Genomic DNA, 72,089 nt, shown 5'->3' on the forward strand with positions numbered 1-72,089 from the left:
TGGGGTGGGGGGAAGTAAAGGAAAGAAGAAAAAAAATTGAAAACATTATTTTGGAGACTTGTAGCCAGGAAAAATTTTTGAATTCAATCTAAATTGTAGAAAATAAAAAAAATTGAAAAACATTAGGCAAAACTAGAATCTAATAACAGGTGTACTATAGTTTATGTTGAAATATAATTTTCCTCTCTCCAGTCTCATTTTCACTAAAGACAAGTCATAGTACAAATTCATTTGCAAAATAAGTTATAGTCTTATTATACTTGGCTGGAGTATTTGCATAAAGTCAGAAGGATAATTATTTGCTATATAGGCTCCTCTTTTTTGTATTGGCTTTGCTAGAACTTTATTCCACTAAGAATCTCAGATTTAACTTTAATGCATTAAGCCTGGCCTGTGCCTGCAAATACTTGCGTTAGTTGAGTGAATTACTCACTTCAAGGTCCCAAGAAAACTTGGGGCTCCTGGGCCTGTCAGAAAGTGACATTCTTTACTCACTACAGGTCACCCTGTTCCAGGACTGTGCAGACAAGGTATGAGACCAGCTTTCTCAAGGAGTTTTTATTGGCTCTAATGTCAACTTTCATTCTTTAAAGGAGTCTGTTTGTATCTGAAAGCATCCCATTCCAGTCAAAACCTTGGTAAAATAACCAGTGTCTCCAATTGTGCCCTGTTACAAAGGAACATTCTTGAGAAAGAATCTTTCTCAGAGGAAAGATTCTTATTGCATGTATGCAAATAACTATATTGCCATAAGTTAAGAATACTCACAACTAGTTTCTAAATTTTGGAGAAATCAGGTAGAGAGAAATATGCTCCAAATTTTGTTTACAGGAATATACTTTACTCCATTGTTAAAAGCTATAAATAGCTCAAAAGAAAAGTTTTCTTGGCTCTGAAAAACAGAGGGTCAGCAATGTTTTAGGCAAAAAGTCATAAAAGGACTATTTCAGTTTTCTATTAGTTCAGTCCATGCAGTTAACCCCTTTTCTGCTTGATATTCATGAACATTTCAGCTCTCCATTGGAGTCTTGGAAGTTTTTCCTCTATTCTAGTGTCACAGTCTCCAAAGTTATTAGAAGCCTGCATTCAAGAGCACCTGTCAGAGTCCCATAGCTGATTATAAAACCACCTTTTGAATAGGATAAAAGTAAAACAACTGTGGATAACAAAAGTCTTAGAACAGTCATAAAGACACAGTTGAGAAGGATATTTGGTTACTTCTGTGGCATACAACAGTTTTACATAATTATAATTACCACAATTACATAATAATAATAATTACCACTGATAACATATGCCAAGTCATATCAGAATCACAGGAATTTCATGCAATTCTCAAACATATACCAATAACATATGTGTATAAATATAATCCAAAGAAGATTAAACACTGTTTTATACTTGACAATACTTCCTGTATGATTTTATTATATCAAACCAAATATGTCTCTTTTGGACTTCAGAGGACTAATATCAAAAAATTAATGAGGACCAAAGTTAGAATTTGATTTTGGAAGGTTTGTCAAACATAAAAAGTTTAAAACACTTAATATCACAAAGTAGGATCACAGGTCATTGTAAAGTCATTCATTTAGACAAAGCGATAACTCAAAGATTTTTTTTTAAGGCGAAAACCTTTATTCTTTGAGAGGAGACTTCATTTCCCAAACAATAAGCCTTAATAAAGACAGGATGAGGCCAATTAAACTTATACAAAATTTTATAAACAGTCTATAATATTAAATAGTTTAATCATCTTGACCATAAGATGTAATTTCCATAAGCCTTTTTTATAACCTTTTATTAAGGAGTGGGTTAATGCTCCAAGAAAACCTTGTTAATCTGACTCAGAGGCCTATATGCTAGTCTTGCATCAGTGCCTTTGACATTAATGGTTAATTTATAGAAAAACTAAACTTATTTTAGCTCTCAAAATTGACCCTTACAATGTCACACACCCATGTCTTCCATGATAGTTCCTGGGTCTTGAGGAGTTGAATAGTTTTAATTTCTGGCCCTGTGTCTCATGAACACAGTTTATTTTGATTGGTATCTTCTACAGGATCTGAAGACAAAGCTTTAACTGCTGTCAGTGTTTAAGATTTAGCCAGACTTGGCATCCTTTTTAGACCCAGGAGTCTAAACCCTGTAACTTGATGGCACAAGGACTTTAAAAGCACATGCAGGAAGTTACACAGATGTAATAACCTCAATGAAAAATATTTTTTCTTTTAATTTCAGTTTTTTCTAAGCAGACCAAAACTTAGTAATAATGACATAGGAATTATTTAAATATAAAGTGTAAAATCTGTTTGTTAGGCCAGTTACCCAAAAGCAAAAGAAAAGAGCTTCTGCACTGCGACTGCTGTTCCCTGTGGAGAATCCATTTAGATTAACTGCAAGTCAAAACTCATTAAAGAAATACTTGAATTAGTTAGGAGAGGTGAAGCCAGCTGGGCTTCTGGGTCAGGTGGGGACTTGGAGAACTTTTCTGTCTAGCTAAAGGATTGTAAACACACCAATCAGCGCTCTGTGTCTAGCTAAAGGTGTGTAAACGCACCAATCAGCACTCTGTAAAAACACGCCAATCAGCACTCTGTGTCTTGCTAAAAGTTTGTAAGCACACCAATCAGCACTCGTAAAAACATGCCAATCTGTGCTCTGTGTCTAGCTAAATGTTTGTAAACACACCAATCAGCACTCTGTAAAAATGCACCAATCAGCGCTCTGTGTCTAGCTAAAGGTTTGTAAGTGCACCAATCAGCACTCTAAAAATGGACCAATCAGCACTCTGTAAAATGGACCAATCAGCGCTCTGTAAAATGGACCAATTAGCAGGGCATGGGCGGGGCCAAATAAGGGAATAAAAGCTGGCCACCCAAACCAGCAGCCGCAACTGGCTTGGGTCCTCTTCCACAGTGTGGAAGCTTTGTTCTTTTGCTCTTCACAATAAATCTTGCTGCTGCTCACACTTTGGGTCTGCACAACCTTTATGAGCTGTAACACTCACTGCAAAGGTCTGCAGCTTCACTCCTGAAGTCAGCAAGACCATGAACCCACCAGAAGGAAGAAACTCTGGACACATCTGAACATCTGAAGGAATAAACTCCAGACATACCATCTTTAAGAACTGTAACACTCACCACGAGGGTCTGCGGCTTCATTCTTGAAGTCAGTGAGACCAAGAACTCATAGGCAGGAACCAATTCTGGACACAGACACAGGAAGAGTGTTTCCTGGGTCGTTAGTGAAAACTTTTTATTTCATAGAACAATTTAAAGCCAAGAGCACAGAATATTATGTTGGAAGGAAACATTTCCTTTAGACCTTTAAGAGAAAACATTTTTAGCATCAGACCACAACAGAACCCGAAAAAAAAGAAGCTTACAGAAGCTGAAAATGAGTTGAAGAATAGAGTGATTATTTCAGGCACTTTAAAAGGGGAGAAAAAGCTGAAAACAGTGAGATGCAATACAAGTTGAAATTTGCTTAAAAAATTATAATGTCTTTTATTAATTTTAATTTTATTAAGAATGAAGCAATACTTCAAGAAAATTCCATTGTTCTAACCAATTTTTTTTTTTTTTTTTTTTTTTTTTGTGATGGAGTCTCACTCTGTCACCCAGGCTGGAGTGCAGTGGCACAATCTCGGCTCACTGCAACCTCCGCCTCCTGGGTTCAAGCAATTCTCTGCCTCAGCCTCCCGAGTAGCTGGGATTACAGGCGTCTGCCACCACGCCTGGCTAATTTTTGTATTTTTAGTAGAGACGGGGTTTCACCATCTTGGCCAAGCTGGTCTTGAACTTGTGGCCATGTGAGCCATCCACCTTGGCCTCCCAAAGTGCTAAGATTCTTTAGTATATACATGGTTTTTAGAAAATACCAAAACCCAATTCCTAGAAAGACCATTAAAAATAATTTCCCTTTAATTATAGACAACTTGATTATCTAAAAGTTTTTTTTCCCCATAAATCCTCTTACAATTTACTCAGACCATTCATGACATGCTTGTGAGGTGGAAGAATAGGGTCTGGAGGCAGGGAATCTAAGGCCAATTTGCCCTGACTTCCTAGAACTGAATCAAAAGGAAAACCCCACCTCTCCACACCCAAGTAACAAAAGTATCAGAGGCTACTCTCTTTGCACTGCCTCACAGATGAAAAATGGAAAGTACCTCTGATTAGTCCCCTCCCACAACCAATCAGAATGGTTGCAAGCCAAGTCTTCATGTGTAACTTTGTAACTTCACTTCAGCCTCTGATTGGTCACCTCCCACAACCAATCAAACTGGTTGCAAGCCAAGTCTTCATGTGTAACTTTGTAACTTCACTTCAGCCTCTGATTGGTCACCTCCCACAACCAATCAGACTTGTTGTGGGCCACTCCTTCATTTACATAGGGTATAACCAAGTAACCAATGGGAAACTTCTAGAGGGTATTTAAATTCCAGGGAATTCTGTAACCAGCCTCTTGAGCTCCTTGCTGGAGCCCAATCCCAGTCTGTGGAGCGTACATTCCTTTAAATAAATCTGTGCATTCTTTGCTTCATTCTTTCTTTGCTTAGTTTGTGCATTTTGTCCAATTCCTTGTTCAAAATGCCAAGAACCTGGATGACTCAGAGTCAAGACCCTCCACCAGTAACATATATTGGCGAGCCAGCCAGGAGGTAAGCCCAAAGTTTGGGATTTATTTTTCTTCTCTTGCTTTCCCTTTTCCTCTCTGCTCCTTACAGGGGAACTCTTTTCTCTCTCTCCTTTTCCCTTTCCAGCTTGGAACCCTCGGTGGACAGTGCCTAAGCACAGAGGCAACCACAGGTTTCTAACCAGGGCCACTCTCCGGTGAAACTGAAAGGTTTCTGTGTGAAAGTGCCTGACCACCACTGCCCGGTTCGGGTGAGGGACCTGAGTCCTTTTCCTTTTTTCAGTGTTTCAGTGGCCGTTTCGTAGTAGCTTCTTGGTAATTGAGGGAAACTGGCCGGGACCACTCTCTACTGTTACCTGAAGGCCAAGGAGTGAACCTAGGATAGCTCCCCGGCCCAGAAGGAGGAAAGACTCTTTTGTATCTTTTTGAGTTATAGTCCCTGATCCCTACCTGTGATGCAATTGGCAGCAGAAGCTCGTCCAGGGTGAACTCACACACATTTCAGGCAACTTAAATCCTCTTTCTTAAGCTAAATTCTCCCATAGAGTTAGCCTGTAAGGACAAAAGATAATATCTCTTAGATGTTTTGACCTCCCTTCTCCTACTCAATCTATTGACTGGCTGAGTACATTTGGGACCCACAAGCTTTAGAATACATTCTACATCTTGGACCTCCACTTAGGGGAGCTTGGTGGTCATTGCTTTGGCATCAATTTGCTTGCCCTGAACCCCATAGAAATTCTATATATCTTTTATATACCCAATATAAACCCAATCTTTTATATACCCCCTGCACCATTTCTTCATGGGGAATATCCCACTAGCGTTGGTACTGTTAACTCTGCAGTGTTTGGGAACCTCCTTAGTCTTGCAAGGAATGCAGGAAGTTATGGCCCATCTAAATTGGTAGGATTCTAGAAGCTGAGACCTCCATCCAGGGACAAGAGAAAAACTCATATTAGGCCATTGCCTCTGGAGGGAAAACATAGAAAGCAACACTGGTGCCCACCTAAGGTCAGAGATGTCTGACACTTTTAGACTGGACCTCAAAGGGGGATGCCTAGGGGATCCAACTCCAGACCTCAACCTCTCCAAAGGGGATGCCCTAGGCAGAGGTTCTCAGGTCTAGTACTAAGCCCTCCTTAGAATTTTCTCTCTCTTGCAGACCACTACAGGAAACACTCCATTTATTCCACCTGACTTCCCACTTGGCTGCATCCTCAACCATTGAAATGAATTTGACCCTGATAATCTAAGGAGGAAACATTTGATATTCTTTTGCAATAATACTTGGCCCCAGTATTGTTTGGAATCTGGAGTTTGCTGTTGAATGGGAAAGCGGGATGACGTTGCATGTATCCAGGCTTTGGTGCTGCTGTCCTAAGAAGGGTCAGGCCTGGTCAGCATATGGTGCTCTCCTTTGGTGCTATTTGGCTCCAGTGTCTTCAGAGTCTGAGGAGGTTTGGCCTTTAAAAATCAAACTGCCACTGAAACTACTTTATCCAAAATTTTAGTTCACAGCCTTCACTGGATTACCTATTGGGGCAAACAAAGTGTAACCATGTAAAATCTGTGAGCTTGTATTGATATCTCATGGCTAGCGCTCCAAGGTAAAAGCTATTGGATCTTGTTTGTGTGTGTGTATACATGTCTAGATGTGTTTATTTGTATGTACACTTATTGTTATATGTTGTGTCAACCAAATCAGCTTATAAATAAAAGAGCACTCATAAATTAAATAAATAAGTCCAAGCAATTTTCAAGTTCATGTGACTTAAGTAAATCTTTATGAAACAAGCTGGCTTTAAAATTATTGGTAAAATGAAAATAGAAATGTCTTCAGAATTGTCAGCATACATTTTTGTCCGGGTTTTATATTTGTCTTTGTTAGAAATGTTAAAGTGTCAGCATTTGGCATAGAAGATTACAAAGCTATTAACGCAGCCAAAACAAAATGGTCTTAGTTTATGTGGCTTCTTTGACAAATGAGACTAATTTAATATTGTTAGCTAAATCTGCTGGGTTATTGGCAAAAATACCTATGTATTTAACTCTGAGGTTCCTATTTAGGTGAACACATGATGTTCATTGGCTATTAAAAATGGTTAACAAAGAAATAACTAACTTTAAATGATGATGTCTAATATCTCCGTTTTCAGAAGTAATCTAGATAAACTGTTAAAAATGAAAGACTTAAGTACATGTAAATGGGATGAATGATTAGGTAAATTTTGTGTAATTTAAAATCTTAAAAGTATTTTTGATGCTCATTGGATATCTGGGTCATTTCCAATTAAGAAAGGGTTATGATAGGGAGGAATATGTTTCCAAAAATTGTGGAATTATTCTCATCTATAAAATGCTAATATCTGATAGTTTAGGATTTTTTGCTTCCTAAGGTTTCACTAAAATTTAAGGTTACTAAGATGATATGGTTTGGCTTTGTGTCCCCACCCAAATCTCTTCTTATAGCTCCCATAATTACCATGTGTTGTGGGGAGGGATCCAGTGGGTGAGAGATGATTGAATTATGCTGCTCTCATGATAGTGAATGGGTCTCATGAGATCTGATGGTTTTGAAAGTGGGAGTTACCTTGCACGAGCTCTCTTTTTGCCTGCTGCCATCCACATAAGATGTGATTTGCTCTTCCTTGCCTTCCACCATGATTGTGAGGCCTTCCCAGCCATGTGGAAATGTAAATCCAATAAACCTCTTTTGTAAATTGCCCAGTCTTGAGTATGTCTTCATCAGCAGCATGAAAACAGACTAATACATAAGGATATGAATTATAGTTAATATATAATTCTGTATACAAAATATGCCAAAAAAAGTGTTATTGGTGAGAAAGAATTATTTTGGGTAGTTTGGAGGTTATCTGAAAGTTAATTCAAATTATGGACTTTAAAAAAAAGAGTTATTTATGAAACGAGGTAGTAAGGAACCAGTAAGTAGGGGAGAGAGATGTGAAGAAAGTTATATATATGAAGATATGTTTTTGTGAGGGAAGGCTGTAGAGATGGTGGCTTTGTATGAGAAAAGATCTTGTATGATAAATTCTTGTCCTAAAGTAAAATGACTGGTTGTTTAAAAAGAAGGAAGTTTAGGAAAACTCAGAAAGTCCTAGCATTTTGTAGATGGTCTGGGTAAGTTATGAAAAGAATACATGTACGAAAAGGATAATGTACTTTTGGTAAAAAGCATGGGAATGTGGATTTCTTGCCTAAGTTTAGAGGGTGAAAGGATGGTTTTAAGTGAGATAGGAACAATCTAAAAGGTTTGAACAAGTTGTGGAAGGCTTGTGAAAAATTAATTGTAAAAGAGATTGTGTGTGTGAACGTATTGGCTAAAGTTAAAGGGGAAGACTGGCAATTAGACTTCACCCATATGCCAGTGTGCAAAGTATACAAGTTTTTGGTAGTAGTAATAGACACTTTTACTGGCTGGGTTGAAGCTTGCTCTGTGAGAACAGAGAAGGCTCATGAAGTTGCTAAGCTTCTTTTAAAGGAAATAAATCCCCTAGTTCGGGTTACCCCAAAGCCTCTAAAGTGATAAAGACCCATCTTTTAGAACTCAAGGGGCTGCTAAGGCTCTCAGAATCAAACATTATTTACATGGGAAAGTAGAAAGGGCTAATCAAACTCTTAAAATGGGTGTTAGCTAAGCTATGTTAGAAAACATCAGAAATTTGGGTCAGCTTATTGCCTGTAGCCCTCTTAAGAACCCATAATTCTCCTAGAGCAAAAATTAATATGAGCTCATACGAAATGTTATACAGAAGGCCTTTTTTTTTTTTAGATGGAGTTTTGCTCTTGTCACCCAGGCTGGAGTGCAATGACACAGTCTTGGCTCACTGCAACCTCTGCCTCCCTGGTTCAAGCAATTCTCCTGCCTCAGCCTCCTGAGTAGCTGGGATTACAGGCACGCACCACCATCCCTGACTAGTTTTTGTATTTTTAGTAGAGACAGGGTTTCATCATGTTGGCCAGGCTGGTCTTGACCTCCTGACCTCAGGTGATTCACCTGCCTCAGCCTCCCAAAATGCTGGGATTACAGGCACGAACCACCTCTCCTGGCCGGCCATTTTAAAATAATGATCTAATTACTGATCCAGAAACAGCCAGTTTAGTAACATGCCTAATTAACCTGCGACAATTTCAGCAGGCTTTACAAAAGTTTAGAACTCAAAGACTCCCCACACCAGGAACTAACCAGCAACCCAAAATCAGGCCAGGAGATAACGTACTTGTTAAAACATGGAAGGAGGGATCACCTGCTGAACAATTACAACCCAAATGGAAGGGACTATTTTCAGTGGTACTGGCCATGCCTTCTCCAGTCAAAGTACTGGGAATAGTTAGTTGGATACATCTTTCCAGGGTCCAACCTGCAATAACTGAAGCCCCAGACCTGGAACCTGAAGATACCATCAGCCACTAAACCTGTGAACCTGTGGAAGACCTAAAGTACCTGTTTAAAAGGCAGCCAAAAGATAAGTAAATTCCTATCAACTTTCCTTGGTGTCCTTCTTGTATATTTACTGTAAGCTGGATATAATAGCAGCCATTTTTGTATTTTTACAATTTAATTGCTTTCTTCCAAATGGATTGAATCACTTCTTTTAAAGTGTTTTCATTAATTTTTTATCTATAGAACAAAATAACAAATAAGTATATTTTTTATACCATAATGGTCACCCACAGCCTGTGTATACTAAGACCATGCATACTGAGAATCAGCTTTATTTTACAAAAGAGTTTCACTTTACCCCTCTGGTAATTAATGGATTCTGAGTATTTATTAAAAACTTTAACACAAAGACTGTTAAATACCACCAGTCCAGCTTTGGCAAGGCACCAATGGCTTTGTTTATCTCCATCATCATCCAAACACACTACCAATCCTGATCCCAGCCCAATCTCGGGCCCTTGAAAAAATAACTTAACATCCTAACTACAAGGGAGAAACTCCTTTCAAATTAATGAACCTGGCTGACTTATATAGCCTTAAAATTATGGAAATGACAAGGGTTACAATGTCAGAATGAGCAGTAAACCTTCCTCAGTCCTATCAGAGCAACTTTCTGGGGTTGCATCCCCTCAGAAACCCATTTGGGGCCCAATATCCATGCACATATCAGTGCACAATGTACTAAAATTCCAGGCACCACTTTGTATTGAGAGAAGCCAAAATTTTGATCAGGCCCTGGGACATGTAAAGTCACCAATGTAACTACACTGTACAGATTAAACCCTCACATGATCATGTAAGCTATGCAGTTACACAAGCTGCATCATTTAGAAAACCTGTACAGTTTTTATGGAAACCATCCCTAGTTAAGGACCCTTTAAATACATAGTCTAAGTACTGTCAAGGTAGGCCCACTAGCTGTGTTCACATGTTCCCTTGGCCACCTTAGCAGGGACCTTAATCACTTGGGAAAGTGAAAACAACAAGCTAACCCACATGTTCACCATAGAAAACAATTTTGTCTTGAAAAACAAGGACCCTTTTTCCCGTGTGGGACCAGTTCCTACTTATGTTTTACCAGCCAATTGGACTGGAACCTATACAGTTGTTTATTTAGCCCCAGAAATTAATATAGCTCCCAACAACCAATCCTTCATTATACTTTTAACTGCAACCACCAGACACAAATGAGCCATCCAACTGATACCACTTTCGGTAGAGCTAGGAATAACAGCAGGAGTAGGAGTGAGAGTTAGCAGCCTTGCAACTTCCCTATCCTATTACCAATGCTTGTCCAAGGATTTTATGGAAAGCTTGGGTGACATTGCCCAAAAGTATCATCACCTTACAAAATCATATAGACTCTTTGGCAGTGGTAGCTTTGTAAAATAGAAGGGGACTGGATCTCCTAAATGCTGAAGAAGGTGGCTTATGTCTTTTTCCTAGAGGAAGAATGCTGTTTTTATGTCAACCAAACAGGATTAGTAAGGGATGCCACCCAAAAACTAGCCAATTGGGACCATAAGATATGACAACAGCTGTCTGAGTCATGGGGCACCTAGTCAAAATGCTAATTTGGGGTTCACATCTCCTTCCTCTGGCCCAGTCCACTATTAATTATTATACTTGCCTTGGTTTTTGGATCATGTTTGTTAAATCTTTTAACCAGATTTATTTCTTCTTGCCTAGAGACCATTATGCTAATGCAGCAGGGCTACCAGCCAGTTTCAGATAATGATGTCAACCTCGGCCATCAAGAAGTAACCTTGTCTCCACTAGACAGAGCAGGGTGAGAGTTCTGTAATCCCCAGTAGGTAGGGACTGTGCCCCAAGTCAGCATGAAGTAGTTATGGAAGAAAGACCATTGGTCCCTCTGCCTCCCAGAAAGATTTATGGGGATCACATCTCTCAGGGGAAACAGAGGCAGGAGAATAGGGTCTGGAGACACGGAAACTAAGGCTGATTTGTGCTGAGTTTCTAGGATTGAAGGAAAAGGAAAACCCCACCTCTCCACACCCAAGTAACAAAAGGATCAGAGGCTACTCCCTTTGCACTGCATTGCAGATAAAAAATGGAAAGTACCTTAGATTGGTCCCCTCCCACAACCAATCAGACTGGTCATGGGCTACTCCTTGATTTACATAGGGCGTAACCAAGTAACCAATGGGAAGCCTCTGGAGGGTATGTAAACCCCAGAAAATTCTGTAACCAGTGTTCTTTAGCTGCTTGCTGGAGCCTGCTCCCACTCTGTGGAGTGTACTTTCATTTCAATAAATTCGTGCTTTCATTGCTTCATTCTTTCATTGCTTTGTTTGTGCATTTTGTCCAACTCTTTGTTCAAAACACCAAGAACCTGGATGACTTGTAATCAAGATCCTCTACCAGTAACACTTGAACTTTCTGGCTTGTCCTGAACATCCCTCTTTCTTAAACAACTAGTCATTTTATTCTAGGCCAAAAATTTACCATACAAGATTCTTTCTCATATAAAATTATATTCCTTCTAACTTTTCTTGCCAGAAATACCTTTTATAACTTTCTTTACATAGCTTTTATTTAATGGTTACTTTTACCTTGTTTCATAAGTAAGTTTTAAATAGATTTTGAATTAGATAAAAAATTATTTTCCTTTAAATAAGAACACATTTCTCTTTTTAGAAAAATATTTTTCTACATATATATATATATTTTTTTTTTTTTTTTTTTTTCTTGAGACAGAGTCTCGCTCTGTCACCCAGGCTGGAGTGCAGTGGCGCAATCTTGGCTCACTGCAAGTTCTGCCTCCTGGGTTCATGCCATCCTTCTGCCTCAGCCTCCCAAGTAGCTGGGATTACAGGTGCACACCACCACTCCTGGCTAATTGTTTGTATTTTTAGTAGAGACGGGGTTTCACTGTGTTAGCCAGGATGATCTTGATCTCCTATGATCTGCCTGCCTCAGCCTCCCAAAGTGCTGGGATTACAGGTGTGAGCCACTGCGCCTGGCCTAATTTTTTAAATTGGAAATGACCCAGACGTTTAATGAGTACCTATTATTTAACTTAATATAATTTTAGATTCTAAATTATATAACAAGTTTAATCACAAGCATTTATTCCATTACATTTACCTAATTAACTTTTTTAATAGTTTACTCAGATTACTTTTGAAAACTGTGAGTTATCATTGAAAGTTATTTCCCAGTTAATCATTTTTATAGACTGTGAATTTCAGGTTTTCCTAAGTAAGAAACTTAAGGTTAGATAAATGGTTTCTTTTTTTTTTTTTTTGCCAATAACTCAGGATTTAGCTGTTTTCATTAATTAAACAATATTAAATGCCTTATTTATGAAATTTTACACAAAGATAATTTTCCTTTGGGCTGCATTCATTGTTTTATAACCCTCATGCCAAATTTTGAAATCTAGCAGAGATAAATATGAAACCACTTTACCAATAAATTTAAACAATAGTGTATGTTGACAATTCTGAAGCCATTCTAATTCTAATTTTATTTCATGACTACTTTCAAAACCAGCTTATTTATTAAAGATTTACTTAAGTCACATGACTTGAAAAGACATTTGGCTTAAAATCTCTATTTTCTCTGGTAAAGTATTTGATTTAAAGCCCCGTTTTTTCTTTAAGCCAATTAATTAGAGCACTTTTATATGTTTTTAGTAGTGAAACATCATATACATGACACATAAATACACAGATGTATTATACATGCAGATAGAAGTAGAGCTTATCATTTCACAAGACCCCTTTTTTCCTCCTGTTTTAGACTTCTAATTTCTTGATCTTATTACCCTAGGCAGTTGTCAGCTAAGATAACCCTAAATTTGCATATTAAAGGAACTCTTAGATGAAAAATCAAATAGTGAAATTTACATCTCAAGGTACAGAGAGAAAGTCTGGTGCTAGTGTTTCTGGAATTTACTCCTTCTCGTGGGTTCTTGGTCTCTCTGACTTCAAGAAAGAAGCCTCGACCTTGCAGTGAGTGTTACAGCTCTTAAAGGTGACATGTCCAGAGTTGTTTGTTCGTTCCAGTGGGTTTGTGGTCTCACTGACTTCAGGAATGAAACTGCAGACCCTCATGGTGAGTGTTACAGCTCTTAAAGGTGGTGTGTCCAGAGTTGTTTGTTCCTTCTGGTGGGTTTATGGTCTCACTGACTTCAGGAATGAAGCTGCAGACCCTTATGGTGAGTTTTACAGCTCATAAAGGTAGTGTGGACCCAAAGAGTGAGCAGCAGCAAGGTTTATTATGCAGAGCAAAAGAACAAAACTTCCACAGCATGGAAGGGGACCCGAGTGGGTTGCTGCTGCTGGCTGGGATGGCCAGCTTTTATTCCCTTATTTGTCCTGACCCACGTCCTGGTGATTGGTCCATTTTACAGAGCACTGATTGGTCCATTTTACAGAGTGCTGATTGGTCCATTTTACAGAGTGCTGATTGGTGCATTTACAATCCTTTAGCTAGACACAGAGTGCTGATTGGTGTGTTTTTACAGGGTACTGATTGGTGCATTTACAATCCTTTAGCTAGACACAGAGTGCTGATTGGTGTGTTTTTACAGGGTGCTGATTGGTGCATTTACAATCCTTTAGCTAGACACAGAGCACTGATTGGTGTGTTTACAATCCTCTAGCTAGACAGAAAAGTTCTCCAAGTCCCCACTCGACCCAGGAAGTCCAGCTGGCTTCACCTCTCAATTCCCCCTCTAAACAGGACACCCCAACTGCTGTTGGGAATTGGGCGATGACTGCTCTAGCTACTTCCTGCTAGATGGGCCAAAGAAGGGGCCTTATAGTTGTAGTGTCCTCCAGAGAGGAACTCTCTAGGCCAGCCAAAGGGCCAGTGGGTCAAGCCAGGGGTCCTCGGTAGAAGTTGTTAGTTGAGCTCATTTGGGGTTCCATTTGTAAGACCATCTGTAGCTTGATGGCGTCAATCCTGGAGGAAACAAATTTGACAAGGAGGTTAAAAACACAGGGCCTGAAGGTGAGTAACACCAAGATGGCTGTCACAGGACCTACAAATTGGAGAAGCCATGTTGCCCAACTCCAGAGGTTGGTATAAGAGTTTGAAAGGTGCTGTCTGATTTCAGAAACTTTTTCCTGTAAATGCCGGCCACATCTCATACTATCCCTGACTGGCTAGTGTAAAAACAATGCTCTTCCCCTAAGAAGGTGCAGAGTCCTCCTTTCTCAGCAATGAGGAGGTCTAGGCCTTGGTGGTTTTGGAGAGTCACTGCTGCCAAAGAGTCTATTTGGGATTGTAGAGTAAGGATAGATTCTGTTTTTTCTTGTAAACTGAGAAATCCTGAGAGTGTGTGGTAGTAGGATAATGAAGTAGATAAACTGGCTATTCCAGTTCCTGTAGCAGTAGCCATTCCTAACCCTATAAGTAGGGGTATTAGTTGTATGGCTCTGTGCTGACAGACTTGAGATTTGAGGGACACTGATAGGGTCTGATTTCCTGGGGCAATGTTAATGTTGGGAATTAGGAAGACTCCTAGAATTGGGGTGTTACAGGGACTGCTGCATTTTCTTACTAAGACTTGAGGTTTTAAATGTCTAACAATATTCTGTAATCCTTTATGAGCTTCAGACCTTAAGGGATATTGCCTTTGATAAGGAAAAGTGGTGGGGTCTTTTAGCCTGATTTGGACTGGGTGGGCACACTGTGCCCTTCTGAATTGTCTTTCCAAAGCCCAGACTTCAGGGTTGATTCCCTCCTCAAGCAGGGGACAACAAATGGGTGCCTTGTTCTGCATATTCTTGTAGATAATAGCTCCAGCTTTGGCTAATATGTTCTTCCCTAATAAGGTTGTGGGACTTTCAGGCATAACAAGAAAGGCATGTGAAAAGAGCAAACTCTCCCAATTACAACTGAGAAGGTGGGAGAAATACTTGGTTACAGGCTGTCCCAGGATTCCTCAGATGGTAATGCACCTTGAGGACAGCTGTCTGGGACAGGAGATTAACACTGAGAAAGCCACGCCAGTGTCCAGGAGGAAGTCAATTTCCTGGCCCTCAATGGTTAAACATACCCGGGGCTCAGCAAGGGTGATGACATGAGCTGGCACTTGCCCTGGGCACCCTCAGTCCTGTTGTTGGATCATCTGGTTGGGGGCTTCTTGCCCAGAGAACCTTTGTCTTCTGGGACAGTGTGCCTTCCAGTGATTGCCTTGGCATAGTGGACATGGGCAAGGGGGCAGCTACTTTCTCGTTGAACAATCTTTTTTAAGGTGTCCTTGCAAACCAAACTAGTAACAAGCCCTACCAGGTGACTGGCCTACTCCATTTTCTGTCCTCTCTGAATCACCAAGGTTTATTTGTCTGAGGGCCATGACTAAGGCTGTGGCCTTTCTCTGATCTCACTTTTCCTTTTTGGCTTATTCCTCTTGGTCCCTATTATAGAACACTGAGGTTGCCAGGTTTAATAATGCCTCCAGATTTTGTTCAGGGGCCAGGGCTCACTTTTGGAGCTCTCTCCTGATATCTGTGGCTGATTGGGTAATAAACTTATCTTTTAGTCTCAATTGACCCTCAAGTGAGTCGGGTGACAGGGGAGTATATTTTCTTAAGGCCTCCCATAGCCACTTGAGGAAGACAGAAGGATTTTCTTCCTTTTCCTGAGTTATGGTGGACATCATTGAATAATTCATGGACTTTTTCCTAATTCTCCTTAGTCCTTCTAGAACACAGGTCAACAGATGTTTGCAACTCCAGTCCCCATGATCTGAGTCGAGATCCCAGTGGGGATCCACACTGGGGACGGCTTGCTGACCAGTAGGAAATTTGTCCCTTTCTTTGGCTGTCATTCTATCATTTACTTGACTAAGATATCAGGTATCTCCAAACTCTCGGGCTGCAGCTAAAGCTGCATTCTTTTCATTAAAGGCCAGGGTTTGATGTAACAATAGCATGACATCTCTCCAAGTGAGATAGAAGGTTTGCCCTAGATCCTGTAGGACATCTATGTACCTATCAGGATGATCTGAAAACTTCTGCAGGTCTGCCTTGATCTGCTTTAAATCAGAGGAGAGAAGGGGACATGAACCCAGGTTGGGCCCAATTCCCCTCCCCCTACAGCTTGAAGGAGACATAACCAATAGCGCAGGGGTTTTTGTGATCCTTTGGAGATTTCTTTGCTTATTTCCTTCTGGGTGGGAAAGATTAGAGGAGGCTTATCATTAATAGGAAGGGGAGCCATAGGGAGGCTAGGATATGGGGATAAGCTGAAAGCTCCTCCTGTGGGATGTAAATTGCAAGTTTTGCATAGTTGTGGATTCTCCTTCAATGAAAAGAAAGCTTGGACATAAGGTATTTCACTCCATTTGCCTTCCCTCTTACAGAAAAGGTCAAGCTGCAGGATAGTATTGTAATTTACACTTCCCTCAGGTGGCCATTTTTCCCCATCAGAGAGAGAATATTGAGCCAGGCCATAGTACAGAAAAAAATGAGCCACTTCTTTTTCAGGGTTTGTGGGCCAAATTGGTCCCAGTGGCTTAGGATGCATTTCAAGGGTGAGCCTGTTGATGCCTGAGTATTTCCCATGTGAAAGAAAAAACCACCTGTGGTTTTGGTTTGTTTGTTTCCCCTCCTTGCCTAAGAACCCACAACAGTCCCTGGACCCTGCTGATTGGAAGAGTTGTGCTCACCGACACAGCAGCAGAAACACTAGTTTTCCTCCTAGACCACAAGAAGGACCAAGGAAGGTCAGATTTAGTGGCCCTTACCGATGCATTCTCAAAAACCTGCACCCTTGCCTGTCCTCCTAGACCACAAAGAGGACCGAGAAAAATTGGATTTAGTGGCCCTTACTGATGCGTTCTTGAAAACCTGTTAGAATCCTAAGCATTCTCCTGTTAGTATTAGGACATACCACTGTCCTATAAAGATGTTATGTCCCAAAAAAGAAGTGGAGGACCATACCCTGAGGGAAAGAAGGGATCTCCAGGGTTGGAAGAGTGATGCCTTTTGTCCTCACTTCTCATCATATGAATAGGAACGATATCATTTCTGAGGCTCCCCATATCCTAGCTTCAGGAGTAGCTTTTATTAGGCCTGCTAGTCTGAGGAGAGATCCTAAAATTCCAGATAGTCCCCCAACAGTGGGGCTTTGAGCAAAAATTATGTCTTTCTGATTGGTGAGCCCGGGTGCCTAAAGAACGGAACAGAGTCCTGAGGTTTATACTATAAATCATTCTTATAAGATAAACTAGGAAAGCACCAGAGACAGGGAGTGGTTTTTAGAAGCAGGACTAGCCTCAGAGAAGAGAGGCAGGAGGAAGTTTTTCTGGCAGGTGTTAGGACCCAGGAAGCAAGGGTCAGGATAGATAGGATAGATGGGTGAGTCTCGCTTGGGCTACGTGACTTTGAGAGTTCCACTCATGGCTACAGGGTCAACCAACTTTTTGTCAGGACCCTGGAGCTGAATGGCTTTCCTCTCTGCCAACCCTCGGCTCAGCCCAGAAGTACAGGAAAAGTGGAAGCTGGTTCCAGGCAAACCAATGCTGCCAACTCCAAAGAGTCTAGTGTTGTTAGAGAACCCTTTCCCAGAAAGCCTGACATCCATGTCTTTAGTCCAGTGGCCATGCTAGTCACTTTTAACTGGCCGACAGGTGCCCTGTATTTAGCCCCTGAATTCTAAGGAAAAATAGGACAGAATAGCAAGTGAAAGGGGTCTGGTGGTACTCACTGCTTGGTGATAGTCCCTTCATGGTCACCAAGATGCTTCCAGAATTTATTCCTTCTGGGGGGTTCTTGGTCTCGCCGACTTCAAGAATGAAGCTGTGGACCTCGCGGTGACTGTTACAGCTCTTAAAGGTGGCACATCCGGAGTTGTTTGTTCCTCCTGGTGGGCTCGTGGTCTTGCTGACTGCAGGAATGAAGCTGCAGACCCTCACGGTGATTGTTACAGCTCTTAAAGGTAGTGTGGACCCAAAGAGTGAGAAGCAGCAAGATTTATTATGAAGAACAAAAGAACAAAGCTTCCACAGCATGGAAGGGGACCCAAGCAGGTTGCTGCTGCTGGCTGCAGTGGCCAGCTTTTATTCCCTTATTTGTCCCCACCCACATCCTGCTGATTAGTCCATTTTACAGAGCACTGATTGGTCTGTTTTACAGAGTGCTGATTGGTCCATTTTACAGAGTGCTGATTGGTGCATTTACAATCATTTAGCTAGACACAGAGCACTGATTGGTGCGTTTTTACAGAGTGCTGATTGGTGCATTTACAATCCTTTAGCTAGACACAGAGCACTGATTGGTGTGTTTATAATCCTCTAGCTAGACAGAAAAGTTCTCCAAGTCCCCACTCGACCCAGGAAGTCCAGCTGGCTTCACCTCTCACTAGTAGGAGGAGATTAAAAATGAATGCCAAATCAAATATAAAATTATAGAAATCTATCATAGGATTATATTAGAAGACTGACTTTATTTATATAAGTAGTTCTAAATTTAGTCTGTCTTCTAACTGGATCTCTGAGCTCTGAATCCCGAGTCTCCAAAAAGAGAATTATTATGAGGCTAAGACCATGTTATGGTTTTATGAGCACACTCCCCCCCCCTTTTTTTTTAACAAAAATGTTTCTCTAAGTGTCTGAACTACTCTCTTCCTAACTTTAAACACCCAAGAGTAACCTCTGTTGTTACTTTTTGACTAAAATAATTATTTTAGTAAAAAAAAAAAAAAGAAGAAGAAAGAAAGGAAGGAAGAAACCAGGTAACGCTATACAAAAGGAAACAGTGTAAGATCTGAGAGGAACTTTTCTGTTTTACACTCTTAGAGTTCCATAAGGAAAAACAGAGGTTGCTCCCCAAAAGGGAGTCTAGTGCTTTCTCTGTTTTCTTTAAGGAATCCCAGGCTGTTAGAAACTATTTTAGATTCCTCATGCAGCAGAGGGTGGCAAGAGAAAGAAGAGGCAGCAGAAGTAAAATGAAGAAAACAGAATTTGGTTGACGGAGAAGAAAAAAACTTTTGCTCAAAAAGTTGAAGGAGAGAAATAAAAAAGGCCTTAACTACACACACACACACACACACACACACACACACACACACACACACACACACCCCTTGGATGTTAGCTTTTATTTAAGCTTTTAGCCATTAAGCTCTTTAAAAAAAAATCCCTTCAAATCTCATTACTGTATTTTAGCTAGTACAAACTGCTGATATTTCAAAAGTAATGCAAATACCAAACCAGAAAGGGCTTGATTTAGGAACCAAACTTAGGCAGTCATGATGAAAATAAGGACAGAACCTTAGTTTCCAAACTGCAGCGCTGGGGCACAACCATTGCTCTTTCAGTTTGGCCTGGTTAGCAAAAGATGGTCTTGTTATGTAAATAAAGCCCCTAAGGTAGTCAAAATCAAAAAAAAAATTTTTTTTCCTTTTGCTAGCTGTTTTTTTCTTTTTTCTTTTTCAGTTGCGGGAATTTAGCCAATTCAGAGGTCTTGTTCTCCATAATCTGGAACTTTCCTTCAGATTTGATCAAGTTGGATAAAGTTGGTCAAACCCAATGGGAAAAAGATGAAAACAACAAGAAACAGAAACAAACAACAACAACAACAAAAAAACAGTTAAGTGAAACAAACAAACAATCACACAATTTATGTGGTCACTGAGTGCTCTAATAGTAAGGAGAAATTAAGACCAGCTGGCTGTTAATCTTAACTCTAGCCAAGACAAAACTCCAATTCAGCTACTTACCTAGTAATGAGTCTCAGGCTGAAGTCCGCTCTCTCCCATCCTAGAAGCAGGAAAAAACTGAAACTCATCTTCCCTGTTGGAAACGAGCTCAAACTCCAGAAATGAGCTACCTGCCTTCCATCACCATGGAAGCAGGAAAATTTGCCTTCCTTGTTGGAAGCAAGTAAAACTCCAAAAAAGGAGTTGCACAGCAAAATAAACTTCAGATCTCAACAAATTTGGGGAGATCAGGGATTCTCTTGGGGTGGGATGGCTCCCAGGCCTCAGCCAATTGTCCTGTTGGTTTTAGCCATAAAGACAGCTCAGGCTGCTACCACACACTGATAGGAGATTTGTCAAAGGTCGGGACATCTTCACTCAGAATCCCTCTGTGATTACCAATTGTGAACACAAAATATCTGAGATGGGCCTCAGTCAATTTAGAAAGTTTATTTTGCCAAGGTTAAGGACACATCCATGACATAGCCTCAGGAGGTTCTGTTGACATGTGTGCAAGGTGGTTGGGGCCCAGCTTGGTTTTACACATTTTAGGGAGACATGAGATATCAATCAATATATATTAAGACATACATCAGGTGGTCCAGAAAGGTGGGATGACTGGAAACAGGGAGGGGGCTTCCAGGTGATAGGTAGATAAGAGAAAAACAGTTGCATTCTTTTGAGTTTCTAATAAGCCTTTCACTGAATACACAATTCACAGGACTAATCACTTAAGCCTTAGCCTGGCTTAGTGAAACAATAGGGCAAAGGAAGCAATCAGCTATGCATTTGTCTCACGTGAGCAGAGGGATGACTTTGAGTTCTGTCTAGCTATCTTGTTTAGGAATATAATGAGAGGCAGGTTTGCCTGCAGTTCCTAGATTGACTTTTCCCTTTGGCTTAGTGACTTTGACTTTGAGGTCCCAAGATTTATTTTCCTTTAACATTTACAAGGAGAAGTGAAGAAATAAGTAAATTAGAGAGCTAGAAGGATGGAAGTTTGCAGTTAGAGAGAGTGGGATGTTGAAGGTAATACTGGTTGCATATTTCTTATCCAAAATGCTTGGGACCAGAAGTGTTTCAGATTTCAGATGTTTTCAGATTTTGGAATATTTGCATTATACAGGTTCAGCATCCCTAATCTGAAAACCTGAAATCCAAAATGCTCCAATGATTGTTTCCTTTGAGCATCACAATGGTGCTCAAAAGGTTTTGGATTTTAGAGCGCTTCAAATTTCAGATTTTCAGATTAGGGATAATAAACCTATATCTCAGAAATGGTACATTTCTGAATAATGACAAATTGTCATTATTTGCCATGAGAATTGTCATTAATGTGGGTGGAGATGGGGATGATTGTAGGTCAAGAGATTGAAGCAATAGGGCAGGCTTGGGTGTTAGTACGGCCCTTCATGGGAATGTGTTGATGTCATCCAGGGTCACGGGAGGCTTCTGAGTGGGGAGGAAGCTGAGAGCCTATAGTTACAGTCTTCACTGATGAAGGCAGACAGCAGGAGGTTGGCAGATGGTGGGCACTAACTAGACTGGAAGAGCCAAGAACTTCAGTGGAGCAAGGTTTTACCCAAGACACAGAGGCTGTGGTCTAGAGCAGCCCAGGGATGAAGGAGCACCTATTGGAGAGGACTGTGGGGAAAACAGAGTCCTGGGAGATGAACCAAGCATCAGTTGAGTCTGGAACAGTTAAAATGTATACATCAAATTCTCTCCAAGGACATTGTACCCTTGGCTGAAAATTCCCTCCTTAGTCTATTTCCCATCCCAAATTCCACCCATCCACACTGGCATCCTAGGTCTCTCTAGCAGCTGAACAGGCAGGCCTCCGTAACAACTGTTTCAGCACTGACTGAGTGGTTAAGTTAAATATTAAAAGTTGAAAGAGCCAGTGACCTTATACAAAGGCTGGAATAGAACAAAAGCCCACCACAAGTTTTTGCCTAAGTCTTTCCTGTGCCTTGAACCATGACAAGAGGAGGAAGGACTTCTTAACCAGACCCATTTAGGATTAAATAAGTTTTTATTGGCTGGGTACGGTGGCTCACACCTGTAATCTCAGCACTTTGGGAGGCTGAGGCGGGCAGATCATCTGAGCTCAGGAGTTTGAGACCAGCCTCCTGACCAACATGGTGAAACTCTGTCTCTACTAAAAATACCAAAATGAGCCAGGCATGGTGGCGGGAGCCTGTAGTCCCAACTACTCAGGAGGCTGGGGCAGGAGAATCGCTTGAACCCGGGAAGCAGAGGTTGCAGTGACCTGGGATCACGCCACTGCACTCCATCCTGGGCAACAGAGTGAGACTCCATCTCAAAAAAAGAAAAAAAAAAGTTTTTACTGGGGGTCTGAAGACACAAGTTTTATTGGAGGTCTAAATGAACTCCTCAAACCTCCATGATTTAGCAGGAGATATGATAAGGGTAATCACCCCAGCACTTGGACCCATCTAGATTCAATACATTTACTGAGGCTCCAGAAGAAGGTCTTTACACCTTAGTTATAGATTAGAAGAAGTTAATCACTTATGTCTTTAGATGAATGCACATTTACATGTAGACATATAGCTTAGAAGGTATATAAGCCCTGGAAAACTTTGTAATTTTGAGTTGGTGATATATTCCAGGCCTTCTTCCTGTACCCAGTTACAAAAATAAACTTCCTTCCTTCCCAGTTCATCTGCATCTTGTTATTGGGCCATGAGAATCAGCAGCCTGACCCTCGGCTTGGTCTGGGAAAAACATGGTCTGATAGAGCTCATCCCATGTTCCAAAGGGAGATTAAATGACAAATTAAGATACCCCAATAATAAAATGCCAACAATAAGATGCCCTACAGTGTAATAGAAACAATGTACCATTATGAAATTCCCAGTAGGAAATGAAAGTTCAAAGACTAAATTCACTGGCCATTTCAAGATAAAAAGAAAATTTCAGGTCCAAACTTTTTTCCTGCCTCAATTTCATATTCTGATCAGGCTCAGCCAGAGGATGTCTCAGTATTTAGACAAGAGTGGAGGTTCCTGCGGCACCATCCTGGAGACGTGTAACATTCTCAGGGTGGAGAAGGTGAACTCTGCTCTCATATGTTTTCTACTTAAAGAGTCTGGAATTAATAGGGCACCAAAGATGATCACAGTTCTGTCTCCACATCCACCAAATTTAGAAACCAAATCTGATAACTAAGTCATTTATCAGAGACTCAGTGGTACCCAAGTGAGGAAGGGCCACTGGAGACGATCTTGTTTTTTTCACTGGGGCTGGAGTGCAGTGGCGCCATCTCAGCTCACTGCAAGCCCCGCCTCCCGGGTTCATGCCATTCTCCTGCCTCAGCCTGCCGAGCAGCTGGGACTACAGGTGCTCGCCACCATGCCTGGCTAATTTTTTGCGTTTTTAGTAGAGACGAGGTTTCACTGTGTTACCCACGATGGTCTCGATCTCCTGACTCCATGATCCACCCGCCTGGCCTCCCAAAGTGCTGGGATTACAGGCTTTAGCTACCGCACCCAGCCATTCCCCTCCCTTTTCTGATAGGCTCACTGAACTATTGATGAGCAAAAAGTAAACTTCCCTTGTCTTTGAGTTATTATATATTTTGGGTCTATTTGTTAGAGCAATGCGCTTACCCTACTATACTATCCCTGGGCCTTGTGTGATGAAATTGGTAAGAGCCACAAAAACTGCATTTGGGACACAGGAGAAGGTGGTAGAGGGGAAAATAATCTGACTGACAAAGATTCTGTTTATAGGTGACTTTTTAGGATTGTGGAGCTAGGCAAAGTGGGGATCACTCACACAGCCTGATAGGGGATTTTCCTACGTGAGTGGGCTGACCTGGTGGTCCTGGTTACACTGCCCACCAGCCTTCTGGTGTCTCTACTAGGAGTAAGTTGCCTTCTCTTTCTCCTCCAGGACCCCACACCTCCAGACCCTGCTGTGGGGGGGAGGGCCACCCATTTCTAGTCCCAGTTCCTCCTCTAACTATCCGTGTGACCTTAAACAAGGCCTTTCCCCTCTCTGGCCTCAGTATCCGCCTCTGAACAATGGGGCTGGTGCCTGCTGACCTTCTGGCCCTTTTTTACTCTGTGAGTTTGTGAACTTGTGATAGGGAGACAAGAGTCCTAGGAAATGGAAGGAGAGCACGTTTCACTCTGTCCAGCAGAGGGCAGCAGCTACCCACAAATCAACAGCTGGGCAAAGCCAGGGCTGTGCCGGAGCTATGCACAGGTTCTGCCTCCAGAAGCCTTCAGTGCCAGCCTCTGAGCCAGAGAGTTCCAAGCAGAAGAGGTCCCACCCCTGGAGAAGAACCTCAGAGAGGTCCTCCAAGCCCCTCTCAGCTCTTACTTACGGCATCCCAGATGCCCTATTCCTCTTCTGCAGACAGAAGGTGGGTCAGCCACTAAATGGTGCTCGGACCTTGCAGTTTGGTGGGAAGGAGGAAGCTTATTCAAGCAAGGAAGATGACACAGGCAAAAACCGACGCATAAGCCAAAAGCCCCTCCAAAGCGAGGTGTTGTTCCAGGCTGACAAGTCTCCAGCAGGGTGGACTTCAGACTCCCTGTTAGGAACTGAATTGTGTCCCCCAAAAAGAGAAAGTGACCTCAGAGTATGACCTAATTCAGGAAAGGTCATTGCAGATGCATTTAATTAAATGAAGATGAGCTCATGCTGGAGTAGGGTGGACTCTGAACCCAGTAGGACAAGCGTCCTTGTTAAGAAGAGGGAAATCTGAACACACACAGAGCAGAGACTGCGGTGTGAAGATGGAGGCAGAGATTAGAGAGATGCTGCTACACGCCACAAATGCCTGGGGCTCCCAGAAACTACACGGAGCCTCCCCCAGCGGCTTCAGCAGGAGCATGGCTCAGCCAACACTTTGATCTTGGCCTTCCAGCCTCCAGAACAGTGAGTCGGTGAGTTTCTGTGGTTTAGGCCCTCCAGTTGTGGTTGTTTCTTACGGCAGCCCCAAGAAACCAATACACTCCCCTGTCCACTTTCCATGGCAGAGGTTGGGCATCACTGAATCCCACCTCCACAGCAGGTTTTGCTTGGACTGCACAGTATTTATTGATGCTGCTGTTGGTTTAAATTTCTAATGTGTGTGCCTGTAGCTGGACCACTCCTCCTGATGACTCACCTGGCTCCTGGGGGCATCTGAGATGTGGTTCCTGCTCCATACTTCCTGGGAGAGCAGAGGAACTCCTCAGCCTCCTCTCAAACTTCTCTCAGGTTGTGCTGTTCACTCCCTCCTCAGGCTTCCAGTCCACATGGGTGGCTCTGACCCAGAGAAGATTCTTTGTCTTAGACAAACATCTGCCTCCCTGTAACTTCGGTTCACCAGTACTTGCTCTGCACTCCAGGGCCGTACAGAACCCCTCTCCTCCCTCTGCCCTTAGCCATTGGCTCCTAGGAGATGTTTATCCCACTATCGCTTTAAACTGTCTAGTTCCAGCTCATTCAGAACTTCCTCAGTGATGCAGTTTCCTGATGGTCATATTGCCTGAGTAAGCTCCAGTCTGTTCAACTCCCTCTGTGGTTCAGGAACCAGGACTAAACAGGATTCACCTGATGGACATTCTAACCAGAGTCAAGAGGGCAGAAGCATGGCCTCCTGAGTTCCAAACTCAGTATCTCAATTGTAACCCCCACATGTCAAGGGAGGGGCTTGGTGGGAGGTGATTGGATCATGGGGGCAGTTTGCCCCATGCTGTTCTCATGATAGTGACGGGGGTTCTCACAAGATCCGATGGTTTTATAAGGGGCTCTTCCCCCTTTGTGCACCCTCTCTCTTTCCTGCTTCCTTGTGAAGAAGGTACTTGCTTCTCTTTCTCCTTCTGCCAAAGCATGACCTTATAATTGTAAGTTTCCGGAGGCCTCCCCAGCCATGCGGAACTGTGAGTCAATGAAACCTCTTTCTTTTATAAATGACCCAGTCTTGGGTATTTCTTTATAGCAGTGTGAAAATGGACTAACACAGATATTTGGCAGGCATCCAGTAGTCTTCGATAAACACAACCACCATCTAGTGGCCAGAACAGCCTTATCAGGCCCCACTGTCTGCAATGAAGAGCTGTTCCTTTCCTCATCCCTTAGAGGGCCAAGCACCCAGCATCCTGGGACAGTGGCCCTGTGTGCCCAGCTTTGAGGATGAGCTCATGCCTGGTTGCTCTGGGTGGAGAGAGGGAAGAGTTGAATCAACATCCATATGTATAAATCTCCTTTTGTGCAATTAGAATCACATCCTTAGAATAAATTCCGATCAGTGGCATTACTGAAGCAAGTTGTATCAAAAATGCATAAAAGACCCATTTGTCCAAATTGTTTTCTAACAAGGAAGTAATATTGTTTGCTTTTTGATACTGTTCTTTAGAAAATGATGCATGAGAGTTTTACTTTTAATATAGTGTGTTCTATTTATTTTATATTTTGCAATTTCTGTAATTTTTAAGCACTGTCCTTCCCATACTAGAGGCTCTGCTCTAACTATTCAACTCTGTTTGTCCCAGTTTTCCTAAAATTCCCTTTTCCACTTGTGTGTGGTGCAAGATGAGGCACATTTTCCATGGATGGTGAACAGAGGGAGGAGCCTCTTGATCACAACCAGGTCACCCCACTTCTAAGCCACTGTGCCTCCAGCCCCACAAGACTAAGGAGAGAGAGCGCAGAGTGGTGGAGAGTGAGCTGTGCTGGGACCGTTGTTTCTGTAACCTCATTTTCTGTGTCCAGCTGACACACCTTCAAAGCGGCGTCAGGTCCTAAACTGTAGCTTGCGACGTGCCTGTTTCCAGAAACCAAGGTGAAAGTGCTTTTAGACAGTGTTCCCATGCAAGAGTCCCTTCCCAGCTGTTCTCTGGAAATGCATGTTTCTCTGAACTCTGAGTCCCAAGAAAAATCATTTGAGACATCAAGAAAATGGGGGAAGTGCTAAAATTGTGTGGGAATTCAAGCTTAACAATAAACATCAAGACATTTTTGGTAAAAATGAATCCACTGACATCAGGGAGGAGCAAGAGAACAGCACTCTGACACTGGGTCAGAGGCTAAGACCGACATTTCTGGGAACCACTCCCAGAAGGGCACAGATGAGACGCTTTCAGCCTCTCATCAGCCAGCCTGGCCTGTTGCTGCTGCACATTATGAGTGTGTTCCTGGCATGACTGCTTCTAACAGTGAGTTTTCTGGCAAATCAAATAAATACTAATAAGTCTGTATGCACATTATACTTTATACAAATCCTATGAGTGATGTTCCAGAAATAACAAGTTTTGAAGGCAAAATAAGTCCTTAAATTGGCAACTTTGACACATAATTCCATGTAGTAGTTAATCTTGCTAGAATATCCCAATGTTGTTATTCTAATACAATCTGATAATGTTCACTGGCATTTTCCACTGTTGGCATCTTTACTATAGCCTACAGTTGTTTGTTTCTTTATTTGAGACGGAGTCTCACTCTGTTGCCTAGGCTAGAGTGCAGTGGTATGCCCTTGGCTCACTGCAAGCTCCCCCTCCCAGGTTCATGCAGTTCTCCTGCCTCAGCCTCCCTAGAAGCTGGGATTACAGGCACGTGCTACCACGCCCAGCTAATTTTTTTTATTTTTGGTAAAGACATGGTTTCATCATGTTGGCCAGGCTGGTCTTGAACTCCTCACCTCAGGTGATCAGCCTGCCTCGGCCTCCCACACACAGCGCTGGGATTACAGGTGTGAGCCACGATTCCCGGCTGCCTATAGTTCTTTGTAAAGCAGACAAAATAGTTTCATTTTTTTTAAAGAAATGAACATATATGAGGCAACCTGTACCTAATTTAGGAGTTCAGAAATTCCCTGGACTGCCTATACACTTTGGTTTCTCATTCCTAATTCCCAAAGATTAAAATCTGTCAGGAATTTGGAAACACTGAATCACAGGCCAAAATAGGATCATGTCTCCATTCATTCATTCATTCAACAATTATTTATTGAGCGCATGCTATTTTTCAGGCACTGTGCCACATTTTGAGAATAGAGTAGTGAATAAGACAGAGTCATCACTTTAGGGAGTTTATATTTTAGAGGAGAGAAAGACAAATAAAAGTGTTTAGGCCGGGCATGGTGGCTCACACCTGTAATCCCAGAACTTTGGGAGGTCAAGGCAGGTGGATCACCTGAGCTCAGGAGTTCAAGACCAGCCTGGGCAACAATCCCATCTCTACCAAAAATATAAAAAATTAACTGGGTTTGGTGGCACATACCTGTGGTCTCAGCAACTTGGGAGGCTGATGTGGAAGGATCTCTCGAGCCTGGGAGGCAGAGGTTGCAGTGAGCCGAGGTTGTGACACTGGACTTCAACCCGAGTGACAGAGCCCATCTCAAAAACAACCCTGGGCTGGGCATGGTGGCTCACGCCTGTAATCCCAGCACTTTGGGAGGCCGAGGTGGGCAGATCATGAGGTCAGGAGATTGAGACCATCCTGGCTAACATGGTGAAACCCCATCTCTACTAAAAATACAAAAAATTAGCTGGGCATGGTGGCGGGCGCCTATAGTCCCAGCTACGCGGGAGGCTGAGGCTGGAGAATTGCTTGAACCCAGGAGGCAGAAGTTGCAGTGAGCCAAGATCGCACCACTGCACTCCAGCCTGGGCAACAGAGTGAGACTCCATATCAAAAAAAAAAAAAAAACAAAAAACTCAGAGCTGTTTAATACAATGTACTGTCAAGTGGTGATGAGCACTATGGAAATGTGAAGCAATGTTTGAGTGCAGCGAGTGAAGCAGTGCTGTTTTGTATGTGATTGTCATAAGGACCCCTCAGAAGAGCAGAGAGCTGAATGCAGTGAGCATAGAACCTTACTGAGGCCTGGGCAAGGCTCTTCCAGACAGCAAAATGCCCTGAGGCAGGACTGTGTTTGGCGTGTCCTGGAAACGGGAGAGAAGCCAAGGCCTCTGGAATGTGGTGAAGGAGAGGGAAAAGTAGGAAATGAGGCTGGAGCCAGAACATATAGGGGCCAGAACATATAGGGCTGTGTAGGTCACGTTGAGTTCTTTGGATTTTCCTGTAAGTGTGGATGGGAAGCAGTTGGATGGTTTTGAGCAGGGGTGGTGTGACCTGACCTGCATTTTAGAATCATCCCACTGGCTGAGGTGTGGAGGAAAAAAGCAGGGGGCAGAAGTAGAGGCGAGGGGCAGCCAGTTAGGAGGCTACAGGAGTAGCCCAAACCAGACAGGAGGGTGGCTTGGCCCTCAGAGATCTTGGTGGGGCAGATTAAAGAGTGATCAAGTTAGAGCTAACAGGACTTTTTTTTTTGTTTTTTTAGACTGGGTCTCGCTTGTTGCCCAGGCTGTAGTGCAGTGGTGCAATCATGGCTCACTGCAGCCTTGACCTCCTGGATCAAGGTATCCTCCCACCTCTCAGCCTCCCAAGCAGCTGGGACTACAGGTGCATGCCACCACGCCCAACTAATTTTTGTATTTATGGAGATATGGGTCTCACCATGTTACCCAGGCTGGTCTTGAACTTCTGGGCTCAAGCCATCTGCCTGCCCTGGCCTTCCAAAGCATTGGAATTACAGGCCTGAGCCACTGTGCCAGGCCAGAGCCAACAGGACTTACTGAGAAATTATCTGAGAGAGAGGGGTCAAGGAAGACTCCCCCTGTTCAACCAAGCAACGAGGTGAATGGTGCTGCTGCTTCCTGAGATGGGGAAGACTGTAGAGGAAACAAACCAGGAATGACAAATCAGTAATTTAGCTTTGAATACATTAGGCTTGAGATGTCTAGTCTATACCCAAACAGACCACACTGTGGCATCTGGGCAGCAGGATCTGCAGAATCCAGCAGGATGGATGCTGATGCCAAGCTGAGTAGACAGTTGGGTCTGTGAGTCTAAAGCTCAGGGAAGACCTCAGCGTCTGGGATACAAATCTGGAGATCATCAGCCTGTCGATGAAAGCCAGGGGAATGATGGAAGATACTATGAGAAAAAGTGAAGAGAGGAAAGAGAAGAGGTCCATGGAAGGAGACCTGGGAGAATCCAACCTTCGATTAGATCAGGAAGAGGAGAAGAATCCAGCAAAAAACTCTGAGAAGTCTCTGGGAAGGAAGTCTTCCTTCCTTTCCCTGTACCAGGAGAGGTGCTATCCCAGAAATCAGTAAAGAAAAAGTGTTTGATGGGGAGAGCAGGATCACCTTTGTCAACTGCTGTTGCGAGACTTGGAAAAATAAGGACTGGGAAGAGAGCAATAGAAACTTTGAAAGCCATTGGTTATCTTGACAAGAGTTGTTTTTGTGGGGGTGGTGAGAACTGGAGCCTGATTGGATGGGTTCAAGAGAGAATGGGGAGTTCTAGCCAAGAAGGCTGATGAGGATGATTCAAATTAAAAATGTTTTCTTTTTATGAGTCCTCTCATATTTACTGATACAACTGATATATTGGGTCTCCATTCTGCCACATTACTTTATATTGATCATGTATTATATCTGCTATGTTTCTCCACGCAACGTATTTTTTTACTTTAAAAATTGTATTTATAAAGGTTTGTAATTTTATTCCAGTGGTTATTTTATATGTACACTTTTTAAAATGCTCTTAATTTTTTTTTTTTAAGACAGAGTCTTGCCCTTTGCCCAGGCTGGAGTATAATGGCGTGATCCTGGCTTATCAAAGCCTTGGCCTCCTGGGCTCAATAAGTCCTCCCACCTCAGCCACCTGAGTAGCTAGGACTACAGGTATGTGCCACCACACCAAGCTATTTTTTTTGTATTTTTTGTAGAAATGGTGTCTCCCTGTGTTGCCCAGGCTGGTCTCAGTCAGGCGATCCAGGGCAAAAGCAATCCTCTCACCTCAGCCTCCCTTGGCTCTTACTCTTATTTTCCTGTTTAAGCTTTTACTATCTGGTTTATAAATACTGTAGTATTCTTCATCTCCCATCCATTGCCCATACAGCAATCTAGGGGCATATTCCGTTTTTCTCTTTCTATTTCCTTTGTCCCATTTTTGAGTTGCACTATTTCCTTATCATCTCTTATCAGCTGAAGCTCATTCTCTAGTATACCAATCAGAAAACTTTTTATTTTTTGCAAGGGGCCAGATAGTAAATATGTTCAGTTTTGCAGGCATGCAATCTCTGCCACAGCTCTACCATTGTAGAGTATAAGCAGCCATAGACAGTATGTAAACAAATGGGTATGGCTGCCTTCCAATAAAACTTTGTTTGCAAAAACAGGTGGTGGGCCAGATTTGGCCTATAGGCTAAAGCCGTATCTTAGAGTAGCAGCAGATAAGGAGACAGAAAAACTGTGCAGGAGGTGAGAGAAAATTGGCAGGAGAGCTAGGGGGATATTGACAAAAGAGGAGCCCTTTAAATCTTCCAGGGGTAGAAAAAATGAAATTCTTCGATACTATTGATTACTCAATAGTTTACCTGCTCGGAAGGAGGAAAGGTGTCTCTTCCATCTCAGGGTTGGCTCAGCATCCATCCTGCTGGATTCTGCAGATCCTGCTGGCCAGATGCCACAGTGTGGTCAGCTGAAAGTGATTTGCTCATCCTGAAAACAGCAGGTATAGAAAGCACTCTTTCAGCGCCATGGCAACCAGATCATGTTTTTCTAAAAAAGGATCAGATCAGTGGGTGCGTCCCTCCAGGCATTAATCCATTAATGTGCACTGAGCTCATTTCAGAGCCGGGCCCTGGGCTGAGTGCTTGGAATACAAAGATGCAAAAGGCTAAGTCCTTGTTTTTAAGGAGCTCATAGACTGGAGGAGGAGGCAGACATGCACAGTAAACAGTGTAATCACACGTCATCAAAGGATGGGACACACAAAGTGCTGGGGAGCATCTCCTCCTCTTTGGGAGAAACTGACCTGGAGACCTAAGGTTGAGCTGAATTTTGGAGAATCAGTCAGAGTTGGTCAAGAGGACAAACTGGGATGGGTCAAGGAAAATGGAGAAGCTTGAGAGCTGTGGCAGCTCCGTGGAATGGCAAGTATGGCCAGAGGATGGCATCTCCAGGGTGCCAGAGATGGCCATGGAAAGGCACCGAGGCCAGGCCATGCTGGGCCTCTGCTGCCTCTGCTGCCTCTGCTGTCACCAAGGTCAACCACAACCTAGTGCCCAAGCCAGTGGCATTTTCCAGCCTACTTTTACTCATCCCTTCTTTTAGAAAATGCTCCCTTGACAGTCTGATTTTCATGGTATCATGATCTGCTATCTCCTGATGTGTCCTCTGCACATTCAGCTGCTCTTTCTCACTCTCTTATTTGCGCTCTCACTTCCTTAAATTTTAACCTTCTTGTGCTGCACTTTCTCCAGGTATATAAGAAACCTCTCTATTTTTCACTTTCATCTGTATTGCTCTTTGCCTGTTGGCCTCAATTTCTCCTACCACAAGATGAGCCCCTGTACGTATCTAGGAATGTGGCCTCAAGAACCCCAGTGTGGCAATCCCAGTGAAAAGCCTTTTCCCAGTACTCATCTTTCCATCCCGGGGAAGGCATGGGATTGCTGTTTGTTGGTTGTGTACCTACCCTGGGATGCAGCGCTATTATCAGAGTGATGGGCTAATATGATATATGGTGAGGGAAATGAGGTTCCATGATTGGCCCCATCAGTCACAGGGATGGAAAGGCAGTTTCCTAAGACAGATGTATCAGGCAGGAGAGAGGAGCTATACAATGTCAACAGGGAAAGTGTAATATAAATAATCATGAACTAATAATAGGGGGTTAGCCACTAAGGGATAAAAAGAAGTCTAAAGGTTACAGAAACAGGTGAATGGATAAACAAAATGAAATGTTATTCTGCCACAAAGTGGAATGAAATTCTGATACATGCTACCACATGGATAAACCTTGAAGACATTATGTGAAATGAAATAAGCCAGACTCAAAAGGGCAAATATTGTATGGTGCCATTTATACAGTGTACCATGAATAGTCAATTCATAGAGACAGAAAGTAGAATGGAGGTTTTCAGGAGCTGGAGGAAGGGAAGAACGGGAAGTTATTGTTTAATGGGTGATACAGCTTGGCTCTGGGTCCCCACCCAAATCTCATCTCAAATTGTAATCCCATGTCAAGGGAGGGACCTGGTGGGAGATGACTGGATCATGGAGGTGATTCTTGTGATAGTGAGTGAGTTCTCATGAGATATGATGGTTTAAAAGTATGTGACTCCCTTCTCTCTCTCTTTTTCTGTCTCTCCTACCACTTTGTGAAGAGATCTGCCTTGCTTCCCCTTCACCTTCCACCATGAGAGTGTTTCCCAAGGCCTCCCCAGGCATGCAGAACTGTGACTCAATCAAACCTCTTTTCTTCATATATTACCCAGTCTTAGGTAGTATTTTTATAGCAGCGTGAGAACAGACTATTACAATGGGTATAGAGTTTCACCTTGGAATGATAGAAAAGTTTTGGAAATAGATAGTGGTGATGGCTGCAAAACATTGTGAATGTATCTAATGTCACTGAATTGTACACTTAAAAATGGTTAAAATGATAAATGTTATGTATGTTTTACCACAATAAAAAAAATACAGGCCAGCCTGGCCAACATGGTGAAACCCTGTCTCTACTAAAAATACAAAAACGAGCTGGGTGTGGTGGCACATGCCTGTGATCCCAGCTACTCTGGAGGCTGAGGCAGGAAAATCGCTTGAACCTGAGAGGTGGAGGTTGGAGTGAGCGGAGATCACGCCACTGCACTCCAGCCTGGGCGATAGAGTGAGATTCCGTCTCAAAAACAATAAACAAACAAACAAACAAAAAACAGGAATTGTGGATATAGGGGCAGGCACTAGCTCTAGGGCTGAAGCAGAGAACCCAAGGAAGGAACCAACTTGGAAAAGGGTCTCCCCAGGAATGAGACTCAGATGCCCTTGGAGATGGTGTGGCTAGAGCCCGCAGGATGGCAGAGAAGTTTGTTGTAGTGCTTGAGGCCGGGCTGGCATGCAAGAAACCCCGCACCGGTGGGGGCAGCGGGCTGGGGGCTGACAGCATTCACTGAGAAGCTGCCCTCTGAGGTGCAGGCACTCACTAGGACTTTACCCATGGTATGTTACTGAAACTCAGGGGAGGCAACTGCTGGAGCGTTTATGAGACACACTGCGCCACCATCTGGGGCTTCAGCAGCGTTTGGTGAAAACCTGCCTGTGGGGTTGCTGTTAAATTTGCTGGAGAGCTGACTGAGGTGCTAGCAGAACTCCTTATGAAATCACCAGGGATGAGCATTCCTGGGTGCCCCATGCACCAGTCAAGAGCAGGAGCAAGAGAAAAGGAAGGGAGCTCTTCTTCCTGCAGTGTCTCTCCAGAGCCCTCCATTGACAGCACTTAATATCATGCTAGCAGGCAAAGAAATGTTTACAGGATTCAGCTCCAGTATCACAAAGGAGGATAACGAAGAGTGGATTTGGAATTCAGAGGCTCTAAAGTGATAACTGTCACAGCCCACCCCTTTGGCTATTCAGTTTCCATATGCACCCTCCTACACATATCTGAACTTCTATATGACAACGAGCAAAATACAGCTATCCTTCTTACCAGGGAAAATATTCCTACCCTTTCTCCCAAATGAGAAGATACTCAGTGCCAACAACAATTTTATCTATCTCTGGCTATATTCATTACTCAAATTTGATCACAGTCCCTTTAAATATTCTGTTACCAAAAGACCAAATTGTAAAGTTAACCTCCAACAACTTGTATATAAACTAATAAAGGGAAGAAGGAGAGAGAGATAAAATGGATGGCATTTTCCCATCACCCATCTATCAGTGGAAAAGAACTCTGGGGAAGTGCTCTTGAGGAAATATCTTTGGGAAGAATCCCTTATTGGCCCTACTTGGGTCATGTGTGTTGGAATCTGTGAAAGTCGGGAATTTTGCTCATCTTACAAGCTAGTAAGCCTGTTATGGTTTCATGGATGCTGGCAGATGACATGAGACTGGATCAGAGACAAAGGACTACACTACTCATGGCAGAACAAGTTGCATGAGGTTTGTGTTAGTTAGCATTGGTTTTCCTTGTCCCCAAGTCCCACAGAGGTGATGTGGAGGGGCCCAGTACTGTACATGCAGTGTGTTTGTACTGCAGCTAAGGAACACTGAGCTTGGGAACATACAATTTAATAGTAAGTGGTGAGCAAGTCTGCCCTTTGTCTGGGGCAGGGGGATATTGCTTTGTCAAGGCTGTCTACTGCAAACACAACCCTGAGAAATGTCTCAAGCAAGGAACAGTCAGGACCTTGCATTCTTGTCATCCCCAGCAAGAGCATGCGGAGACAATCAGAGCCTGTGGCAAATTGCCTGTCACAAAAATCCACCACAAGGCCTGACAGATACTTGGCCAAATTCACATTTTCCCATGAGTATGCTATCTCATCAGCTGCTCTGATTAGTCTGACCAACAGAGGGACCAAATCTGTTTAATTTGATTCCTATCACATTTAAAATTAAGGCTGCTATTGACAGGACTTCAAGCAATACAGCAAGGCAAGTCTGCCATATTGATCTCACACATGTCCCCAGGGTCCCGGGCTCAGCCAACTGTCTAAAAGTTCTGGGGGCAAAGGAGACCAGTCATTCTTATTTCAGATAGCTAGGATAAAATCTAATGTCAGTCTAGTATTCATTATGACCCACTCATGGGAGTTTAGATTCACTGATATCATTGCCAGTGACTACAGGAGGCAATGTAGGGAGCAAAGACCCTCATCCCTGACAGAAGGACATTCATGGCCCATTCTCCCTTAACAAAGAGACAATCCGAAGGGGAGCAGGTCGCTCTAGTTTGGAATTTTTTGTTAAATTTGATTTGAATCATGATTGCATTGGTTTGGTTAGGTAAGGTGGTTAAAGTTTATGTGTCAACTTGGCTGGGTCATGGGACTAAGATATTTGGTCAAACATTACTCTGGATGTTTCTGTGAGGGTGTTTTTGGATGAGATTAACATTTAAATCATTGGACTTTGAGTAAAGCAGATGACTCTACCTAATGTGGTTGACCCTCAGCCAATCAATTGGAGGCCTAAATAGAACAAAAGACTGACCTCTTCCAGGCAAGAAGGAATTCTGCCAGCACATGAACTTTGCACTTGAACTGAAACAGCGGCTCTCCTGGGTCTCCAGCCTGCCAGCCCACCCTGCAGATTTTGGACTTGCCAGCCTCCATAATCATGGCAGCCCATTCCTTAAAATAAATCTCACTCTCTCTCTCCCTCTAGAATATATATATATGTATACACACACACACACACACATACACACAATATTATATGTATTTTATATGCACACACAAAATAATAGATAGATAGATATCATATTAGTTCTGTTTTTTTGGAGAACCCTGACTAGTCCTAGTTGTCTTTCTTTTCTTTTTCCACTTTTCTTCTGAGCTCATGTTCCACCTCCTCATATCTTACCATCATTTTCCTGAGCTCACTTTATCTTTTTCCTTCTTAAAGGCAACATTTCATTAAGTTTTTAAGTGCCTGGCAATTGCTTGGTTACAACCGGCATCTGCTCCATGGCAGCCTCTTCCTGGTGAGTATTCCACATCTGCCATTAGTTTTTCCTATTCCTTTCCTACATTTGCAGAGATCCTGTATGTCTTCCTTTTTGATGACTCATCTTTGAACAAGTGGAATTTTTTTTTTTTTTTTGAGACGGAGTCTCACTCTGTCGCCAGGCTGGAGTGCAGTGGCGCAATCTCGGCGCACTGCAACCTCTGCCTCCCGGGTTCCAATGATTCTCCTGCCTCAGTCTCCCAAGTAGCTGGGACTACAGGTGCCCGCCACCACGCCCAGCTAATTTTTTGCATTTTTAGTAGGGACAGCGTTTCACCATGTTGGCCAGGATGATCTTGATCTCTTGACCTCGTGATCCACCTGCCTCGGCCTCCCAAAGTGCTGGGATTACAGGCGTGAGCCACCGCGCCTGGCCAAACAAGTGGAATTTTTCCTGGACCAGCTCTTTGCTGGTCATGTGGGAGGAGTTGGGGCTGTGTTCCAAGTCAGCTGGAATTTTTCTTATAACCCAGGATTTTAGATGTGAGCTTGATCAGCCTTTACTTCTCAGCTTAAGCAGGTCTGGGCATGTTTGGCAACCTGGCCTGCAAGATGAAAATTTCCATAATTTGGTGTTCATCTATTTATTCAGTTTTTGCCCGAATGATGAAGGAGGAAGTTTACATCTTGCTCCCTGGGTACAGGCAGAGACAGTGTGTGCACTTCCATCCTACAAGGACCAGATCTGAACAGTCTGGAGAGAGGAGCTGTGCTGGCAGCAGACAGATCTCTGCTTCAGGGGCCAGGTGTCCAGGTGAGATGCCACAGCACGGCAGAGAGAACAGAGGCTTCTCTGCATGCCTGCCAGGGAATTGGCACCATGTCAACAGAAATCTTAGGTTACAGGAACAGAAACCAGCCCTGACTGACGTATGCAAGCCCGGAGCTTTCCTTTCTCCTTGCACTTCCCACATGTTCCCCACATAACCAGCAACCACAGAGCCACCCCCTGCCACCCAATGACTCCCTCCTGAGCTAGAAACTTGTAAGACTCAGCTAGGAGTCTGAATGGTTGGATATCTAAAGCAAAGAATAATCTAGTTTGTAACATGGGATCAAAGGAAGAACTGAATATCTACATTCTGTGTAAAAGAGGCCACTTTGGAGATTTCTATGCTTCTCAGGGGCTCTACCTCAGGATGGCTCAGCTGTAATTATCTTTGGATTCCTATACAGATCCAATTTCCCTGGAAAGAGAAAGTCTCATGTTTGTTAATAATATGAGGAAAGAATTAAAATATATCAGCTGCTATGGGCTAATGTCATTTATTTTGACTTTTCTTTTGTAGAAGAAATGCTGATGCAGTGTCACGCTGGTGTCTGTCCTCCTTACAGAATGCCTGAACAGTTCCATTGACTCAAAGTGAAGATCAAAAGAACCAAATGACAGCAATAGCCAAGTGTAATCATCAGTAACCCTGTGTTCTATCCACGGGTAAAGAACAATCATCCTCTTCATTATGGGTTTCAATTTAAAATGTAATACATTTTTAGAAATGCCTATTTCCTTTTATAATCTCTTTATATAATCTAGGTTATTCTGGCTCTTAGGTCTTCATTTAGCTACTGAAAAGATTTTATCTCAAATCAATGATCTAACCACCCATGACCACCTCCCACCTCTCTCCCCGTACACCCCCCAGCCTGAATTCTGGGAACTCAGGTAAAATGCTTTCTGGAAACCTGCCTGTATTAGTCTGTTGTCAAGCTACTAGTAAATGAATACCTGAAACTGGGTAATTTATAAAGGAAAGAGGTTTCCTTTATAGTTCCACATGGCTTGGGAGGCCTCACAATCATGGTGGAAGGCGAATGAGAAACAAAGTCACATCTTGCATGGCAGCAGGGAAGAGAGAGTTTGTGTAGGGGATCACCCCTTTAAAAAACCATCAGATCTTGTGACACTCATTCACTATCATGAGAACAGCATGGGAAAGACCCGCCCCCCCAATTCAATTACCTCCCATGACACATGGGAATTATAGGAGCTACAATTTACAATGAGATTTGGGTGGGGGTACAGACAAACCATATCACCGCCTAAAACCAACTCAATAGTCTAAGGAATTTGACTGGGGAGAATCTGGAGAGGATTTAATTAATTTGGCAAAAGGATTAGCAATTGGATCTAAGTGAGAAAAGAGAATTCTTGGAGGAAAAAAAGATGTTTAGTTACACTGAGAAGTTAAAACCTGAAGTAATTGCCTTTGAGATTTTTTTCAGGAAATGAGTATTGACTGCCTACTGTGCGTCAAATTATGTGTTTCATGTCAAAGACTCCAAAGTAGATAAGATATAGGCCCAGCCTTGGGGAGCTCATTGAGTCACAGAGAAAGTTTGAATGTTTCAGAGGAATCATCAAGAACAGGGGATCAGCAATCTATTATATTTTAATTGCCTCTTTTCATGATTATAAAAGCAATGCATGCCTGCTGAAGAGAATTTGGAAAAACAAAGAAGAAATTAAAAATCATCTCTGATCCTGCCACCAGAAATAACCACTGTTAGCAATGGTATCACTTCTGTAGGTCTACATGGTTATCATAATAAGCTCTAGCATTGATTACATGCATCTCATGTACCAGAGATTATGCTAGACTCTCATTTAATCTGTACATCAGCCCTATGAAGTAGGGACCATCATTCTCCTCATTTTACAGATGAGGAAGCAGAGGCTTCGAGAGGTTACTCTGCCTAAAGCCTCATAGCTAGTGAGTGGCAGAGATTGGACTCACCCAAGCTTTGTCTTATTCTTAAGCTCTCAACCAACCCAGTGGTGAGAAGAGCCAGCAGCAAAGCCTGTCATCTTTGTCTTTTTTTTTTCTAACCTCAAATCAGGGAGAAAAGCCTTTGTCATTAGAAGGGCAAGGTAATTCTGAAGACAGCCCAGTGTCCATGTCTCCGATTTGGCTTTCAGGGGCCTGTCTGATACCTATGGAGAGACAAGGGCTGAATAAGCTGTACCCTCAAAACAAAACTGTAGTCTTTTTAGGGACTCTCTGATAGTAATGCAGAGGGAGAAAGGCTTGCTTTGTCTCACGGGGAAGAAGGTTCCCTACGGAAATTGAAGGCAGTGCCCGTTAACATAGCGCTGCCACCTGGTGGAAATCGTGGTGTAGGACATCATGTCTAGCACAACTAGCGCTGAGAGACACTCCCTGGGAAGAGAAATATTTGGAGAGAAATTTGCAAGAAGTTGGAAGTCTTGCAGTAGCAGGTAGGAACAAGAATTATAACTGCTACTGTGACCCCCTGAGGCTCCTCACATCCTCTTAAGGCTTGGAGAAACTCATATTATGTATATTTTCCTGTAATTTTGAAAAATGTTTTCCTTTATGCTTTGTTGTAATGAAATTACCTCTGATGGTCACATACCTTAAATATTTAGTATATATATGAATACTAAATGTCCTTTTTCAGGAGTTAGTTTACCTGCATCTAAAATCAGGAATATGTCACAGAGTAACTGAGCAAAAAGTGCTGTTAGGTTTGTGCATTTCACCCTTTGCCTGGGATGAGAGGATGTCAATCATCTTGGTACTAATGACAGGAAAAGTGCCCTCCTATCCATGTGTATCTGCTACTTGACTCAAGTCTCCTTATTTCATTTTCTAGCATAACTCAAAGGATTGTGATTGTTGTTTTACATCTGTGTTAATGAGATAAATAAGTTTAAAATAAAAAGATGTGTACCAGGCAGATGGAAAGGTGAACCATGAAGTTTTTGCCATCTGGATCTTCTGTCAAAGACAGATGAAAAATTCTGCCCAGGGTGTATGCTGAAGAACACAAATACTTAATCTGGAGTTCAAGTACGGGCTTCAAGGAGTCTACACACCCTTGAAATTTTGGGCCAGATGGAATGTGTCTGGAAGTGTGTTCATTTTTCTGGGAGGAAGGTCCAGAGTTTTCATCAGCTTCTGAAAACAGTGCATGCCCAAAAAGAAGGTTCAAAATCATTGCCTGGGGCCTTTCAGAGGGTCCTTCTAATCATGGGGTTCTCTAATGTTAATCAACACCACATGCACTGTTATTATTAAAAGTAATTGGGTCAGGCATGGTGGCTCATGCCTATAATCCCAGTACATTGGAAAGCTGAGGGAGGTGGATTGGTTGAGTCCAGGAATTCCAGACCACCTGGCCAACATGGTGAAACCCCCTCTCTACAAAAAATACATAAAATTAGCTGGGTGTGAAGGCACACATCTGTAGTCCCAGCTACTTAGGAGGCTGAGGTGGGAGTATCTCCTGAGCCCAGGAGGTGGAGGCTGCAAGTGAGTTGAGATCATGCCTCTGGCACTCCAGCCTGGGCAACAGAGTGGGACCCTGTTTCGATAATGATAATAGTAATCATCATCATCATCATGATGTTGCAAGCTGATTTGAAATAACTCATTTTTATATAAGCACTTGGATTTATGTAGGCTTGACTGAGGAATTACACCAGTGATGAAGGGTTCAACCTAGACACTGGTAAGGCAGACCAAGCCACATGAACCCCTGCAGTTGGCAGGCCAGCAGCCAGTCCATCCTTCCTCCTTTAGACCTGTGGACTGCACTCAAGATCAGTAGAGGCTCTGTCAGAAGGTCCTGGGAAACAAGACCTGTCCATGGTTTCTTTACCTGAAAGTAAAAATGTTTGATGATATAATTTTTAAGTTCCTTTGAATCATTAAAGCTCGCTGATTTAGGAGAATGGCTTTTACAATTTTTAAGCTTAAACTCCCTCCTAAGTTTCTGAAGATCCCCTTGGGCCACTTCATGGATTTGATTTAAATCTAAAGTCCTAGGGGTTTCAAGGAGCACAGCTTGGAATCTACTGTCCTGGGACATTCATTGTATTAGTCCGTTTTCATGCTGCTGATAAAGACATACCCAAGACTGGGCAATTTACAAAAGAAAGAGATTTAATTGGACTTACAGGTCCACGTGGCTGGGGTAGCCTCACAATCATGGTGGAAGGCAAGGAAGAGCAAGTCACATCTTACATGGATGGCAGCAGGCAAAGAGAGAGAGCTTGTGCAGGGGAATTCCTCTTTTTAAAACCATCAGATCTCACGAGAACTTATTCACTGTCATAAGAACAGCATGGGAAAGACTTGCTCCCATGATACAATTATCTCCCACAGGGTCCCTCCCACAACATGTGGGAATTCAAGATGAGATTTTGGTGGGGACACAGCCAAACCATATCATTCCACTCCTGGCCCCCCCCCCAAATCTAATGTCTTCACATTTCAAAACCAATCATACCTTCCAAACAGTCCCTCAAAATCTTAACTCATTTTAGCATTAACTCAAAAGTTCACAGTCCAAAGTCTCATTCGAGACAAGGCAAGTCCCTTCCACCTATGAGCCTGTAAAATCAAAAGCAGGTTAGTTACTTCCTAGATAGAGTGTGGGTATGGGCACTGGGTAAATACAGCCATTTCACGTGGGAGAAATCGGCCAAAACAAAGGGGCAACAGGTCTCATGCAAGTCCAGAATCCAGTGGGGCAGTCAAAGCTCCAAAATGATCTCCTTTGACTCCATGTCTCACATCCAGGTCATGCTGATGCAAGTGGTGGGCTCCCATGGTCTTGGGCAACTCCACCCTTGTGGCTTTGCAGGGTACTTTCTGGCTGCTTTCACAGGCTGGCGTTGAGTGTCTGCAGCTTTTCCAGGTGCACAGTACAAGTTGTCAGTGGATCTACCATTCTGGGGTCTGGAGGAGAGTGACCCTCTTCTCGCAGCTCCACTAGGTGGTGCCCCAGTAGGGACTCTGTGTGGAGGTTCCAACCCCACATTTCCCTTCCACACTGCCCTAGCAGAGGTTCTCCATGCAGTGAAAGAGAAAGAGGTTTAATCGGACATACAGTTCCATGTAGCTGGGGAAGCCTCAGGAAACTTCTGCCTGGACATCCAGGCATTTCCATACATCTTCTGAAATCTAGGCAGAAGTCCCCAAACCTCAATTGTTGACTTCTGTGCACTCACAGGCTCAACACCACATGGAAACTGCCAATGCTTGAGGCCTGCACCCTCTGAAGCCATAGCCCCAGCTCTACGTTGGCTCCTTTCAGCCATGACTAAAGCAGCTGAGATGCAGGGCACAAAGTCCCTAGGCAGCACACAGCCCAGGGACCCTGGGCCTGGCCCACTAAACCACTTTTTCCTCCTAGGCCTCTGGGTCTGTGATGGGAGGGGCTGCCATGAAGACCTCTAACATGCCCTGGAGACATTTTCCCCATTGTATTGGGGATTAACATTCGGCTCCTCATTACTTATGCAAATTTCTGCAGTTGGTGTGAATTTCCCCAGAGAATATGGAATTTTCTTTTCTATTGCAAAGTTAGGCTGGAAATTTTCTGAACTTTTATGCTCTGCTTCCCTTATAAAACTGAATGCCTTTAACAGCACCAAAGTCACCTCTTGAATGATTTGCTGCTTAGAAATTTATTCTGCCATATACCCTAAATCATCTCTTTCAAGTTCAAAGCTCCACAGTCTCTAGGGCAAGGGCAAAATACTGCCAATCTCTTTGCTAAAACATAACAAGAGTCATTTTTGCTCCAGTTCCCAGCAAGTTACTCATCTCCATCTGAGACCACCTCAGCCTGGACCTTATTGTTCATATCACTATCAACAATTTTGTCAAAGCCATGCAACAAGTCTCTAGGAAGTTCCAAACTTTCCCACATTTTCCTGTCTTCTTCTGAACCCTCCAAACTGTTCCAACCTCTGTCTGTTACCCAGTTCCAAAGTTGCTTCCACATTTTTGGGTATCTTTTCAGTAACGCCCCACTCTACTGGTACCAATTTACTGTATTAGTCCATTTTCATGCTGCTGATAAAAACATACCCAAGACTGGGCAATTTACAAAAGAAAGAGGTTTAATTGAACTTACAGTTCTATGGGGCTGGGGAAGCCTCACAATCATGGTGGAAGACAAGGAAGAGCAAGTCACGTCTTACATGGATGGCAGCAGGCAAAGAGAGAGAGCTTGCACAGGGGAATTCCTCTTTTAAAAATGATCAGATCTCATGAGAGTTATTCACTATCATGAGAACAGCATGGGAAAGACTTGCCCCCATGCTTCAATTATCTCCCACTGGGTCTCTCCCATGACATGTGGGAATTCAAGGTGAGATTTGGGTGGGGACACAGCCAAACCATATCATTCATATAAGTCATTGAACTGACAAGTGAAAAGGTAACTAGCATTCTTAAAAGAAGATTTTGCCAAAATGTTGTGTTTGAATTTGGATGTCTTAATAAGACTTCCTATTGATTTAAACTAAATTTAAATTAGGAGCCCCTGTGTCATCTCTTTCTGATTGATAATCAATTAGCAGAGGCTTCTCATTCAGCATCTTGGTTTTTTGTTTGTCTGTTTTTTGCTTCCCTAGTCTGCCACATACCTAATGAAAGAAAACACTTAAAGATTACTGGATTTATATGAAGTTCCAGAAAAAGCAAAAATAATCCATAGTGGAAAAATCAGGGAGCTGGAGGCTATTATCCTTAGCAAACTAACACATGAACAGAAAACCCAATACCACATGTTCTCACTTATAAATGGGAGCTAAATGATAAGAACTCATGAACAGAAAGAAGGGGACAACAGGCTGGGGGTGGTGGCTCATGCCTGTAATCCCAGCACTTTGGGAGACCAAGGCAGGCAGATCACCTGTCAGGAGTTCGAGACCAGCCTGGCCAACATGGTGAAACCCCATCTCTACTAAAAATACAAAAATTAGCCAGGCGTGGTGGTGCATGCCTGTAATCCCAGCTACTCGGGAGGCTGAGGAAGGAGAATCGCTGGAACCCAGGAGGCAGAGGCTGCAGTGAGCCAAGATTGTGCCACTGTACTCCAGCCTGGGTGACAAAGTGAGACTCCATCTCACAAAAAAAGAAAGAAGGAGACAACAGACACTGGGGCTTATGAGGGTGGAGAGTGGGAGAAGGGAGAGGAGCAGAAAAGATAACTATTGGGTACTAAGCTTAATACTTGGGTGATGAAAGAGTCTGTACAACAAACCCCCTTGACACAAGTCTACCTATGTAACAAACTTTCACATGTAACTCCAAACCTAAAGTAAACGTGTCTTTTTTTTTTTTTTTTTTTTTTTTACTCGGAAGAGAAGTTGCCTCTAGGGGGAATGGTGAGGACAAAGATGAATTGAGAGGAGATGTGCTGGAACATTTGTGGGTGATCTGGGATTACACATTGTTGAAACTTAGTGGATGTGCACTTAAGGGTTTTTTTCTTCATTTCATTGAATTTAAATTTCACATCGAAAGAAAAAATTTGAGTACATACAATAAAATAGTATTCAACCTTGAAAAGAAATGAAATCCTATTACATACTACTACAGGGAAGGCACTTGAGGACATTATGCTTAGTAAAATAAACCAGTCACAAACCCCATGTGATTCTATGTATATGAGATACACAGAGTAGTCAAATTCATAGAGACAGAAAGTAGAAAGTTGGTTGCCAGGGGCTGGGGGGAAAGAGGGAATGGGAAGTTGTTGTTTGACGGGTATGGAGTCGTAGTTTTGTAAGATGAGAAAGTTCTGGAGATTAGTTCAACAACAATATGAATGTACTTAACACCACTGAACTATACACTTACAAATGGTTTGGATAGTAAGTTTTATATGATTTTACTAAGATAGAAAAGAAAAAATGAGGAAATGTCAAACTCTAGTAGTAATATGCATGGTGAAGTATTTAAGGAGGGGGTGTAATGATGTCTATTTAGTTTGAAATGCTTCAGAGAAGTAAAGTGGATGGGCCAGGCATGGTGGCTCACACCTGTAATCCCAGCACTTTGGGAGGCCAGGCAGGTGGATCACCTGAGGTCAGGAGTTCAAGACCAGCCTGGCCAATCACTGCCAACATGGTGAAACTCTGTCTCCACTAAAAATACAAAAATTAGCTGGGCATGGTGGCAGGCACCTGTAATCCCAGCACTTTGGAAAGCCAAGGCAGGCAGATCACCTGAGGTCAGGAGTTCAAGACCAGCCTAGCCAACATGATGACACCCCATCTCTTCCCAAAATGCAAAAATTAGCCAGGCATGGTGTCAGGTGCCTGTAATCCCAGCTACTCAGAAGGCTGAGGCAGGAGAGTCACTTGAACTCAGGAGGCAGAGGTTGCAGTGAGCTGAGATTGTGTCACTGCATTTCAGCCTGGGCAATAGAGGGAGATTCCATCACAAACAAACAAACAAACAAACAAAAAGAAGTGAAGTGGATGGATGCAAGAATGGATAGATGGGTATATTTGTGATCAAACAAGAACAAAAATGGTGGGATACATATCACTGTAAAATTCTTTCATCTTTGCTGTATTTTAAATTTTTCATAATAAAATATTGGGGAAAAGTTAAGAAAAGATTGGGAATAAGTTGGGGTGGCAATTTACATAAGGAACTCTTTGATTTTTTTGATTTATAAATTCATTTGTTTCTTTAATAATATATGAAATATACAAATTAAAACCTCATGATATACCACTATACCCTTCTCAGAATTGCCAAAGTGAGAAAAACTGATACTAACAAGTATTCATGAGAATCTCATATATTGCTGGTGGATGTGTAAATTGGTGCAATCATTTTGGAAACTTGGCAGTATCTTCTAAAGGTAAAACATGTGTCTATCCTATTATCCAGCAATTCCACTCCTAGGTCTATTCCCAAGAGAAATTACTGCTTGTGTTCAAGACATGTTTGAGAATGTTTGTAGCAGCTGTATACATAATAGCCCCAAACTGTTAAGAGCACAAATGTCTATTCACAGTAGAATGGGGCCAAGTGTGGTGGCTCACGCCTGTAATACCAACACTTTCGGAGGCCAAGGCAAGTGGATCATCTAAGGTCAGGGGTTCGAGACCAGCCTGGCCAACATGGTGAAACCCCATCTCTACTAAAAATACAGAAATTAGTCAGGTACCTATAGTCCCAGCTACTCAGGAGGCTGAGGCAGGAGAATCTCTTGAATCTGGGAGGCAGAGGTTGCAGTGAGCCGAGATTGTGCCACTGCACTCCAGCCTGGGAGACAGAATAAGACTCCGTCTCAAACAAACAAACAAAAAACAGAAGAATGGATAATTTGTGATATATGTATAAAGGAAATTCCACATAGCAATGAAAAACACTACTGCTGCATGTAATAACACAGATAAATCTCACAGATACTATGTTGAATGGAAGAAGCCAGACATAAAACAGTACATAATAGGTGATTCCATTTACATGGAGTTCAAGAATAAGTATAACCTAATCTATGGTGATAGAATGAAAAATAAATAATGGTTGCCCTTAGCAGGGGTGGGGAGCAGGGAGAGTTGACTGGGAGTGTTGCTGTGGGTAGCTACACAGGTATGAACAGGGCAGGAGAGGGCTCCCCACATACACCATAAAAGTCAGGCAACCATCAGGTCATGGTCAGGCAGTTGTGAACTGTCTAGCTAAAGTAATAATTGGACACAGCTGGCACCAGGGAAAGACACTGTCCTAATAGGTAGGAAACACCTGATACTGGTGATCAGCAGCTTCCTGATAAGATCTCAGGAGTTGGGAGAAGCAACACAAGACCCCAGAAGTATGCCAACATATAAAAACCCCAAGTCAAAAGGTCAAACCAAGCACTTGTCTTTTAAGTCACCCACTTGGTTCTCTTCCAAGTGTACTTTCCTTCCTTTCCTTCCGCTCTAAAGCTTTTTAAGTGAACTTTCATTTCTGCTTTAAAACTTGCCTTGGTCTCTCCTTCTGCCTTATGCCCCTCAGTCAAATTCTTTCTTTGGAGAAGGCAAGAATTGAAGTTGCTGCAGACCCATATGGATAATTACCACTGCTAGCAGGACAGGTGCAGGGAGTCTCCCGAAGTGTTGGAAGTTTCTATATCTTCTTCAGAGTGGTGGTTACATAGGTGCACACATATATAAAAAATGTATTCACCTGCATAATTGAAGTTTTACGCTCTTTGTATAATTTATTAATCAACCAAAAAAGCAAAAACAACATAATGCATAAAATCCATCAAGCGAACGAGTAGTCATCATTCTTTGTCCTGGAAACGTCAAGCGTAGTTTGTTGTTCCCTTTTTGCTGACATTACCCTGTCTGAAGTCCTCTACCCAGGGAAACCACAAGGCACTGTTCTGGGTGGAAATGGGTGTGGTGTCCACTGCCCCATACCCACCAGGACCTGAGGTGGAAGCTGGCCAGACACTGGTGCTCTGCTGGCATTTGGGCTGCAGATTTGGGGCAGGTAATGGGCATGGAGAGAACAGAGCCAAAAGCAGCACAGGAAGATGTGGCCATTCTGGTCTGAGAGAGGCGTGGGAAACGAGGGTTGGTGGCAGAAGCATTTTCTAAACTTAGGCTCGTGAACAGCTTTCAAATCCAGCTCTTGTCCAGATGTTGCCTTATACCACATGCTCGTGGCAACAAGACCACCTCTGATTTTTTTGCAACCAGGTGCCTAACACAGCACAACTACATCAGTCAGGATCTGGCAGGAAGTAAGTGACACACAAGGTAACTGACGATAGCTGCTTTTGTTTTTTGCTTTTAGAGGAAGATGTTGAGAGCACCTCCATTTATTAAATTAGCTATAGTAAGTGTAGTTTACATATTGAGGAGAGTTTAACGATAGGATTTATACAGATGTGACAGGTTTAGGGAATGACCCAACTCAGCTGTCCCCCTTTCTATGAGACCATGTCTCTGCCTTCTCCCAACTCCACTCCAGCCCAGATGGCCTTCCTTGGTCCTTCTGTGGGATGGAGATGGGAATGGTTCTCAGTTCCAGCTAGAATCAATTCAACTGGGGAAGCTTCAAAATACATCAGTGCCTGGCCCTGCCCCCCAGCATTTCTAATTTAATGGGGCTTAGGTGGGGCCTGGGCATTGGTGCTCTGTAAAAGCTCTCAGTTGATTCCAACATGCCCAAACCAATTCATTGACACTCTCTGGGGTAGAGGGCCTGGGCACTGGTACTTTTTCAAATTTCTCCAGTGCTGCCAGAGCCAAGAAGCTCTGTTTTCTTTCCAAATCTATTGTCTGTTGGGGTGATCGGACCCAACACCAGGTCATGGGTGTGACAAAGTCCGGCAGAGTCAAAGGATTGAGAAATAGTTTGAAAGAGAAAGGTAGAACACCAGGGGGCCATCACCATTGTGGAGGCTGCGAAGGCCCTGAGCTCTGGGAGCCCATGCTATTTATTGGCAATCCAACAAAGAAACGTGGTGAGAATGTGGAGGTCAAAAGGACATGTTGCATTAAGCACATGATTTACAGCTGTGATGGTTTAGCATTTATATGGAACATGTTCTGCTACTTGAGATAATGGGAGTAGAAGCCTAGGAAGGCTAGAAGCAAGGAGCCAGCAAGTCTAGACACATTCCAGAGGCTATTATGTCAGATATGCAAGCCCTACCTCAGTTTCTCCCAACACTCAGCTTTTTCCTAACATGCCCCCCTTCGCTTTTTTGTAAAAGAGAAAGTATCATTATTACTAGCTATCATTAGCAAGGTGACTGCAGGCTGTGCAGCCCTTAATTGCCAGTTGGTGATCCAGCTTCATTTTTCTTAGCCCTTATTCAAACCGCAGTCACTCTGGTTTGAATGCTTCCCACATATCTCCCCTTTCCCTTTTACAGGAGGACCCTTAATCCTAGGGGTTGCAGAAGGATGAAGGTCCTTCTTCTGTAACTTCTTCATGCTGAATAGGGGTGATGATACTCCTGCCCAACTATTAGGGTCTCTTGTATTTAGGGTAAAGGGGAGCTCAGTCAGAAAGCAATGGTCTGTTAAGCATCATGACTCTGGTCAGTCCTCGTTCCATCTTCTCATTCAGATTCAACTGGCTCATGGCTCATACTGGGGAACCCGGTCCATGGTTAGGATCCATGGATCCCTCCAGTCTCCCATTCCATGGTCGTACACATCTTGAGGGCATCCACATGGTTTGTACATCTCCTGCAAAAACACAAGCATACCCTCACCCACACGTTAGTAAATCTACTGAAACAGAAGCAAAAACTTTTGTGGCTGTAGCTGTGAGGCCACTGATATTGAGAAACAGACCCCTTCCAACAGAAGGCACAAGCAAAGCAAATCAAGACTTAAAAGCAATCCTTAAACCTTCAATTTGCATATACAGGTGGGTCCACTAGATGCTGTGGCTTATGATAGATCTTCAGATGTTTGGTGAGTACCCACACAGGCACCTGATCATGACCTGGAGAGACACAAACAAATCCTCTTCCTCATATTAAAGAATGGAATGCTTGTGCATCAGCAAAGACCACAGACACCAATGCATCCACCCTTTAAGTTTAAAGGACCAAAGAGTCCTGTTGGAGAAAAAAGAAAAAGCATTTTTATCCTTACCTTCCTCCCCTCTATTCCTTTTATATTTGCCCTTTAAGCCGTAGCTAATTTCCATAATTCAGAATGTTCTCGTCTGTCCCTGCAAATCTCTGCTAGTTTTTGCTAGTCTCTACTTTTGTACCTCTTTAGGGCACTGACCTTATATTGCTAGTCTTTGCTTTTGTACCTCTTTAGGGCACTGATTTTATATTGCTAGTCTTCATCTATCCCTATCTGTCCCTGTGGTACCTGTTACTTCCTGTGAGTTCCTGTAAGTCTCTGGCTCTATTTATCTCTATCTCTATTTATCTCTATCTCTATTTATCTCTATCTATCTATATCTCTCTCTATATCTGTCTCTATCTCTATCTCTATTTATCTCTATATTTATCTCCCTTAGCTCTACTTACTTAGCTCTACTTAGACTTACTTAGTTCTACTTAGACTTACTTAGCTCTACTTACTTACTTGTCTCTACTTACTTATCTCTACATCTTTCCTGGAAACCTTTTTTATGACCCTGAGTAGAGCTCAGAAATCCACCCTTTAAGCTTCAGCAAGAGACAAAACAGGGACCCTGGACCCTGCACCAGATTGAAGGGAACAGGAAGTGCTCTCCCCACCAAAAAGCAGGAAAACAAGAGTGGCCCTTGCAAATTTCCACTCCACATCAGCGTCATCCTCAATTTCCTGGAACATTATAGCAATGAATTTGTGGTTATAGTTGATGACCACTGATTTAACTTCAGAAAGTCCAAATATAGCTCAGAACAGTGTCCTAAAACTCTGTTGTGAAGGCTTCATTTTGTTTTGCACCAATGTAGTAGGAGTAGAGGTTGAACATTCCCATCATAAAGGCCACAAATACCACAATGAACACATTCCTTGTGTGCTCATTAAATCATTTTTCTCTAGCAGAGGCAGGTCAACAATGAAACTGAAGCTTCAAGATGACTTTACTTGCCCTATGCAAAGCAGCCCATGATTTATTTTTTCTGGGGACTACTGACAACCAGGCCTGTGTATCAACCCATAAGCATCCAACAGCAGGTCTACTGTACAAATAGGTCTTTTGTCAGACACTTGATTAACCCAATATACAGCCTTTCCTGTTGGATTAGTACTACCAAAGCCTCCTGTTCTTTTCACTGTGCTGCTACCCAGCTTTATGTCAAAAACTGAGCAATTCTTTCTCCTAGGGAAGCAGACCATGGAGTTGAGGAACTAATAACTAGTTGAATTTCTCTGGTATAATCAGAACCAATCATACCCATATGCACAGTGACACCTCTAGATCTTTCTTTTTTTATTATTATTATACTTCAAGTTCTAGGGTACATGTGTACAACGTGCAGATTTGTTACATATGTATACATGTGCCATGTTGGTGTGCTGCACCCCTTTACTCATCATTTACATTAGGTATATCCCCTGACACTATCCCTCCCCACTCCCACCACCCCACTACAGGCCACGGTGTGTGACGTTCCCCTTCCTGTGTCCAATTGTTCTCATTGTTCAATTCCCACCTATGAGTGAAAACATGCGTGTTTGGTTTTCTGTCCTTGTGATAGTTTGCTGAGAATGATGGTTTCCAGCTTTATCCATGTCCCTACAAACGACATGAACTTATGCTTTTTTATGGCTGCATAGTATTCCATGGTGTATATGTGCCACATTTTCTTAATCCAGTCTATCATTGATGGACATTTGGGTTGGTTCCAAGTCTTTGCTATTGTGAATAGTGCTGCAATAAACATATGTGTGCATGTGTCTTTGTAGCAGCATGATTTATAATCCTTTGTGTATATACCCAGTAATGGGATGGCTGGGTCAAATGGTATCTCTAGCTCTAGATCCTTGAGGAATCGCCACACTGTCTTCCACAATGGTTGAACTAGTTTACAGTCCCACCAACAGTGTAAAAGTGTTCCTATTTCTCCACATCCTCTCCAGGACCTGTTGTTTCTTGACTTTTTAATGATTGCCATTCTAACTGGTGTGAGATGGTATCTCATTGTGGTTTTGATTTGCATTTTTCTGATGGCCAGTGATGATGAGCATTTTTTCATGTGTCTGTTGGCTGCATAAATGTCTTCTTTTGAGAAGTGTCTGTTCATGTCCTTCGCCCACTTTTTGATGGGGTTGTTTGATTTTTTCTTGTAAATTTGTTTAAGTTCTTTGTAGATTCTGGATATTAGCCCTTTGTCAGATGGGTAGATTGTAAAAATTTTCTCCCATTCTGTAGGTTGCCTGTTCACTCTGATGGTAGTTTCTTTTGCTGTGCTGAAGCTCTCTAGTTTAATTAGATCCCGTTTGTCAATTTTGGCTTTTGTTGCCATGCTTTTGGTGTTTTAGTCATGAAGTTCTTGCTCATGCCTATGTCCTGAACGGTATTGTCTAGGTTTTCTTCTAGAATTTTTATGGTTTTAGGTCTAAAATTTAAGTCTTTAATCCATTGAATTAATTTTTGTATAAGGTGTAAGGAAGGGATCCAGTTTCAGCTTTCTACATATGGCTAGCCAGTTTTCCCAGCACCATTGATTAAATAGAGTCCTTTCCGCATTTCTTGTTTTTGTCAGGTTTGTCAAAGATCAGATTGTTGTAGATGTGTGGCATTATTTCTGAGGGCTCTGTTCTGTTCCATTGATCTATATCTCTGTTTTGGTACCAGTATCATGCTGTTTGGTTGCTGTAGCCTTGTAGTATAGTTTGAAGTCAGGTAGTGTGATGCCTCCAACTTTGTTCTTTTCACTTAGGATTGTCTTGGCAGTGTGGGTTCTTTTTTGGTTCCATGTGAACTTTAAAGTAGTTTTTCCAATTCTGTGAAGAAAGTCATTGGTAGCTTGATGGGGATGGCATTGAATCTATAAATTACCTTGGGCAGTATGGCCATTTTCACAATATTGATTCTTCCTATCCATGAACATGGAATGTTCTTCCATTTGTTTATGTCCTCTTTTATTTCGTTTAGCAGTGGTTTGTAGTTCTCCTTGAAGAGGTCCTTCACATCCCTTGTAAGTTGGATTCCTAGGTATTTTATTCTCTTTGAAGCAATTGTGAATGGGAGTCCACTCAAGATTTGGCTCTCTGTCTGTTATTGGTATATAGGAATGCTTGTGATTTTTGCACTTTGATTTTGTACCCTGAGACTTTGCTGAAGTTGCTTATCCGCTTAAGGAGATTTTGGGCTGATACAATGGGGTTTTCTAAATATACAATCTTGTCATCTGCAAACAGGGACAATCTGACTTCCTGTTTTCCTAATTTAATACACTTTATTTCTTTCTCTTGCCTGATTGCCCTGGCCAGAACTTCCAACACTATGTTGAAAAGGAGTGGTGAGAGAGGGCATCCCTTTCTTGTGCTGGTTTTCAAAGGGAATGCTTCCAGTTTTTGCCCATTCAGTATGTTATTGGCTGTGGGTTTGTCATAAATAGCTTTTATTATTTTGAGATACATCCCATCAATACCTAGTTTATTGAGAGTTTTTAGCATGAAGGGCTGTTGAATTTTGTCAAAGGCCTTTTCTGCATCTATTGAGATAATCATGTGGTTTTTGTCTTTGGTTCTGTTTATATGATGGATTATGTTTATTGATTTGCATATGTTGAACCAGCCTTGCATCCCAGGGATGAAGCCAACTGGATCGTGGTGGATAAGCTTTGTGATGTGCTGCTGGACTCAGTTTGCCAGTATTTTATTGAGGATTTTTGCATCGATGTTCATCAGGGATATTGGTCTAAAATTCTCTTTTTATTTTTGTCTCTCTGCCAGACTTTCGTATCAGGATGATGCTGACCTCATAAAATGAGTTAAAGAGGATTCCCACTTTTTCTATTGATTGGAATAGTTTCAGAAGGAATGGCACCAGCTCTTCTTTGTACCTCTGGTAGAATTTGGCTGTGAATCCGTCTGGTCCTGGACTTTTTTTGGTTGGTAGACTATAAACCATTGCCTCAATTTCAGAGCCTGTTATTGGTCTATTCAGGGAGTCAACTTCTTCCTGGTTTAGTCTTGGCAGGGTGTAAGTGTTGAGGAATTTATCCATTTCTTCTAGATTTTCTAGTTTATTTGCATAGAGGTGTTTATAGTATTCTCTGATGGTAGTTTGTATTTCTGTGGGATAGGTGGTGATATCCCCTTTATCATTTTTTATTGTGTCTATTTGATTCTTCTCTCTTTTCTTCTTTGTTAGTCTTGCTATTGGCCTATCAATTTTGTTGATCTTTTCAAAAAACCAGCTCCTGGATTCATTGATTTTTTTGAAGGGTTTTTTTGTCTCTCTATCTCCTTCAGTTCTGCTCTAATCTTAGTTATTTCTTGCCTTCTGCTAGCTTTTGAATGTGTCTGCTCTTGCTTCTCTAGTTCTTTTAATTGTGATGCTAGGGTGTCAATTTTAGATCTTTTGTGCTTTCTTTTATGGTCATTTAGTACTATAAACTTCCCTCTACACACTGCTTTAAATGTGTCCCAGAGATTCTTGTATGTTGTGTCTTTGTTCTCATTGGTTTCAAACAACATCTTTATTTCTGCCCTCATTTTGTTATGTACCCAGTAGTCATTCAGGAGCAGGTTGTTCAGTTTCCATGTAGTTGAGTGGTTTTGAGTTAGTTTCTTAGTTCTGAGTTCCAGTTTGATTGCACTGTGGTCTGAGAGACAGTTTGTTATATAATTTCTGTTCTTTTACATTTGCTGAGGAGTGCTTTACTTCCAACCATGTGGTCAATTTTGGAATAAGTGTGATGTGGTGTTGAGAAGAATGTATATTCTGCTGATTTGGGGTGGAGAGTTCTGTAGATGCCTATTAGGTCCACTTGGTGCAGAGCTGAGTTCAATTCCTGGATATCCTTGTTAACTTTCTGTCTCGTTGACCCGTCTAATGTTGACAGTGGGGTGTTAAAGTCTCCCACTATTATTGTGTGGGAGTCTAAGTCTCTTTGTAGGTCTCTATGGGCTTGCTTTGTGAATCTGGGTGCTCCTGTATTGGGTGCATATATATTTATGATAGTTAGCTCTTCTTGTTGAATTGATCCCTTTACCATTATGTAATGGCCTTCTTTGTCTCTTTTGATCTTTGTTGGTTTAAAGTCTGTTTTATCAGAGACTAGGATTGCAACCCCCGCTTTTTTCTGTTTTCCTTTTGTTTGACAGATCTTCCTCCATCCCTTCATTTTGAGCCTATATGTGTCTCTGCATGTGAGATCCTGAATACAGCACACTGATGGGTCTTGACTCTTTATCCAATTTGCCAGTCTGTCTTTTTTAATTGGAGCATTTAGTCCATTTACATTCAAGGTTAATATTGTTATGTGTGAATTTGATCCTGTCATTATGATGTTAGCTGGTTATTTTGCTCATTAGTTGATGCAGTTTCTTCCTAGCATTGATGGTCTTTACAATTTTGCATGTTTTTGCAGTGGCTGGTACCAGTTTTTCATTTCCATGTTTAGTGCTTCCTTCAGGAGCTCTTGTAAGGCAGGCCTGGTGGTGACAAAATCTCTCAGCATTTGTTTGTCTGCAAAGGATTTTATTTCTCCTTCACTTATGAAGCTTAATTTGGCTGGATATGAAATTCTGGGTTAAAAATTGTTTTCTTTAAGAATGTTGAATATTGACTCTCACTCTCTTCTGGCTTGTAGAGTTTCTGCCAAGAGATTGCTGTTAGTTTGATGGGCTTCCCTTTGTGGGTAACCCGACCTTTCTCTCTGGCTGCTCTTAACATCTTTTCCTTCGTTTCAACTTTGGTGAATCTGACAATTATGTGTTTTGGAGTTGCTCTTCTTGAGGAGTATCTTTGTGGCATTCTCTGTATTTCTTGAATCTGAATGTTGGCCTGCCTTGCTAGATTGGGGAAGTTCTCCTGGATAATATCCTGCAGAGTGTTTTCCAACTTGGTCCCATTCTCCTTGTCACTTTCAGGTACACCGATCAGACGTAGATTTGGTCTTTTCACATAGTCCCATATTTCTTGGAGGTCTTGTTCATTCCTTTTTACTCTTTTTTTCTCTAAACTCTTCTCACTTCATTTCATTCAATTGATCTTCAATCACTGATACCCTTTCTTCCGCTTGATTACATCAGCCACGGAAGATTTTGCATGCGTCACGTAGTTCTCGTACCATGGTTTTCAGCTCCAACAGGTCATTTAAGGTCTTCTCTACACTGTTTATTCTAGTTATCCCTTCATCTAATCTTTTTTCAAGGTTTTTAGCTTCTTTGTGATGGGTTCGAACATCTTCCTTTAGCTCAGAGAAGTTTGTTATTATCGATCATCTGAAGCCTTCTTCTCTCAACTCATCAAAGTCATTCTCTGTCCAGCTTTGCTCCATTGTTGGCAAGGAGCTGCGTTCCTTTGGAGGAGAAGAAGTGCTCTGATTTTTAGAATTTTCAGCTTTTCTGCTCTGGTTTCTCCCCATCTTTGTGGTTTTATCTACTTTTGGTCTTTGATGATGGTGATGTACAGATGGGATTTTGGTGTGGATGTCCTTTCTGTTTGTTAGTTTTCCTTCTAACAGTCAGGACCCTCAGCTGCAGATCTGCTGGAGTTTGCTGGAGGTCCACTCCAGACCCTGTTTGCCTGTGTATCACCAGTGGAGGCTGCAGAACAGCAAATATTGCAGAAAAGCAAATGTTGCTGCCTGATCCTTCCTCTGGAAGCTTTGTCTCAGAGGGGTACCCGGCTGCATGACGTGTCAGTCAGCCCCTACTGGGAGGTGTCTCTCAGTTAGGCTACTCGGGGGTCAGGGACCCACTTGAGGAGGCAGTCTGTCCATTCTCAGATCTGAAACTCCATGCTGGAAGAACCACTACTCTCTTCAAAGCTGTAAGACTGGGATGTTTAAGTCTGCAGAAGTTTCTGCTGCCTTTTGTTCAACTATGCCCTGCCCCCAGAGGTGGAGTCTACAGAGGCAGTCAGGCCTCCTTGAGCTGTGGTGGGCTTCACCCAGTTCGAGCTTCCTGGTCACTTTGTTTACCTACTCAAGCCTCAGCAATGGTGGGTGCCCCTCTCCCAGCCTTGCTGCCACTTTGCAGTTCAGCAATCTCAGATTGCTGTGCTAGCAGTGAGCGAGGCTCTGTGGGCATGGGACCCTCCAAGCCACGTGTGGGATATAATCTTCTGGTGTGCCATTTGCTAAGACCATTGGAAAAGTGCAGTATTAGGGTGGGAGGGTCCTGATTTTCCAGGTACCATCTGTCATGGCTTCCCTTGGCTACAAAAGGGAATTCCCCAACCCATTGCACTTCCCAGGTGAGGCAATGCCCCACATTGCTCCGTGGGCTGCACCCACTGTCCAACAAGCCCCAGTGAGATAAACCTGGTACCTCAGTTGGAAATGCAGAAATCACCCATCTTCTGCGTTGCTCACACTGGGAGCTGTAGACTGGAGCTGTTCCTATTCAGCCATCTTGGAACCTCTCTAGATCTTTCAAGTAATAGATTGACTATTCCTGACAGCAAGGGTCCCCCACCTCCCATGGGGACCCCCTCTGGTGGCTCCACAGGAAGCATGGGAATGGAAACTGCACTGCAAAGGTCCACAGCAGCACTGTCCACCACGGTGGCAGACAATTGCTGCTGTTCATAAGGACACTGGCTGTGCCAGATATGCCATGGTTTTCTGAGGTGCTCTCTGAATAAACAAGCCTCAGATTACACTGGGTCTTAGTGATACCAGTTGCTCCAGGTTTTAATGTTGCAAATACAGAAATGGTAAATTTTGTAGCTAATTCATTTTCTCGCCCATTAAGGGAAGAGAGAAGAGGTGGCCATTCACTTAATTCAGTAGGTGGAGCCGATGGGCTAGCAAAACATACTTTTTTCATCTTCTCTTTCTTTTCTTTAATTTCCTCCATTTCCTGTTCCTCACATTCAGAGTCTGAATTTAGTTCTTTATACTCATCCTCCTCTTCCTCATCTGAATCTGCCTCATCATCTGTTTGAAATAGCTCAAGAGTTGCTTTTAGAGGATACAAACAAATGGAAGAACATTCCATGCTCATGGGTAGGAAGAATCAATATCATGAAAATGGCCATCCTTCCCAAGGTAATTTACAGATTCAATGCCATCCCCATCAAGCTACCAATGACTTTCTTCACAGAATTGGAAAAACTACTTTAAAGTTCATATGGAACCAAAAAAGAGCCTGCATCACCAAGTCAATCCTAAGCCAAAAGAGCAAAGCTGGAGGCATCACACTATCTGACTTCAAACTATACTACAAGGCTACAGTAACCAAAACAGCATGGTACTGGTACCAAAACAGAGATATAGATCAATGGAACAGAACAGAGCCGTCAGAAATAATGCCACATATCTACAACTATCTGATCTTTGACAAACCTGAGAAAAACAAGAAATGGGGAAAGGATTCCCTATTTAATAAATGGTGCTGGGAAAACTGGCTAGCCATATGGAGAAAGCTGAAACTGGATCCCTTCCTTACACCTTATACAAAAATCAATTCAAGATGGATTAAAGACTTAAATGTTAAACCTAAAACCATAAAAACCCTAGAAGAAAACCTAGGCATTACCATTCAGGACATAGGCATGGGCAAGGACTTCATGTCTAAAACACCAAAAGCAATGGCAACAAAAGCCAAAATTCACAAATGGGATCTAATTAAACTAAACAGCTTCTGCACAGCAAAGGAAACTACCATCAGAGTGAACAGGCAACCTACAAAATGGGAGAAAATTTTCGCAACCTACTCATCTGACAGAGGGCTAATATCCAGAATCTACAAAGAACTTAAACAAATTTACAAGAAAAAAACAAACAACCCCATCAAAAAGTGGGTGAAGGACATGAACAGACTCTTCTCAAAAGAAGACATTTATGCAGCCAAAAAACACATGAAAAAATGCTCACCATCACTGGCCATCAGAGAAATGCAAATCAAAACCACAATGAGATACCATCTCACACCATTTAGAATGGCAATCATTAAAAAGTCAGGAAACAACAGGTGCTGGAGAGGATGTGGAGAAATAGGAACACTTTTACACTATTGGTGGGACTGTAAAGTAGTTCAACCCTTGTGGAAGTCAGTGTGGCGATTCCTCAGGGATCTAGAACTAGAAATTCCATTTGACCCAGCCATCCCATTACTGGGTATATACCCAAAGGACTATAAATCATGCTGCTATAAAGATACATGCACACGTATGTTTATTGCAGCATTATTCACAATAGCAAAGACTTGGAACCAACCCAAATGTCCACCAATGATAGACTGGATTAAGAAAATGTGGCACATATACACCATGGAATACTATGCAGCCATCAAAAATGATGCGTTCATGTCCTTTGTAGGGACATGGATGAAATTGGAAATCATCATTCTCAGTAAACTATCTCAAGAACAAAAAACCAAACACTGCATATTCTCACTCATAGGTGGGAATTGAACAATGAGAACACATGGACACAGGAAAGGGAACATCACACTTCGGGGACTGTTGTGGGGTTGGGGGAGGGGGGGAGGGATAGCATTGGGAGATATACCTAATGCTAGATGACGAGTTAGTGGGTGCAGCCCACCAGCATGGCACATGTATACATATGTAACTTACCTGCACATTGCGCACATGTACCATAAAACCTAAAGTATAATAATAATAATAATAATAGAAAAAAAGAAGAAAAAAAAAAAGGAGTTGCTTTTATTAGCGCCCATATTGACCAAACCAAGACTGGAATTTTTCTCCATCTTTATATGCTTTTTAAAAATCTCTGCCAATTCTCTCCCATTCCTCCAACTCCATAGTCCCTTGTTCTGGGAACCATGGGCAAAACTGCTTTACTGCACTAAACAGTGAGTGATAACAAATTCTGAGTACTAATTTTCACTCCCCATCTTCATAGTAAATGCCTTAAGAAATTTAAATAAGCAGAATGTCTGCTTTCACTTTGTCTCATTGTTACCCTGGATCTTCCAAGTGCTCAGCTTTCCTGCCGAGCTTCTTTTAGATGTCCTTGGGTGTCCTTTGATGATGCGTCCTCCACTTTCACACACTCTAGCATTCCTTCACCAGGGTCTTTGTTGCCCCACATTGAGCAGCCAGGAATGTTGGGGTGATCAGACCCAACACCAGGTCTTGGGGGTGACAAAGTCTGGCAGAGTCAAAGGATTGAGAAATAGACAGTTTGGGAGAGAAAGGTGGGACACCAGGGGGCCATCACCATCATGGAGGCTGCGAAGGCCCTGAGCTCTGGGAGCCCATGCTATTTATTGGTAATCCAACAAAGAAACAGGTGGTGAGAATGTGGAGGTCAAAAGGACACATTGCATTAAGCAGATGATTTACAGCTGTAATGGTTTAGCATTTATATGGAACAAGTCTGGACTTGTGAGAAGACACAGCTGTGTTTAAGAATATGAACTGCAAATGAAAACCAGCTTTCCAAGCTCCTCCTCATTCTCCATGTGGTCAGTGAGGCACAGGGTGAGGATTAGGTGGTTTGGAAGGTGCCAATGAGGACTCCAAAATGGTGGACAGGAAGACCCCAGGCAGGGTCAGGAAGTGGAGGAAGAGCAAAGTGCAAGTAAAATTCTGCATAGTGAGATACAGGGAAGAGGATGATTCTTCCAATCATGTGGGAAGAGTGAGGTTTTTTTATGGCAAAGGAACCTTATTTCCAATTATGCTGCTTTAGGATAATGTTCCTCTTGCTTGACACAGGTTCCCTCTGCACCATCCCTGAGCATTGTTTGTCCATGTGAGCTCTATGTGTGGGCTTCTGCCCAAGGGTTATCCTCGTGGTACAGGGACACTGTCCGCAAAAGGAAGGGCTGTGACTTCGCTTTGCCTTGTGTGAGTGAGCTGGAAGGGCCCCACCCTGGGGTGCCTGTGCCCAGCCTGGACTCCTCTGTTGGAGCTCCTCAGTGACATTATTCTACACTAAAGTCCTGCTCTGGGAAAGGGATTCCTGCACATTGCCAGGCTCTGCTATGCTGTTCAGGGTATAGGGAGGGAGGCCAGGAGAAGGCCCTCCTGTCAGGGAGGGCTGTGTGCTTCCCTCACATGGCCCATGGAATCGAAGAGGGCCAAATTCAAAAAACCCAAAGCAAGGCTAAACTTAGTTATGCCCATCAGAGAACCTTCACCAAGTATTTGACGTTTTTCCTCCTTTGATTCTGGGAACGATATCTGGCATCCAGTTTAAAGGTGCTTTTTCTATGGTGGAAATAAATGAAGATGAACTGAATGAAATCAAGCAAAGCCTATTTATCAAGAGCCTGCTCTAACAAGGGAGTCAAGTGCCATTGCTTGTATTTTGGAAGAGATGCGACAGCAGGCAGAGGAGTGGGAAAGCTTCCTAACAGAAAAAAGGGGCGGCTTGACCAGACCCCAGAGCCACAGCTTCTTGCACTACCCTGCACTGTCCTCTACTGGCTCTGTCCTCAGGTCATCTTTGTATGAGAGCTGAAACAAGAAAACTGAGGGTCACCTTATTTGACCTTAGCTTGGGACGTGTGCAAGGAGTGACAGAGTTTTCACTACTGTGTGTCTATCCAGGAGCCACCTTGAAAGCTCCACAAGTATTAATTTGGGGATTACAAAGACACTTTTAGCAAGTAAGCAAATTTGCAAATATGAGATTCACAAATAATGAGGGTCAACTGTGTTTGTAAGTGACTGCTAGGGCCTGTTTCATGGTAATATCTATCCCCAACAGTGTGGAATGTTTCTTTAGCTTCTTTGATAGTTTATTTATTCATTCATGTATTTATTAAGTACTTACTATACGCCGAGCTCTGCTTTAATATGTGATGAACAAACTAGAGATTAAGGTCCTGCCCTGTGGATTTTATACTTGAGTAAGAAAGACAGATAGCTAAGTCTGGAGCTTGGGGAGTGAGGCCTAGGTTGAAATTATAGATTCACTTGACCAAGGTGAAACCTGGTGTGCCCCTCCTACTTCACATCCCCAGACATACTTCCAGAACATTTCTGTTCTGTTCTTGTGTATAAACGCTTCCTTTTGAGCCTCTCTCCATTGACGCATGTCAACCTCTACTTGTCTTTTGTTGATTTTGAGGCCACTTGCCCATGTTACACAGTATATTGAAGAAGAATCGTACTGACCTGGTTCTGCTACATACCAGCTGAGTTACTTTGGTCAAGCTCTTGGACTTCTGAGCCTGTTTCCTAATTTCAGAAGTGGTCATATGATGTGTTAGGCCCTGGTGGGTTGCAAGGAAGAGGCACACACACACCGCCTTTGGTGGTGAGGGCTGAATGTTAACTTTGATGGAAAGTCATCCAAGCAGCCATATTGTCTCTGGCCCTAGTACTTTCAAAACCTCACGAACATTAATTTAGCAGTATTTAGGATAGGATTTGAGCTCTGAAGACCTATAGTGTGGTTATTTGTTCATATGGCTGTTTTCCATACTAGACCATGAGCTCCATGAAGGCAGGGTCTACAGTCTCATCTTCCTATCCTAGGCATTCAGTTCAGTGCCTGATACATAGTAATAGAGGCACAAATGTTTCAAAAGTTGAGGAATTTTCAACTCTTCCTGAAAGAATAGGAAGATATAAAGGCTTCTCAGAGAAGGTATTATTTCTTTTTTTGGATGAAGTCTCACTCTGTCACCCAGGCTGGAGTGCAGTGGTGCAATCTCAGCTCACTGCAACCTCTGCCTCCCAGGTTCAAGCAATTCTTCTGCCTCAGCCTCCCAAGTAGCTGAGATTACAGGCATCTGCCACCACGCCCAACTATTTTTTTTATTTTTAGTAGAGGTGGGGTTTCACCATGTTGGGCAGGCTAGTCTTGAACTACTGACCTCAGGTGATCCACCTGCCTTGGCCTCCCAAAGTGCTGGGATTACAGGCATGAGCCACAATGCCCGGCCTATTTAAGCTGATTCTTTAAGGGTGAGTGGAAATGTTTTCCAGGTGAATAAAACCTTGAGACATTATTCCAAGCAGAGACCAGCAGGTGCAAAGACACAGGGATATAGAGTTGTTGAAGTTTATCAAACACTGCTAGATTAAGAAAACAAAAAGGAAACAATCAAAATCAAAAATTAAAATTAAAAATCACCTAAAAAAAAACTATGAATGGACTTGGTGAGAGTTCACGTCGCAATTAACTATGACCGTAGACACTCAGTAATGCATGGAAGTTTTAGGGAAAAAAACATAACATTCTCAGGTTGTTGGCAGAGTATCTAGAACAATTTAGAAATACAGGTATTCAATTCTGGGAATAAATACACTGTAGTGAAATCATTTCCTTCTCTGCGTATGAAGCATGTATGCATCACACATTGATCAAGGTGCTGAAAATCAGACCCTTCTCAAGGAGCTCATGAGCAATCAAGGGAGATGAATGGGTGAGCAACTGATTATCATGTGACAAGTGAGGTAATAGAGATATGAGTACAATGCTATCTAAAGAAAAAGAAAGGAATTATTAGTAATATGTGGAGTGCTGGGGAAAGATTTCTGAAATGAAGCCGGCCAGGCATGATGTCTCACACTTGTAATACCAGCACTTTGGGAGGTGGAAGTAGGAGGATCCAGGATGATCTAGGAGTTCAAGACCAGCCTGGTCAACAGAGCAAGACCCTGCCATCTCTATATTTGAAAAATAAATAAATAAATTTTTGTTAATGAAGTGATATTTGAGCACTCTGGAGCACCATAAAAATACAGGACAGACTGAAGGAATATATGCAGCTTAATTTAACATTTTTTGAAATTTTATATTGCAGAAGTTGTACATATTTACTATTGTGAAATTAGAATTGATAGGCAAGGAGGGCGGTCTACAAAGCACTCCATAGATCCACCATACTGAGAAAATGCTTAATGCTTTATGGATTTATTTATTTTATACTTTCTATGGATATGCATGTCTTGTATACATACGTACGCATGGTTAAATAGAAATGATTCTCCTTGGTGTTCTGTTTATCCATTTATGGTTATGAAGTAAATTCCCAAAGAGTACATTTGCTTTGTCCGAGGGAGTCTTTTGCTACATACTGCTGTACATAATGAAAATTTAAAAACGGACTAACTTTTCCGCCTTGTGACCTTATGGTGATTCAAACAGAGGCTTCATCAAAGGCAGATTCAGAAATGAACTTGGTGTGTGTAGGTGGTTATGCTTGGCATTATTGTTTGTGATAGTATGATAGGGATGATTTCAGTGTCCGCCAGCAGGGAACTGGTTAAGGTTAAGTAAACTGTGGTACATCCAAATGATGCATACTGTGCAGTTGAAAAGAAGAATGAGAAAGACCTCTGTACTCACGTAGAAGAACTCGGATATATTGTGTGTGTTTTTTAAAAAGAAGAAGGAATTGTATCCTATGTATGGTATGCTGCTTTTTGTGTTGAGAGAGAAGAGTAGAGTAAGAATATACATGTGTATTTGCAAAGATAAATTCTGAAAAGATATATAAGAAACCAATTAAAAGTGTTTGGCTGTGGAAGGAGTATAAGACTGTGAATGGGATTTTGCCACATACTTTTATAGTTATATTTTCAAATTTTCTGAACTATGTATTTGTACACATGACCCTTTTGAAAATAAGTGAATGAAGGAATGAAGTAGGATTATGAGAAAGAGATAAGAAAAAAGGATCTAAGGGGCTGCCCATCTTTTTAGTACCCAGCGAATATTAATACATAACAATAGCAGAAAAAATTGGAAGAGTAGCCCCAGTAGCGTAGGGAGTCAGCCTTTCCTTTGTCTTTTCCTCAATTTCATATACTTAAAAAAATATATTCTGAGACTGATACAACAATTTGAAAGAAAAATGTCTCCAGATCTCTTGAAATAAAAGGAAGATGGGGGAGCTTTTTGTAGTGCACTTCCCAAAAATGGGCTGGTTTCCCTCAAGAGGCAGGGATGCTAGCCTACATGGGATACATATGGGAGAAAAAATAAGAAAAAGAAAAGAGATTTAAATATAAATAAATGAAAATAACACTTCTCTCTGATTATAAAGGAAATCACACTCTTTTAGTAATAATTTAGATGACAAATATTAAGAAAAATCTTTAATTTGCCACTCAAGATATTCTGGTTTGTTGCTTTTATACTTTTTTATGCATGTAAATATTTTACAAAGTAAATATTTTAAAAAGTGGAATCATAATAGATAGTCTTTTGTCACTTACTATATTTTGGGCATATTTCTGTGGCAGTAAATATATCCTGGCATCATCATTTTTAATAGCTGTAGGTATATTAATTGAATCATTGCCACCCCAGAGGTGAATTTTCTTATATATAGATTTGAATGGACTCGAGCAAGCATTTTTGGACTGAATTCATAGAAGTAGAATTTCTGGAGGGTAATAATTTTTAGAGTCTTGAATAGAAATTTTCAAATTATCCTCCAGGAAAAGTGGCTCAGTTTACACTCCCACCAACAGGGACAGAGCTCCAGGTTCCCCCTTCCATTTGTCATCTTTGCTGCCTTTATACAGAAAATATCATTGTTTTCATGACATTTCCTTGATTTCTAGTGCTTTTGAATCTTTTTTATATACCTATTGGCCATTTTTATTTTTGTGAGAAATGCCTCTTTCTCCATTGCCCATTTTCTGTTGAAAATCATTTTTTTTTCTGAGTAATTTAAAAGATTTCTTTATAGGCTAAGGATACAAACCTTTTATTTGTTGTTGAGGTTATAAAAACTTTCTCCCAGTAAGTAATTTTTCATTTCATTTTTTCTTTTCTTTCTTCCTACCCTTCCCTTTCCTTCCCTTTCCTTTCCTTTCTTTTCCTTTCCTATCTTTTCTTTTTTTCTTTCCTTCCTTTTTTCTTTCCTTCCTTCCTTTCCTTTTGCTTCCTTCCTTCTTCCTTTCTTCTTTTATTTTCCCTTCCTTCCTTCCTTTCCTCCCTTCCTCCTTCCCTCCCTCCCTCCTTCCCTTCCTTCCTTCTCCCTCCAAACTCCAAAGTCACATTTCACTTAATTTTTATCCTGCCAAATTCAAAAGGGTTTTAACTTAGTGATTTTAGTGTAAACAGGAGCAGGAGATAATGTAATTATCTAGGTATTTCTCTGTCACCTAGGCTGGAGTGCAGTGCCATAATCATAGCTATTGCAGCCTCGAACTCCTGGGAAGAAGCAATTTTCCCACCTCAGCCTGCCGAGTAGCTGGGACTACAGGTGTGTGCCACCAGGCCCAGCTGTTTTTTAACATTTTTGTGTGTGTGTGTGTGGAGGTGTGAATTAGCTATGCTTCCCAGGCTTGTCTTGAACTCCTGACTTCAAGTAATCCTCCCACCTTGGCTTGTCAAACTCCTGGGATTACAGGTGTGAACTACTGCTCCTGGCTGAGAGTTGAGTTTTGTTTGCTAATGGTGTTCTTGGTATCTTTTCATATATGAGGCTTTGGTTTTAGTGCTAAAGTATTACACTCACCATCCAAGGTTTACAGGACTTTTGTTTTAATATGGAACAGATGGAACTGTTTAGTTCTGCATCTTTGCAGGTATACAAAATGTGCCTGCCAGGACTCTGCTTTATATCCATGGAAAGCAAGAAGTAATACAGTAAAACTTTGCCTGGCTAGAGGCTTTGAAGGAATGGAGTGTTCTGGTTGAATTCAATTAATTTGGAAGTACAAAGGTGAAAAAAATTCAGAACTTAAATTTCCTTTGAATGCAATTTGAAAACATAGCCAATAATTCCACTTTTCTTCTCTAGTAAGTTTGGACATTCTGATCTACTTGGTGTTTTATGATAGAATCCCTAACATGCCTGAGACTTATTTTGTGAAGATACTTTTTTAAAACTTTAGCTGTAAGAGGATGTAGATGGTTTTGTATAAGTTCAGCCTGGATGAGAACTAATACTTGTAAATATACTTTTTAGACTAAACTGATTGCCACTTGTTTTCTTATTGAACTCATAAAAATAAGACACATTGGATAGAGGGTGGGAGTAGGAAGGAGAGTTGTGTGTTTTAATTGCATGTCATTGCTTCGTATCGAGACAGAACATATAATATCCCCGGCTTTGGACCTGCAGAAGGAAACACACTTTTCTACCTGCTGTATGCCAGAGGTTCCTGAACACCTGGAGGGATTACTGCAGCACAGGTTGCTGAGCCCTACTCCAGAGTTTCTGATTCACCAGGTCCAGGGTAGGCCTCAGAATTTGCACTTATAAAAAGTTCTCAGGTGCTGCTGGTGCTGCTAGTCCAGAGACTACATTACTGAGAACCACTTTTGTCTACTAACTGTAAATTATAGAACTCTAGACAAAAGCTTAGTTTGGTCTTGGATAAGAAGCACACAGGTTATGGAGCAAATCATGAAAGATTCAACCCTTGATCCCAGCCTCATGCAAAATTCAGGTAACAAGCAGTGCACAGTGACAAAACACAGTTCTTGGTTTTCATGATTGCAAGTCGTAGCCAAGTATCAAGTGAGAAATTCAGTTTCATTTGCAAGGCTTAGAGAAGCCAGGTGATTCTAGAAAAATGGGCCTTGTATTTGTTTTAAATTGGTAAAGAGTTTTGAGTGCTTATTAAATTGAAAGCTTTTAAAATTTATTTTGTATTTTATTTCTTTTGAGATAGAGTCTCACTCTGTCACCAAGGCTGGAGTGCAGTGGCGTGAGCTTGGCTCACTGCAACCTCTGTCTCCTGGGTTCAAGTGATTCTCCTGCCTCAGCCTCCCAAATAGCTGGGATTACAGGCACCCACCACCATGCCTGGCTACTTTTTGTATTTTTAGTAGAGACGGGGTTTCACCATGTTGGCCAGGCTGGTCTCGAACTCCTGACCTCAGGTGATCCACCCACTTTGGGCTCCCAAAGTGCTGGGATTACAGGCATGAGCCACCACACCTGGCCCAAAAGCTTTGTATTTTTACAGATATTAGACATGTTTCTTGTTTAAGAAAAAAAATCTTAACAATAACGTAGGAGAATAAGAGAAACTTTTTCCAAAAAAGAGATATCATTGTGATTATTTTATCTTATTGGAATGTTGGATAATATAGTCTGCTTCATTAATCATCAAGCATGCTATAGATTTTCCATTTTTATAGGACCTGTATCGCAGTTAAGGTAATACTGGTAATTTTTGTACTGTATTTGAAGATGAAAAATATAGACTAAAATCATAGACCTTGCATAGAAGCTGGGTAATGAAGACAGCTCTGGAGGAATACATAGATACACATACATAGACACACACACACACACACACACACACGCACATATATATATGTATAAAGTACACACACATATATTTTTTAAAGTTTTAAAGCTTTTAAAGCAAAAGCTGGCCCCTCACCTCTCCCAGAGTGGGCAAGGACAGAGGTTGCATGGGCAGCTTTCCTTGTGAGCCACAGGTCCCCCTGGACACACTGCTGCATGGCCAAGCCCCCTTTCCATTTCATCTTTCTCATTGGCCAATGGGCTTGGAGCATTAAGGCCACTCCCCTATTCTGCATTCTACTGGGGCCCTGGTTACGCTTCCTCTGGCTCTATTGCACAGCTGCCTTGTAGGTGACTGGAGGCATTGATCAGTGCTCGCTGGGATTTTGCTGATGTGGTCCCAACCCTGCCTCCCTCCCCATCCCATGATGGCAGAAGAAACTCGACAAAACAGATTGGCCATAGCCAAGAAAAAGGTAAAAATGCACCAGGTCTTGGCCCCCCAACCCAGCCACAGATCCCCTCGATGACAAGATGGCTGCCAGAGTCCATACCATTCCTGAGGCACACCGGACTGGGCCCCACAACCCTGGTGCCTCTGGGCTCCCCCTACCAAAGTCTTGTCAGTCAGCCCTGCCCCTTCAGCAAGCAGCCCAGTCCCTGCCCTTGCCAATCACCCCAGGGTGACTTTGGGTGGGTGGCTCCTGGGGCTTCCCACTTCATTACTGTGCCCTCACCTCCTGCTGCCCTAAACTCGACCTCCCTGGGCTCTTTGGGCTCACATCTCCAAGGACCTGGGTCTGCCAGCCCCAGGTCCCACCCTCGCCAGTTGTCCCTGGGTGACTTTGGGCTGGTGACTCCTGGGGCTCCCTGCTGCAGACTCTGCCCTCCCCTCCTGCTGCCTCAAGGTCGACCTCCCTGGGCTCTTTGCGCTGGCGTCTCCAAGGACCTGGGTCCCAACCCTGTGTTTCCCTCCCCGATCATGGAGCGGCGACCCAGACAACGCACTGATGTGGTCTCTCCCCCAAACCAGGAGAAGTGGAATGTAGTGATTTCACAATCCACCTAAGGAACTATCATTACTGCAAGACTGGCCTTTGATCTTATGACCCAGTCCCCTAAGCATTGTCACCCCATTTCTGGTTCCTCTGTTCACAGCACAAATTTCCAGCTGGAAGGAGAATGGAGACTATGGGACCTAGGAGCAAGAGGTTTCAGGCTGCCTTACTCCCTTAACATAGACATTGACAGTGGGAAAAGCCTACACTTCCCCCGTGAGCTCAAAACATTGACAGTATCTCTGGGTGGCAATGGGAGAATGGGTTTGGTTTGGTTTTCTCCCAGGCTTCTACTTTCCAGAGAGATTTTAACATTTTTTTCTGAGTTCTCCACCTCATATTCTAATTTTCCATGGTTCTGGGACCAGACTGCCCTTCAGTCAGTGGTCTCTGAAGTGAGATTTGCTCATCTTCTGTGAAATAGATCTTGGGAAACTGAACTTCACAGCTTGAATCCTCCTCATATTATCTCAACCTGGGGTACTTTGAGTGCCACAGGATAAATGTGGGACATCTTTCTGAAGCATCAGTTTCCCTTGATTCTCTTGAGATCAAGAGAAAAAACATTAATGTACTTAGGGATGACAGTCACATAGGTTTCTAAGAGTATACCAGATTTCTCTCTGAAATGAGGCTTGGGTTGTCCTCCTTCTGATAAATTCCTAGATTTAACAGAAAGGCTGCCTTCTGCCATGAGGACACATTGATATAAAAGTTTGAGAGGTACTGGTGCACTTCTTCACACTAACAGACGTGTGAGGATATATGACTCTAAACCACACGGCATACAGTTCCTGCCTACTTAATGTTTATTTTCTACCTCTGCCTCTGGTTTTGGTCCCTGGAAGCTGCTGATTCTTGGCAAAACCCCAGAGCTTGGAGTCAGAAGACTGAGTTTCAAAGTTCCAGTACTGCATTTTTCTTTTTTTTCCTAGCCATGATATCAATCCCCCTCAGCCACTAAATGATTGTGACAACACCTTGTACAGTTGTTGTGTCATTGAATCAGATGCTGTATAAGAGTATTTTGTAAAAACTGTAAAGGAGGATGTGGCTGTAGGGGCTGATAGCTCTCATGAGTGTTACTGCTCTTGTTTCCCACAGTTAAAAGAATATTGGCAGAGAAACAGCCTTGGTGTTCCAGCAGGAGCTAAGAGGAACAGGAAAACAAATGGCAGTAGCCCTGAAACAGCCACTTCTGGTGGTTGCCAGTCACCTGAGGATGTGAGTCCTGGCTGGACAGGCTCCTGGGGACAGGGGGCCCAAGGCGCAGTAGAGGGTAATTGTTAAGATTGTGGATGGACTGTTGGGTACTGGTTAAGAATTCTGGGTTTGGCCGGGCACAGTGGCTCACGCCTGTAAACCCAGCACTTTGGGAGACCAAAGCAGGTGGATCACTAGGTCAGGAGATCGAGACCATCCTGGCTAACATGGTGAAACCCTGTCTCTCCTAAAAATACTAAAAAATTAGCCGGGTGTGGTGACGGGTGCCTGTAGTCCCAGCTACTCGGGAGGCTGAGGCAGGAGAATGGCGTGAACCTGGGAGGTGGAGCTTGCAGTGAGTTGACATTGTACCACCGCACTCCAGCCTGGGAGATGGAGAGAGACTCCATCTCAGAAAAAAAAAAAGGGGGGGAATTCTGGGTTTGAATCCTGCCTCTCCATCTGCCAAGGATATGATTTAGGGCAAGTTGCTTGAGCTCTTTGGGCCTCTTTTTTTACATCTGTATAATAGAGGTGGTATTGTTTGACCTCCTTTTGGGAAGTTTAAATGAGATTTGTTATTGTTGTTTTAATGTTAATCCCTAGTACATGGCCTGCTGTAAACACCAAGGACACCCAGGATATGGTCATTGCTGTTCGATTTTCCTCATCCCCAATCTCAAGGGGAAGCCAAGACAAGGAGAACAGCCACTTGCCATCAGGAGTCACTGAAAGGGCCTCAGGGTGGGATGGTGGGGGGGATAAGAACCATGAGAGAAGTTGGCACAAAGGAGTTATGGGAAAAAGCATCCAAGATAGGCAGAAAAGAAAATGTTGCCAGTTGATGGGGAAGAAAAGAAGTCAGAGGGCTTAGACACTGAGGGGGACAGAACATCTCCATGTGCACTCTCATCTCTTGTAGTCAGCAACAGGTGTCCATGGGGAGGGCTCTACATCATCTGCTCCCCTGAAGGATCTGGAGGTAAGAGGCTCTGTGTGGAGGTGCAGTGACCCCACAGGCCAGCCCTCCAACCTCCTCCCACAGTGGGGACTAGGTGCCCCTCTGCCAGCTAAGAGAGCCCACACACACCCCAGGCTTAATGATTGTTCTCTCTACCTCTCCCCCACTCCTCCTCCACCTCCTTGTCTCTGCATGTGCCTCAGAGCCCGTGCCAAGAACTAGCAGTCGTCCTGGACTCAAGGTCCGTAAAAATCAGTAAACTGAATAACACCATCAAATCTTTGGTAAGAGTCCAGTGGGGTCCCCTGATTCCACACTGCCAATCCTGGGCTCCAGTTTCCCCTTGGGCCCTGAGGAAAGGAGCTGGGGGCCCCTGGTGCCAAGGACAAATAGGGAGCTGGGGCACCCAGGCCTCACCTAGGGGGACCTCAGAGCATGCAGCATGGCTCTTCTTTTGCTGCCCTCTTTGCTGACTCTCTCCTCTCCAGACACCTCTGCTCCAGTCCTTGCTACACATGCCCTGGGGTTGTTGCCTCTCGTGGAAGTGCTAGCCTGACTGGTTGTCAGGGGCCCCATATTTCTGCTGTGACTCAGTCCCTAATTTTCTCTTTGATTCTGGACAAACCACCTCTCCTTTTTGGGTCCATGTTTCCAGAGGAGGTAGTGAGTATCAAAGGTCTCTGTTAGCTCTGAGAGTGCGAGATTTAAAGAACCCCTAGAATGGAAACCTCAGGGCCAAGGGCTCCTGTCTGTCCTTTTCCACCCTATATCTGCTGTGAAGAACCGTACCTGGCCCGTACTTGCTCAGTAAATGTTTACTGAATGAAAGCATTTTTCTAAATCACAAGCTGGCAGAAGGGGGGGCCTTTCTCAAACTCCATCTCTAGAGGTTTATGTTACCGTTCTCTCGAGATTCCAGATTCAGACTGAGTTCTGTGGCTGTGGGCAAAATCTAACAAAGACCCAAATTCTCTGTCCTTGGGAGCTTGAGGAGAGTTTACCAGTTCATATTGCC

The 72,089-nt window shown here is 42.6% G+C and overlaps 1 protein-coding gene and 1 long non-coding RNA gene across 2 annotated transcripts in view; both read left to right on the forward strand.

The window, feature by feature from the left end:
• Positions 1-5,820: 5,820 nt before the first annotated feature.
• LOC129040518 (uncharacterized) lies at positions 5,821-40,032 on the forward strand. Its single transcript, XR_008503659.2, has 7 exons — positions 5,821-6,251; positions 7,190-7,337; positions 19,524-19,676; positions 24,433-24,700; positions 26,302-26,964; positions 36,232-36,310; positions 37,623-40,032. It is a non-coding gene; the product is annotated as an uncharacterized LOC129040518 (long non-coding RNA).
• A 28,212-nt stretch (positions 40,033-68,244) lies between these two features.
• The window catches only part of LOC129040294 (golgin subfamily A member 8C-like), an 11,086-nt gene continuing 7,241 nt past the window's right edge, over positions 68,245-72,089 (forward strand). The window contains 4 exon segments of the mRNA XM_063667414.1: positions 68,245-68,328; positions 70,015-70,134; positions 71,036-71,095; positions 71,278-71,358. Coding sequence (XP_063523484.1) covers positions 68,245-68,328; positions 70,015-70,134; positions 71,036-71,095; positions 71,278-71,358 — 345 coding nt within the window.

Source organism: Pongo pygmaeus, chromosome 6 (genome assembly GCF_028885625.2).
Source record: "Pongo pygmaeus isolate AG05252 chromosome 6, NHGRI_mPonPyg2-v2.0_pri, whole genome shotgun sequence".
Classification (NCBI taxonomy): domain Eukaryota; kingdom Metazoa; phylum Chordata; class Mammalia; order Primates; family Hominidae; genus Pongo; species Pongo pygmaeus.